This window comes from Nesoenas mayeri (assembly GCF_963082525.1).
Source record: "Nesoenas mayeri genome assembly, chromosome: 19".
NCBI classification, from domain to species: Eukaryota; Metazoa; Chordata; class Aves; order Columbiformes; family Columbidae; genus Nesoenas; species Nesoenas mayeri.
The window spans coordinates 4,494,421-4,566,509 of record NC_137568.1 but is presented as its reverse complement, the minus strand read 5'-3'; the positions used below and the strand labels follow the sequence as shown (position 1 = coordinate 4,566,509).

The window sequence follows — 72,089 nt, the reverse complement described above, 5'->3', positions numbered from 1 at the left end:
ATGCAGCAGAACACGGTGAGGTTCCTGCCCCTCTCCTTGGATAACCAGGAGCAGCTCAGAAGTGACAGCCCCAGGGAAGGAGCAGCTTCTGAAAAGCCACATTCTGTACACACAGACATTTCTATTTCAGCTCTTCATCAGGGATGCTGTCTGATTATTTCTTGGTTTTGTTAAGCCAGTTTGTCTTTTCCTTATAAATATTGCTAGCTGAGCCTCAAGACCCAAGAATCCGGAGGATGGGAATTTGCCGTCTGATGGTCTAATCTTGAAGAACAGCTTGAGGGACACCTGTGCCCCTCTGGATTGCTGTTTACCCGCTCAGTGTCCAACTGGCTCCTAAAAACCTCCTAGTAATTAGGGTTTTTTTTTTCTTTAAGCTTTCCAGCAGTTACTGATGGGTCAGAGTCTCATCGGTGTAAGCCAAATCATCACTGGAATGCCATAGACTTCCATCCACCATGAGAAGTCAGGTCAGAGTCTGTCTGAAAACTTATCCCTTCCATCAAAGACAACACAATTTATAACTCTATCTCAAGGGCAGGGTGAAAATTAACTGGATGCTGGAGGCAAGGCCACACAAAGGTTGCTAATAGCGGCAACATTCGTTTTGCAATCACTGTTTGCCAGCCGAGCAGATGAATTTGAGCTGGAATCAAACCTCTTGATGCCACGGTCTCCTGTGAGTCCTCCAACCTCTCAGCATCTTGGCCTGTCTGCCAGTAATTCAACAGTAAATACCAAGAGTTTCCTATCATTCCAAAGGGACATTGTGAAACTGAACCCCTCTTTATAACATAGCACAACCAAGAGAATGTGTTTGGATTTTTGTCCTCGAATGCCATAAGTTATTTCTGCAGAAACACTGGAAAACAACATCTCTCAACATATCAGGGGAATTTAAAGTCAGACAATCTCTCGGCTCTTTCCCCAGCCAGCACCTCCGCCTCCTCTTTCCAAGGCTAACGAGCGTTATTTAGATTAGGAGATATGGTAGGGTCAGTGTGTCTGATGTTCATTGGACTCTAGTAAAGAACCTGTTCATTTTGCTTCTGTTTGTAAATATTTGCAAGCAATAGAGAAAAAAGGATTAATATTTCATTAAGTCTGTTTACAAAACCTAGAAGACCTGAGAGAATGCCATGCATTGGAGTATAGATGTTTTCTCCCTTTCCAAATGTATTTAAAGAACCTGAAAAAATATATATACATATGAACAAGCTGTCAGCAAATGCTTTGTGAGAAAGCCCCAGGGTTGCTGCAGGAAGGGCACAGTGAGTTCACTGCCAGGGTTCCAGGACCCAGCAGGGCAGGCAGGCACCCCCTAATTCTGCTGACTTCCACTCATCTTGATCTTCATCTCGTGTATTTGTTGTTCTCTAAAATGCCGAGAAAAGTAGGCACCATTTTAAGCTCAAATACAATCATTAAAAATAGCACCATTCAAGCAAATTTATCTTCAAAATCTCAAAATGAGAGCGTATCCAAACAGAGTAAAATTTCAACCATTTAGCCACTGAGAATAAATCATTTTGTTTTATTTTGCTAAATATGTTTAAAATCTCTAAGCAATCCAAATGGGATGTAGAAATCATTTCTTCTCAGATGACAATACGCTAAATTCCACCCCTTTGTTCACTTTAGGCTTGACCTAGAGCTGATAGGAAACAATAGGAGTCTTTCCGCTAACTTAAATGGATTTTATGTCATATCCATTAAGTAACAGCTTATTTCACTTCATTGATTGTGATGTCAAAAATGAGGTATTAAGAGCGATTATGGATGGCAGATACGTTCACAGAGCAAAAACCCAGTGGTGGGCAGAAAAAAGTAGGGTAAGAGTTTTTGCATGTCAGTGTCATAAACATTGATTAAAGATGGTCTGCTCTGCTTGTGGGAAGGGATTTAGCCATGGAACTGGTTTATTGTGGCTTGGGTATGAGCATGAGTGTCTTTCGCTTACTTTTGACAAGGTAAAAATTTGTGGATATATAAAATATTGGGAACGAAGAGAAATTATTTGTTCTGCACAGGTCACAGGTTGCAAAGAAAAATAATAAAAAGTCTTCAAAAGCTTCCACTTTTTGAGACTCAGCATCGATACCAAAATCCAACATCTGCAAGAAGGTGATTAATGTTCTTCCTTAAAATTTTATTTTATTTTTATTTCCAAGCATGGGGTGCTGCTGGTGGTGATGCTTTACTTTGCAGGTCACAATAATGAGACTCCACCAGTGTAACCAGAGGAGTCTCAGTCTCCTATTATCTGCTGACTCTGAAAGTATATATTGTTATAGTGCAGTTAGAGGAATTCTTTATTCTCTGTGGTAGACCTCCTAAAATCAGGCTACAACACACAGTCTCATGACTCTGTTATCCCTTTGGTTTAAGAACTGTGATTTTTGGGGGGTTCTTGACAGTACGGTCCATATTGAACCTGAAGATGGCAGCTGCTCAGCTCACAAGTCAGGTTGTCCTGATTTGGCCTTTTGTATAAAATGCTCTTTATGAGTGAATTTTACCTTTATATTGCCTTTCAATAATCTCCTATTTGCCTGTTAGCTTAAATTACACACTGATTTCTGTTGGAGGAAGCAACAGATATTGCAAGGGATATGGGTTACTGAGCCATAACCAGCAGGTTAAAATCCCCGATCATCTTTTTTATGGTGCAAATACTAAAAGCCAAAACCCCCTGATGTTATTTCTAAACAAGTCTGGAATTCTGGTAGATTTATGACTAAAGCTTCCCAAAGGAAATACTACAGAATCAATATCTGGAAGCAGGATATCTCTGTATTTTCTGAAGTAAAAAGTCTCTGCAGTCATCAACAGACTTGATTCATCTGATGACTCAGAATTTGTGTGGCTGGTCCAAGGCCAGTTCGGAGCGTGACAAGTTTCTCTTTCTCTAAAGATGCATCTTGTCTCGGTTACACAAAGCGCCTCCTGCCCTTGTGTCAACTCCTCCATCTCAGGAGAAGGTTGAATGAGTAACATGCAACAAGGAGGAATTGGATTTTTCACTCCAGCAGAAAGTTCTCTTTGTAACAAATAAACCAGTGGGATCCTCCTAGAAAAATGTTACTGATTGAAATACATTTGAGGTACATTGTGAATCCAGATGAACCCAAGTTTGCTAATCAAAACAAGGGAAAATATCAGTGTTTTTGAAACAGTCTCGACAACTGGTATATTAGATGTCCTTGTGGGATCAAGTATGCCATGGGATCTTAGCCCCCTTCAAAAAACCAATCTTTTCATATTTTCCTTTTTTTGAAAAGATAGATCATTACCAAATTTGATCTTCATTAGTTTTCTCAATATGCATTTTGAAATCTATCTATCTATCTTTTTACTACTGGAAATGCAATACATGGCAGGACTATTATTTGATACACAGACTGCAAAATATTTCTCAATTATTTTCCTGATGATGCAATTAAACTTCATTAGTCACATGGATAAACAAATTCTAATTTCATATCTGTCTCTTGTTTAGGAGCTTAACTCTCATTGATTTGAAGTCCCTAAATCAGTGAACAAACAACATATATTCTCTCTGCATTTTAGTTTAAGTTTTCTACACATTCTGAACTTACATTTTCTGTGGCATCAGTTCCTATTCCTATTGACCTGAAGTACCTTTGTATTGTTTCCCAGGGTAACTGTTTATTTTGCCCACAAAATCTGGTGGGTTTGTGGCCATGAAAAATACACTTTTCTCACAAATACTGACAAAAGACCTTCAGCAGAATTTAAAATGTTCTTAACTAGCCTAATTTAATCTAATAGAAGGCACATCCCTCTAAAATCACTTGTTTTCCTTGCAGTAAATCTTCTCTATTATATTACCAGGTAATGCTGTAATCCCATTTTGTGTTTAATGCTGGCAGCGAGAGCGTGATGACATCAGGGAAAACTTCACGTTTCACCATTTCCACTGCAAGCGGCTGGATGTGCCAAGGAGCCAACCCTCTGAGGCACCTGTGTCACCCTGCAAAAGTTGTCCAGGCCAGAAGTAATTCCATTAGTGTTTGGAAAGCTATTTATAAGCCTGTCTTCAGCGGGATGACCTTATTAATTAGATTGGGGGAAGGCTGAGGGAGGGAGAGGTGCTCGTTTCACAAGACTGTCGACATGCATTTCAGCGAGAGATGCTTCTCCTTTACGCCGTGCTGAAAAAGGCTGTTAGATAAAGCAGAAATCTGGGTCAGTTTGCAGCAAGGGAGAAAAAAAGAACAAGCTCTATCCATGCTGCCTGCAGGACCCTTGTCCTGGTTCAGACCCACATGGCATTTAGTAGCACTGCTGCTGTGCGTCCTCAGAGCTGCTACGGGAGCCCAAGCGCTCTCTGAAGGGCCCAGGTTGGTTTGCCCACTAGGTCTGTGCTGCAGAGACGTGTCCGAGGACACACACAACCTCAGCCTCATCCCCCCGTGCTCCGGCGCATCCCACGGCTCCCACTCCCACGTGAGCTTGTGCCCAAAGTGGAGCATGCGGTGCTTCATCTTGGGCTCACCCGAGACCTATGGCTGTCCTGCTCTTACAGCCCACATGATTGCAAAACTCATTTTTGTATCAGAAGTTTAAAGAAGAAATATAATTTCCTTCAAAAATTGCACCAGTTACGTCTTACCATCCAAGAAGATCTCTTTAGAATGTATTTCTACTGTAGGCACACACACGTATGAAGCAGGCACTCAGTTACAGCCATGCCTTCCTCAGAGTTCACTCTCAAAAGAGCTTTACCTCTAAAGTTTGTAAACCAAACCTTAGTGAAATCATCTCCTTCTGCCATTATGATGTACACCCCTAAGAGAAGAAGGCAAGATCCTCCTATTTGGTTTGTTACTAACTCAAAAGAAGACAGAAGGGTATTTTTTTCCACCCTTAATTTACCAGAAACGCTTGATTTATTCTCCTGTGCAGACTGGGAGAGGAGTTTCACCTGTCAGACTAGTTTCTCGTGGCTCACCGCGGGCCGGGTGCTGCTCTGCTTCCCTCCTCGCTGCCTTTCATTTATGAGGAGCTTGCCGAGCTACTGTGTTTCCTTCAGAGACAGCCTGGCAGCTCCAAAAATCAGTACCTGGGACCATCAGCACGGTCTTGTCACCCATACATCCGTTTTGGCAACCATGGTGCTGCTTATGCCTGTTTGCTTTTCTGTTATCTGTTTTACAAATCAGATTAGTTGCTGTTGCAGGCATATAATGAGAACTTGTCTGTGCCAAACGGCGAGAAGAAATTCAGCTTTTGTGTGAGATGTTTAGTTTTATTGATATAACCTCCCAATAGAATTTCTTTCACCACTGGCACCTCACGTGGCACTTAGATTTTCATCATGGGTGGGAAAAGGATGCTTTCAGCAAGTCCTGCCTATTCATTTGATATTCATTTGATAGATTTGTGCAACCCAAGACAATTTTGTGATACAGTGAGAACTACAGACCCCACTTTTGTGTCCTTACTTGCATAATCCTATGAAATCATTTGATGTTTGATTCAGAAATTATGTATGTCTGTGTGTGCCGATTAATGTTCATGAATAGTCCAGGAGTACTAATTCTTCCATCCCTAGACAAGTAGATAGTGGCTGTGAAGGACCAGCAGGAAATTCTGCATGGGCAAAATTTGACCTAGAAATAATACTTTTGGACTAACGGATAACATAAGCAATATGAAACTTTATTAGCAGTGACACTGTTAAATCAGATGACAGATTGTACCACCTTATTAACAGTGATGCCTCACTGAGATGAATGGAAGTGCTTCTCAGGAACTCGCTTGGCTCTGCGTTTCAGGAGCTCTCCTTTCCAGGAAAAAATCTCTACCCTTCCCTTTGTGCAAAGCTGAGCAAGTGACTGAATGCAGTGGCCTCCTGGCCCAGCCCCAGCTGTGCAGCAAACCCCTGCTGGACACCAAAATCTGCATTTTGTACCAAAAGAGCTTATTCCATCCTGGTGCTATAGAAACCAAGGGGCAAGTCTTGCCATGGCAATTTACAAAGCTGTTACCACCTAATTGTTTGCTCTCCTCCTGGCATGGAGGAAGAGTTCGTAAAAGGGACTGAGAGCCGTGAAAACTCTGATTTAGCTTCCCTGCCAGCCAAGTCGTGGTGCTCACGCTTCCTTCTGCTGCCTGTGGTGGAGGTGGTTGCCTGTTCAGCTGGGGAGGTGACTTAAAAACCACAGCAGCAGCAGCCAGCAGATCTCAGTCCTACCATAAAAAGATGTTGATGCCAGGTATAGTTTATTTGTCTAAACCAGTGGTTTGCTTTGGTGTACCTATGCTAATCACTTTTGTTGAGGGCTGGAACCATTTGAAATCCCATTGTAAACAATATCTTAGATCAGAAGACAGACGCTTTAATAGAACTTAATATTCTCCTAATTCATGACTGATTCGTGCTATACAAGGCAACACCACATTCATCTTATGGAAGCATGCCTGACAATCTCTTCACCCATGTAAAATAACCCCTGCTTGCAAAAGTTTGGTTTGAGTAGATAAGGTTATGGCTTAGGGCTGCGGGAAAGAGGAAGACAGCTCGCCAGGTTATCACGAGCAGTCTAGCCACTGTGACCTTGATTTAGAGCCAACTAAATTGTTCCACGTGCAGCTTCGAGCCCTGGCTTTGCCGGAGCGTGGTGCGGTGCTGTCCTGGGCCACGCTGGGCAGGGTCCCTGCGCGGGGGCCCAGAGGTGAGGGCACCCCCGGGTTGCAGCCTCACTCAGCCTGCACCATGTCCCTTGCAGAGGGCTCTTTCAGCTTCTACAGGATAAATATCAGGCGCGTTGAAACCACCACGTCCTCGGCTATCTGCTTATTGGGGGGAATGTGTTGAGATGATGGCAACTCAACCACCACGTCCTGGCACTGTTAAACCGCGGCCGCCCCTCCCAGGGCTCCGGGCAGAGCTGGAGGTGCAGCCCCGGCCCTCGGGGAGCCCCCTCGGCCCCGACATCGCTGCTGCTCCTGGTGTTTTTCTGCAAGCGCAGCTCAGCCAGGCCGCGGGCCCCGCCCGGCGCTTCCACCCCGAGCCCCCCGCTCCCGGGGCAGACGTGGCCGCGGGGAACCGGCCTCGGCCAGCGGCCGCCGTCTCCCCTCGCCCAGGGGCTCCGCACCGCCAAGCCGCCCCCCCGCCGCCATCCTCCGCTCCCTCCCGCCATTGCCGCGGCGGGGGCGGGCCCGGCCGCTGGGGGCGGGCAGGGGCGGAGGGACGCGCGGGCCGGGCGGGCTGAGAGCCGCCGAGAAGCCGGTTAAAGCGGCCGCCCGCGACCGCCCGCCCGGCTCCCGCGCCTCACCGACGGACGGCGGCGGCCGTCGCTCCGCGCCGCGGCGGCTCGCACGCCAATGAGGGCCCGGACTCCGGCCCTCGCCGCCTCAGGAGCCGTCCGCAGCCTCCCGTCCCGACCCCCCGCCCGCAGCCCGGCCGGGGCGGGCGGCCCGGACCCATGGGGCGGCTCCAGGAGAGGTTCAGGAGGTGAGGTCGCCCCCCTCCCCCGGCGAGGATCCCCATTTTCTTCGCCGCCCCGCGGCCCCCTGGAGGGATGGGACCTCCCTCCCCGCTCCGCGCTCCCCTCGCTGCGGTGCGGGCACGCTGGGGCTGGGACGACCGCGGCCGAGCTCGGGGTCGGGCTGGGCTGGGATGCGGGTATCTGAGATCTCCTCGTTCCCTGCTGCTGAGGCGCCGGTCGCCATCGCCGGTGCCGGGCGGGGGGAGCAAAGCCATGCGGCCGGGTTGTGAGGGGAGCTCTGCGTGTCTTTGATGTATTTGTTTTCTTTCTTTCCCCCCCGTTTAAATGGGTGAAGGTTCGCGCATCCGGCCGCGCTGCCTCCCCCGGCCCCGGCCGCGCCTCCCGACCTGTGGCTGCAGGGCCGGGCGGGCCCGCCGGCTGCCCCGGCCGCGCTGGCTGTGTGCGCGGCCCCGCAGCGCCGGGGCTCTTTGTTCGGGTGTCTCTCAGGGCGGGTTGAAGATGCTGCTCGTATTCACGGGGGGTGGACGGTGCGGTCGAGGTTCTTGGTAAACGTGTCGCTGTGGGTTTCAAGTACTTCACTGCTCCAAGTGCCGAGCAAGGCCAGTAACTGTTGAGTGAGGGTCTTGTCTCCCAGATAAGACCAGTTTCTGCCGTGGTTTCCCTCAGCAGGCACACTGCTGTGGGGCTGCCCCGCTCTCCTTTCACCAACTTGACCAAGAAACCAAAGTCTAAGTACTAAAGGGGACATAAAATTGAAAAAGAGAAAAATATGAATGTGGTCAGCCCTGGTTTGTGTAGCAGCCCACACCTCGGCTGGTGTGCTGGCTGGTAACCTGGCCCCGAGCTCAGGTGACCGGCCGTGACTTCTGTTCCCTCTCCACTCCTCACTTAAAATTTCGCCTTTCATGCTTGCCAGAAGGTTGAGGCATCTTTTGGGGGGTCAGTGGGATGCACAGATGCTTTTTTTCCATCACCTAATATATATATGATACCACAATTGCTAGTGGATTCTCGGAGTATTGCAGATTTAATTTTATCTTTAGGGTCGTGCTGTAGGTACGTCAACCTTTACACAGCCTGTGATTTCACTGATATTTCCAAATAAGTGGTCTGCTTCAGATCTGAATTATTTCTGTGACTCAGTCGTTCAGCAGTAGTAAAGGTTATGTGAACAGTTACAAACCACAACAAGATATTTTCTAATCCAGGAAGGAAGGTTCCTAGTCCAGAGGTATATGGCTCTATTTTGAACTCAATGAACTGAATTAATAAAGAAGTATCTGCTAATTTGGTCAAAGAAAGCAAGCTTTTTATAAACCTATTTGTTTCTCTTCAAAATCTTACCTAAATGGTCATCATGGAAATGTAGTGCTGTTCTATTTTGACCTGCTCGTGTTTGTTGTGGTATTGTTTTTCCTGTTGAAAACAAAGAGCATAGATCACATAAAAATGGCTTCAGTATCTGAATATATAACCCCATTTAATGTGTGCTGCTGCTGGTTTTGTGCAGTTATCCTCACCTTGTTGCAGTTTCTCATATACCATTATTGTGGCTTACTAGGTCTAAATGGTCTCTCCTGCTGCTGGAAAGCACAAGAGAAAAAGAAGATGCAAAGGGGGTGATGTGTTTTTAAGCTGGTAAAAGGAAGTATGAGGCCTTTTGAGCTGAATAAAGGAAATGCACTTCCTGAAAAGACTAAAGAAGGCCAGATCTTTGAAGCTACTGTCAGTGCTTGCTGTTTGTACTGACGTTTTACTTCATGCTTAAGGGAATAATTAATTCAGTAGATGGGAATCAAGACTAAGGCAAGATTTGAAAAGTGCTTTTCTCCGCTGCAGGTTGGGGTATAAGCTCGCTGTGATACCAGACAAATGGCACACAGATCGGTGTAATCAATTTGGGATTTTATAGTTTATTTTGCTAAGTTGGGTTTGCATGCAGAGACAAAGCATGAAGAACCCTCAATTGTTCTCCTCTTTTCTCTCCCAAATACTATGATCTCTTAATTCTGGAGTCACTGTGAAACATACAGCATCTACTCCTTGGCAATGAATGGGAACTTGAGATCAGAGGTCTCTCACAAAGAATGGATTCATCTATATGTTTAAAATTTTAAATATTTGAAGTGTTTCAAGATCAAAGTTCAATTAGTACAAATGGAGGGGTAAGAGTTTCTTCTCTCTGGTTTTGAATTGTCATTTCTCAACACCCCTTTTCCACTTAGATTGGGAATGTGCTCACCAAAGAAGGTTGTTTGCCTGCTGTGAGATTATGAAGCTTGGACTTCCTTGGCCTCAAGTAATTCCTGAGCTTTAAGAACGTGTTTAAATTGTGAAAATGAACTGCTAGCTCAGTTCAGTGCGAAAACATTCTGCTTGCAAGTGGGTGTTAGTCTGTTAATTTCAGAAACTTCACATTCTGATATTGAAAGAGTTAATATAATATAGATCATGGATTGTCAGTATCTTAAATGGAGAAGTATTTATACATTCTTGTGAGATAATGCTGCAGATCCCCTCACGAAATGACTCTTGTTTCACTATTAAAGAACATGTTAGAGATTTGTTAGAGAATCGGAAGGTTTCACTTAAAGATGTTTCCTGTAAATTGTAGTTCCTGTTCAGTGGGACCTTATCAGACTGTTGTGCGATTGATAATAACCTTACTAGTTGTATTATAAAGAGCATTTACTTCAGAGTAAACAGCCTCTGAATGGTGTTTCAGAAAGATGGACCCAATTTCAAAGCAGTGTACGATTCATATTTTGTCCATCTTTTTGAAACACTCTGTATGTGGAATTTCCACTTTCAGGAAAGTGAGATTATATTTCACACAGTTATCTCTTTCAGAAGAGACGAACTTGACCCACAGATAGGAGGGAAAACAATGTCCCTGTGTGGCAGAACTCACGTGGCAGAAAACAAAAAGCGTTTGTTGGTGCTGGTGATGTGGGTTCATTTATTTATTTATCTTTAAGAAAGAACAGAACAGTTTTTGCCTCTAGACTGGCAATAAGTCTGCAACCAGATTCTTTTGCCTTTATAATGCAATGTCATATATATATATGTGTGTGTGTGTGTGTGTATATGTAACTATGGGAGTATATGACTGTTTTAACCACGTGTCAAAACAATTTCTCCTGGTTTTGCTGAATACATCAGCGCAGGATCCCGAAGCAGCTGTTTTCAAACTTCAGGTCTGTTTCTTAAGGCGTTAAACATGAACTGTTAAACTGAAAATTAAACAAACTCAGGGAAGCATTGATTGGAATTACTGCGCTATTCAGCCGCTTTTGAAATGATCCTTCCTCTGAAGTTCTTCCTGATAACGCTTGTGAATAGTATTATAAAAAGGGAAAGGGAAATAACCGAAGCTTTCTGTTCACCAGCCACGTTACTAAACGTTTTGTTGTTGTTTTAAAATAAATAATCAGAATTGAAGCATTTCTTAGAGAAAAAAGAAGTTTGAGATGTTTTGTAAGCGTGAAGTTGTCTGAAACGCAATGCTTGTTGTTTTGCCAGCCCGAAGTTACCACCCAGGTGAATATTTGCATCATCCCTATGCTGGCACAAACTAAGGGGAAAAAACCCCAACTCTTTGTGTAGATAACAGGAAGGATGGCCTTGTTAGTGTCTTTATGTTCTCTCTTACTGCTAGTAACAGAGTCTTTGAATTAGTGAGAATAAGAAGCCCCAATAATAAATGGACTTTTCTGAAGTGTGTGTTCATAATTCTGTTTAAAATCTGACATTATGCTGTGTTCTGTTGTGGCTGATTTAGAAAGATCCAGTGTATTTTCTACTAAATAAATATAAGTGAAAATGGAAAAATAAATAACAGTAATCCTCTAATGGATCACAGACAGTCCCATTAGCAAGCTACCTTCAACTGTTTATGGATTTTTAGATGATGGTAATGTCTTACATTGAAATTTGGAACAACATAAATTATAGAGCTAATACTGTATATAAACTTATTCCTTTGAGTTCTTTAGTTTGGGGTGTTTTTTGGGTCTTTTTATTGCCTACTTCTTGTGAGACCTCCAAGGTACCACCATGGCCCTTGGGGAAATGTAATCATATTCTAGATGTCATCAGTGAAAGGTTTCGTGTGACGCTGAATTGATGGAGTTGAGCAAGGACAGTCTAACCCTGGTCACCCAGCTGAGCCAACAGATGCTTTTATTTTTAAATGTTTTCCTAACTTGGAAGCAGAACTGAGTAACTGAATGTTCCATCTGGAGAGGATGCTGAGATGGTCTCTAGCAGCTGTACAGACTGGGCGACAGAATAACGTTCCAAGCGTTCTGTGAGCCTGTGTACATGACTACAATGTTGTTGTCCTCATGGAGATGAGCAAGGTGTCATTTGTCCCTGATAAAAGAACTATGATTTTTAAACAATATATTAACTCCCATGTATAATTCATTTGCTAGCAACCTTTTATACATGACATCTGTGAATGAAATTTACCTTTTTCGTATGCTTTATATTAGTTGAAACTGGTTTTTGAAATTGCTACAATTTGGGGAGAGATCATGACACTAATTCTATCAATGCTGTTAACAAAAAATGGTTTGCTTGTCTGATTTAGTGAGTGGTTTCTAAAGAAAGTGTCTTCCATGCCAGAAACCTGAACTGCTTAATCAAACGGTAAGGTTCTGGTTGGGGTTTTTGTTGGTTGTTTTTCCCTGGTTTGAGATAGGCCAGTATTTTATGGGTGTCATAAAATTAGGTCTGATTTTGAATTTACCCGTGGGGGGTGTGTAGGATTATATACAGGTGCCTTATATAAACCCAGCTAACAAAGGTGCTCTCAGTTCTGAACATACAGACGTGCTCTGTATTGGTTGTGAAGCTGCTCCTGGCTTGCTGGATGCATGACTAATTATCAGTGCATAGTTTTATAACAGTCTGGAGGAAACTGGAATTTATTAGTGAAAGAGAATCACTTTTGCGGGCTGGTGTAACATACATGGAACCACACCTGGAGTGGTTCATAACGTTGATTTGACTGGTTGCATATAGATGTACGCTCTCTTTTAGCAGTTTGTATACACAGACTTAAATTGTGTAACTTCACAGAAACAACTCAAGTGTTTGGGTTTTTTAAACTAGTTAAATGCAACATTTGTGTTGGCAAGTTCTTCCAAAACCTTCTGAAGTTTCACCATGTTTGGTTTGACTTGCATGGACTGTGTTTGCTGTGATTGTTTGTTTCTGAGGTCATGTTTGAAAATTCTTAGAGAAAAAGGTGGGATGTCTGTTTGTCGTAAGCCTGTTGAAATCTTTCCTCTTTGGGGTTAACCATTGGGGTCTCCTTCATCTCTGTGTAGCTTTGCTCATAGTTACAGACAGAAGGTCGGATTAACCTCAGAGAAAAATCGAACTATCTAGTGCTCCAAACACAAATATTACTTGCAGTAGGAACTGAAAAGTCAATGTCCAAATTGCTTTATTCTGAGGTGTTATAGAACTGGACTACTGCTGTAGTTTCAAGAACTTAAGAGTAACCCTGAGCAGCTATGATCAAGTCTATAATTCAAGAACAATTTGAGTCCATATTATGTAATTTAAATAGGAAATATTTCATTCTTCACCCGACCAAGCCGTTGGAAAAGAGGGGATCTGACTTTTGTATACAAGGTGTGGATGTAAAGACAACCATCCACTGGCACAGGCAGTCACAGGAATTTATTGAACATGTATTTCTGTTAAAAGAACTTGTCTGGGAGAACTTGCAATTTAAGTAACAGTTACTTTTAACCTATCTGTACTTATAGTTTTTAACACTACTAGGTTGGATGTATTCCTTTGTGACACTTTAAAGAGGTCGTTTATTAACTTTCCTAAAAATACCTCTTTATTATTCAACAGGTTCATGAACCACCCAGCTCCAGCAAACAGCCGCTACAAACCCACTTGTTATGAACATGCTGCAAACTGTTACACACATGCAGTAAGTATATTTCCTTTTTTTCTTTTAATTTAAAAAAAGAGATGTTTTGGTAAATGTTTGTGCATTTGGCTAGCAAAATGTTTACCTTTGTCTGAATATATTCCTATTTACAGCCTCTCTGGTTTTCTTATATAAGCTTCAGCTATCACAGCCTAGAAAATGTAACGTTAATTAGGTGGCTGGTAATCACTAGTCCCTGTTCTGAATCTCTAGGATCTCCAGATTCCTTTTCACCCAAGTAAGTTACGTGTCTTCGATGCTTTTCCTCTCTCCCAGTCAAAAGATGGCTATGGTAAAATAGATATAGTTCTGTACTAGTTAGTCTTCAAGGCAATTTCCCAGTACTGTGCTCATATGGTATTGTGCAAATCATATAGTGGGTGTATATGAAAGATTTATTCATGTTAGAAGTGGAAGACTTTGTAAGACTGTGGGTATTAGCTAGAAGAGCTAGAATAGCTTGGTTCTGATACTGCGTATCTGTGGATTAATTCTTTGAGAAATCTGCTGTTTTGAAAGAGGCACTAATAGTGCAGACAGCCCTACTAGAACTCCCAGTCTGTCCTTCCTTCTGTAATGTACAGATCCGTACTAGATTTGAATATACAGTATATGCAAAATAAGTAAAGCAGTCTTTTTTTTTTAGTAATTGGGAAGTTTAATTTGCTGTCTGGCACTTTGAAAAGGACTTAAAAATGTGTTTGTTGTTTTTTTAAGATAGCATTTGCCCTCCTTTAAAAGCAGCCTGTGCCTCTCCTCAGCCCCTTGTTTAACTCCAAACATCTGAAGTATGTTTGACTTTGTCCTCAGCCTCTTATCTCCAATGTGTCTGAGTGAGCTCCAGGTACAAGTGATCCAGGTGGTGCACAGAACCCTTCAGTTCTGGAAAGAGCTCTGTTCTTAAAAATCCTTCTTGTCTGTTTTATAAATACCCAGCATACAGCTCGATGCTGCTGGTAAAAACAGAATCACCATGGTTTCTATATAGAAAAGCTGAAGGGAGGTGTTTTTAAGCTGGGGTCTCGTATACAGCATTAGGTAAATAAGTGCTTATTTGTCTAGAGAATGAAGCAACTCTTAGTTAGCACAAATATGTAGTTTATCTCATAATCCTTGTACAAATCCTGTTTACTCTGGCCACGAAGTCAGATTTCAAAATATCTGGCAGAAGTTGCCGTACTCCTTAGCAATTCTGGCCTTTGTCTGCTTGAAAACAGGCGTGTGGCATTGCTGCCTGTCAGCTGTGGGTTCCAGCCAACGTGTTTATCAGTATTTTCTGGTATGTTACTGTTTGCTGATGAAGCTACTTATTTCTGAGCTATGTGCTGAAACCTACCATGAACTGCTAACAACTTGGGAATATGCAATGTTAACATACATTGTGGAAGAAGATAAAGTGTAGTGTAATAGAGGGATTGTCACTGCTTCAATGAAACTATATGTAATAAATAACTTTCAATCAGAATTAAAAACCTTGGAATAGGAATCTATTGTGGGAAAGCACTGTGGATTATACAGGAAAAAGCTGGGGGGGGATTCTTGCTTTTCCTTTATGTTACCCCTCATGTTGTACTAAAATGATAGAATGTCAAGTGGTTGAGTCTTTACTGCTGGATTACAGTCTGACTTTCCAGTTAGACATTTATATGATTTCTACAAAGCAGAGTTTAGCAATGGTTCTCCATATATTTTTTTTTTCAAAGCTTTATTCATAATTCAGAAAGTATTCAGCTTGTGTTTTACAAGCGTGGCTGTATTGTAGATATCCTATCTGGTTTTTGACTTAAAAATACACAGTAGTCTGCTTAGGCAGATGGGAAAGTAAATAAATAATCCAAACACCACCAAAACAATAAATGGGGTTACAGAGTCCCACACACAATGTTTTGTTACAATACCTAAAAGCCATCTTTGGGTAGCATAGTAAGATATATTCAAATTTCTAACAAGCAAGGCTATGTCTTGATCTTTTTAGCTTTAAATGGTATTGAGTTTAGGTGCTGGGAGACAGGAAGAGCAGCTGAGCCGTTAAGTACAGTGACAGAAAAGACTGTCTGTGTTTAGAACAGGAAGGAAACAGTGCATGAGAAAAGCAGGAGGCACGAGAATTTGAGTTGTAAGGTGAGTTAAATATAAGGCAGAGGTGGAGATTGTAGCATCGTGAAACTTTCTGGTGTACATAAAGTTAATCAGAGAAAAGAGATGCTCTGTTGCATTAAAACCTCAGAATTTAGGCATGGTTTGCTTTCTCTTGCTCTAAAAGTTTCTTCCAACTGCCTTAAAAGGAGGAACTATTCCTAAAATAAGTTACAGTCTCTCTATTCCAGACTTGGGTTGTGCGGCGCATGGAAAAAAGAAGTATAAATATTTTACCAATGAGGCTTGGAGCATTTACCAGGCCATTCGAGCATGGAAGAAGGGGTCATCAAAATTTCAGAAGGGCTCTTAGGATGAAAACGTTTCCATTCTACCTGACCGACACTCGTGGTTTCTCCGCTCTGTATGCCGAACTGGAGCCCATCGCTGCACCTGCTTGTGTCCCTGTGCCGGGAGAGAGCCGCGGAGCCGGGACACGGGCCTTGGTGTTCCTTCTAAGTGCCACGTGTCCTTTTGGCAGCTTTGTTGCTTTTTCCATTGTCTTCCTTTCCACAGAGGAAGCGTAGGGACCGCTTTTATGCTGCTTGTGCTTCCCTCTCCACGAGCTCACGACAATAAGGCCGTGCTTGGCTGCGGCGGCTCATGCATCAAAGGTTGTTGTTGCTGACTACATGACCTGCGTCGCCTGGTGTGCAAAGAAAACAACTTAATTTGACGTGAACGTTATACACAGAGGCAGTTTTTTAAACCCACCTATGGGAAGGGTTTTCTACAGATAAAATACCAAAGTACCAGGATCCTAAGCAACTCCAGATAGATGGGAGATCCCAGATCCTTTGCTAGGAACCAGAGTGGGATTCCCTGCAGTGTGCCTGGGGTCACAGCATCTTTCTTTGTCCCTTACGGTGTTTTGCAGTGGCTGTAAAGCGGGGGTTGTGGTGTTCTCCTCTTCAAGATTCCTGCCTATAGCTGTAAATAAACACATTTTAATCCTTTGTCTTCCTCCTTATTGCAAAGGAGTTTGTAGCTTCATGCCTTCAATTTGTTCCGGCATTTCTCTAGAAAACTTGGTGAAGCTGTCGCCTGCTTTCTTGTTCTGTAAATCTCTCTACAAACCCCATTTGTAATTTTTAGCGCCTTCATTAATACTTGCTAAATCACTAAATCAGAGTGTCACACTTCTCAGTTTGTTCACAGTACCTTAGGTTGCTGCATTTGAGGATATTTATTTGGAAGAGTTGCACTTCATGAGGAAATAAGCAAAGTTTTTTGTGGCTTGAAGGTAGTTTTTTAAATGGGAGGGCTGGCTCCTTGGAAGTGCTCTGTCCTTGCTATAAAATGACACGGCACAATCACACTCATTCTATTAGTTCTGATTCTTTGTCTACTGTTTTGGTAAATACTCCTCCTTTGAAAGGACTGATTGATTTCTTCTCCATTCCAAAGATTAAAATGCAGTTGTTGAGCTAGCCATTTTTTAAAATGAACATGGGAAAATATGCCTTGTTTTGTTGACTAAAGTGTTATATTTCTTTTGTAAGATGGATGATATAATGAAGTCCATTGTGTCGTATGTTATCTGCCATGGCATTAGTATCTAAAGAACTTTTATCCAGTTGGCTTGGAACAGCAGGCTGTCATTTCTGGATTTTGTCCTTCATCTAGCTATTTTTGGTCAGAAAAAGAGTAATAAAACATCTCTTGTTTAGTCTAACTGTTCCCATGATGCGTATCAGGCACAGAGGGAAAGTGTTTCCAAATAGAATACTTAGAAAAAACAATAAATCCTTCTCAAGTTAATATAGTGCTGTTCCCTGTGAGAAGCAGAACTGTTCTTCAGAGCCAGGACAAGGCAGAAAAGAGATTAATTCAGGTCTTCATCCACGCACTCATTTGTAGCTGTATTCTTCATTGTGAAGACGCAAAGAAAGAGGTGATAAGAAAATTGCTTATTTGTTTTAACCATATTATTTTATATACAATAATTACTGGAAAAAGTGATTGACATCAGATTCCATTGGCCCATTTGAGCATTGCACATCATAGCTTAAGACTAGTAAACAGCTGGGATATCTGTGTAAGAAAGACGAGTTTTTCCTGGGTAATACCTTAATCTAGTTTGCAAAGAGATCTCTCTTCCTATCAAATGGTCTCAATCAGAACCTCTGCTCTTACATGGTGTACAGAGTGTTTACCTGCCCTCCTGTTGCTTAAGGACTTAACAATGGCCTTTTGTTTTCGTAGCTCCTCATTGTTCCCGCCATCGTGGGCAGTGCCCTTCTCCACCGGCTCTCCGACGATCGATGGGAGAAGATAACGGCATGGATGTACGGCATGGGGCTCTGTGCACTCTTCATTGTCTCCACAGTATTTCATATCGTTTCGTGGAAAAAGAGTCACTTAAGGTATCACTATAGCTCTTGTATGAGATATTTTATTTCAATGTTCTGTGATATTTTCCTATTGTGTTTCTCGACTGGTCAAAAACATGTGGGAGGCTGGAGTGGTACATGGTACCGAATCATCAAAAACCACCTTTGACTCTGTTGGAACAAATAGCGAGCCTTTATGCAGGGAAAATATGTTGGTTTTTTTCTAGGCCCTGGTGGCTTTTAGTCCAAAGTGTGTAGGAAACTGAGGTCATCTTTCCAAAATCTGACTTGATGACTTGTTCTCTCTCACTAGGACAATGGAGCATTGCTTTCACATGTGTGACAGAATGATGATCTACGTCTTTATTGCGGCATCGTATGCACCATGGTAAGAAATCTGAAACACAGCTTCAGAATCAGAGCTTTTTTCCATGTAAACATTTTATCATTGCAGCTTTCCAAAACCTGCAGGTATCTTCTCAGAGGCAATTGACCACATTCTGCATTGTGCAGTGCAACATAATGTAACCTCCTGGGATTTGCTGAGCAGAAAGTGATAATAGAAAACAGCACAAAGTAGTTTATTTATATTCCATATACACCAGTTTATTCTTCCCTCACATCAATGCAAAGCATCCAAGCATCTTTTCCCCCATCATGCCTAAGTTATAGCTCTGAAAATGTATTTTATCAAGCGCTGCTACTGTTGTGGCAGTACAGTCCATTCACTGAGTGCTTTTGTCTTGTGAAACCTTTGTACCACCAGGTTAAATCTGCGTGAGCTGGGACCTCTGGCATCTCACATGCGTTGGTTCATCTGGCTGATGGCGGCTGGAGGAACCATTTATGTATTTCTCTACCATGAAAAGTAAGAATTATTACTTGCATTTGACTTCAAACTGAAATTAAAAGGTGGGGGCTTTCTTGCATTCTGAGTGTTCCTATCCAGCCTTTTACACATTGAAATAAGAGCTTTGAAGCAGTGGGAATATGTGATGAGAATGACACAAACTTATATCTTGTCAGACGGTGATTGTATTCATGCTGTCATAACGTGTCTTTAGGCTATTTTATTGTCTTTTCATAAGGAAGAGGGAAGGAAAAGAGAGAAGAGTTTAAAAAGCTTTAACTTTTGCTACAAGGAAGTAGGGGTGAAAGTGGGTAAGGTAAGAAGCCAGTTGAAATGATGGCTCTTTTGCCCTAATTTAATTGTAGCATTGTGTATAGATTAAACTGCAACATTAAATTGGTTCTCTATACTGATATGTGTTGACTCCTGCTGCCTTCTTGTTTTTGTTGTGACATGTGAGCCCTGGAGTTCCAGGTCTGAATTCTTGAGTCTGTTTTCATTACTTATCTCTAGTGTGTTTTATTTTGGAGATGAGCTACTGGGGTTCTTGTCAGATAAGAAAATACAACTTGTCTCAATGTTTTATTCTCACTAGTACTTAATACAAATGAAGGCATCTAGGCAGTGTTTACAGAAGGTGTTGCTTGCAACTGTAGCATGCAAAGATAAATGCTACCTTTATTTTTGTTGTAAAACATCAGTTGTCTATCTGCACAGAGAGCTTTTTGAATAGTTTAATTGACCCATGCTAATGTGAAATTTAAAATATTTACTTTACTGTTGAAGGAAATGTTCGTTCTCTTGTACATCTTAAATGACTCAAATTGTTCCTTTTTAGGTATAAGATTGTTGAGCTCTTTTTCTATCTAGCAATGGGATTTTCTCCTGCTCTGGTGGTGACATCCATGGTAAGGAATGTGACTATTAACATTACAAACGCAAACTCCCCTTTTAGAACAAGCCTAAGTTCCAGTGCAATGTTCTTTCTTCTGCAAAGATGTTAATTTTAGTCCACCATAATTTAAAATATTCTCTGCAGAAGAGCCATATATAGTCAGTTATATCTTGGGTTTATAGTTTATATTCAATAAAATGCTACCTTGTTTTTGTTGAATCTGGGACACCTACATTTTGCAAAAGAAGCTTTTTATTTAGGAAAGTGGAATGGACTTTTGATAACATGTTGTCCTTTGTTCTGCTATATGTTAGAGCTCTCTGGAAAATTGAATTGATTGATTCTGTGGTCTGGACCTAGATGGGGGAAGTAAATTGCCTCTTGCCTCTTCCAAAATTACCTAGGGGCAACAAAGCTAGAAGATTTTGTCTCTTACTAGATGTTTCTTTTATCAGTGAAGCAGGGGAAAATTGAAAAGTTGATGAGTAGTTGAACTATATTAAACTGGTGCACTTGATCTCTCAGCACTTGGCACTTTTTCTTAAAAAAAAAGCTTTCTTGGTGTATCTGTAAAGCATCCTGCTCTATCTTGTCCACCTCAAACCTATGACATTTATTTATACTTAGGCATTTAAAATAACTTTGAATAACCCTCTCTGCTGCCAATACAAATCTGCCGCCTGTACAAGGTGATGCCAGTTACAGCACTTGACTGTTGGATGTGAATGTACCAACCCCTCGCTGGGTGAATGTAGCAACCCCTTGCTGGGCGCTTCCTCCAGCTTGCAGCATTAAACTCACACTTACACACAGTGATGTGGTTTGGTTTGGTTTGTTTTCCTCTGCGTTTGTCTCCTCCGTTCATGAGCATGAAGCAAAACATGAGAAATTCTTGAGCCATCACTTCCATAGTGCTGTTGAGACATATAAATATATTATTACCTATTTCACAAGGTGTTATATAAATATATAGGAATTGTCACTTGTCCATCTGTCATATCCAGGATGTTCTGAGTTGCGACAGAAAGCGCTTTGTGTGTAACACCCTTTCCCTGCTTTACACCCCAACCCTGATCTTCCCTTATGATTTGGCAGAGCAACACGGACGGACTTCAGGAGGTGGCCTGGGGCGGCCTGATCTACTGTCTGGGGGTGGTTTTCTTCAAGAGCGACGGCGTCATCCCCTTCGCCCACGCCATCTGGCACCTCTTCGTGGCCACCGCGGCCGCCGTGCATTACTACGCCATCTGGAAGTACCTGTACAGGAGTCCTGCAGACATAATCCGTCACTTGTGAGATATATAGCGAGATATATAGATATATAAAAGATAATCTGCACTTGGCCTCTGTAACAGTATTATTTGACTTAAGGGATTCGGGGAAATCGGAAAATTGCACAAAAACAAACCCTGCACTGACTTTGGTAGTTCTCTGAACATGGTTACTGTGAACTGATGTGTGTGTGTCCGCAACTGCCCGTCGTATGGCAAGTGCTGTAAATAACCAAGATACTGTACTGCAGTACCGAGAGTCCATTCCATGTTGGTAGAACTGGCGACCTGATGTTTACAAACAAATTTTGTATTCTAGGTTAATTTTACAATTTTTAACAACGTGAATTTTTCTAAATTAGCGATCCAAATGGTGAAGTCAGTGCAATAGTGAAAATGTAACTCTTGGGTTGAAATTGGTTTCTATCACCTTTCCACTAGCCGTTTATTAAACATGAGTCGCAAATAATCTACTTTTACCACCCATTATCTTGGTGTAATGTGACTTTTCTAGAAAACTTTGGTGTTTTTTGTAAACTTTAAGAGTACATTTATTGAACTGAAAACACGCAACTGTCATCTATGCAGTTATTCCTGTTGCAAAATCTTGCAAGAAATGGTTACATTCCACATACTGTACTGACAAGCAAACATCGTACCTCTTCCAAAGGTTATATTACAGTGTAATTGTAATAACCACTTTTACTGACTAAAACCTAAATGTGATTCTGCTGAGCTTTAACGTGATAGCATTCTGCTCATCTCTAGTACCACTTAAAACAGCACCTTGATTTGTCTTTGATTGGAACGAAGTGCTTTAAAAGAAATAGTTAACATGAGTTTCTCCTCAATATTCCCAGTTTAGTCGGTGCAACAGCTGGGGAAAAGCTGATTTATCCCGGGTTGCAGGATGCTGGGAGGTGGGAAGGATGATGGGAGGTGGGCAGCTGGTACCCGCTACCCAAACCCATCAGCCGCTTCTCCAGGTACGTGGATATCGGTGCTGTTATATTCCAGCTTGGATTCTCAAAGGGATTTAAATGAGCTGACAGAACCAGTTCCCACCAGCTCTCGCTGGGCCGGTTCTGTTGGGAAATCCTGGTCAGAGCGATTTCCGGCCGCGTTGGTCGCTGGTTCTTCCCAAGCGCAGCGTTCCAGGGAGCTTGAAGAACCTGTTGCTCTGGGGCCTGACACAGTGAAACTGGTCTTTATTTTCTTGATAAACCCAAATGTGGTAGCAAGTGGTGACTGTAGAACACGTGCATTAAATGACCAGATGTAGAAGAGTCATTGTAACACTGTTTGTCCAATCATTGTAATTCTCCCACTATATAACGAATGTCTTATATTAAGATTGACTTTATCCTTTTTCTAATTTACTCAGTTTTTCATGTCAGTATTTAAAAACAAAACCGAAACGTGTTGCCTTTTTCAGATTTTGTTCTGGATATTGCCTGTCTGCAGACAATAAGTACCAAGATAGGGAAGTTTTTCAAGGTATCGTTTAATATCGCACCTAGATTTGGCAGCGGTTTGCGTATTTTAGAATATATACATTTGTATACAGAATTTACAAGAGGGACAAACTTCAAATTCAAGGCGTTGAGGAAGAATTGCTGTGTGGTGTGAAGTGATGGGAGAAATGGCACCACTGCAGCAGTTGTGAACTGCCCCAAAGGGAACAGCTGGACGGGTCGTTCTTTACAACAGTCTCACACATCTGGATGCCTCAGTTTTTTAACATTGTGTCTATTTTAATATTTTCCACTTTTTGTGAGTTCATATCTTTTGTTTAAATGCAGTACTGTTAAAACCACTAAAATACATAGAAAAGGTTTTCTGTAGTCAAAAGTGAAACTATTGCTTGACTATGTTTGTTTTAATTTTAAGTTAATTTTTCATGGCATTGCTTTTTGGAGTGTTTGAAATGGTTTTTAAAAAATTTCAATTCGCCAAAACTCTTTTGAATTACTGTATTCTAGTCGATATGATATTGAATGTACTAGAACTAACAATAAACATTTTGTGCAATTTGGAAGCTGTTGTGTTCTTGGTGGTTGGGTTTTCTTTCCCCTCCAGCCCTTCTGCAGGACAGCTGGACTAAAAACATGTTTGTGTCTGGAAAAACAAGTATGTCAATTAGCCTTTTTTTCCCGCCCTCTCTCTAATTGCAGCTCTGGGACTGGTTCCTCCCAGGAATAACAGAATCCCAGAATGTCAGGAGTTGGAAGGGCTCTGGGAAGCTCATCCAGTGCAATCCCCCCATGGAGCAGGAACACCCAGATTGAGGTTACACAGGAAGGTGTCCAGGCGGGTTGGAATGTCTGCAGAGAAGGAGACTCCACAACCTCCCTGGGCAGCCTGGGCCAGGCTCTGCCACCCTCACTGTGAAGAAGTTTCTACTCAAATTTAAGTGGAACCTTTTGTGTTCCAGTTTGATCCCATTACCCCTTGTCCTACCATTGGTTGTCACTGAGAAGAGCCTGGCTCCATCCTCCTGACACTCACCCTTCATATATTTGTAACCATGAATGAGTCACCCCTCAGTCTCCTCTTGTCCAGCTCCAGAGCCCCAGCTCCCTCAGCCTTTCCTCACACGGGAGATGCTCCACTCCCTTCAGCATCTTTGTCGCCCTGCGCTGGACTCTCTCCAGCAGTTCCCTGTCCTGCTGGAACTGAGGGGCCACAGCTGGACACAATATTCCAGGTGTGGTCTCCCCAGGGCAGAGCAGAGGGTCAGGAGAACCTCTCTGACCTACTGACCACCCCCTTCTAACCCACCCCAGGTACCATTGGCTTCCTGGCCACAAGGGCCCAGTGCTGGCTCATGGTCACCCTGCTGGCCACCAGGACAGCAGTGCTTTTGCTAGTGATGGTTGTTGCAGTAGCAGGGATAGGATTTCTTCTGAAGCAAATGTTTTTAAAGCGCTTGCTTCTGTATTTTCAGTGCTTCCAGGTTTTAGAAGCGCAACAGGTACACCGAGTGTAACTGAAGTAGTGATAGCGTGTTTTAATTTTGTTGATGGATCTTTCCAGAGGATGTCAAGGATGCAACAGGTACTTTGAATACCGTATAATTTCAGGTCATATTTTTCTAGCACAATATTGTGTGCACTAAAAAATAATTCATTTATCTGATGGGCATTCATTTAAGGAGTGCACAGTTTCTTTGTATTCTTTAATCTGACACTCAGGACTCTGCCGCTGGTTTGGAAACCTCTTTGAGTCACCTATAGGATTATTTAGGTCGGGTGTACATGGCCCCATGCTGTCCCTGCAGGCTGAGCCGTCATAGCCACATCACGTGCTTGACTAAGCCTTTTCCCCACGCTTTGCTATTTTTAAAAGAATGCAGGATGTTGGTCTCCCCTCGCTAATTGCTTTCCCTATCAATAGGTGTCATAAGATTAAAGCTAAAAATAGGTACCAAGAGAATGAGTGGGCTGGGCAGGGGGGTGTGTGAACAGCGCTGTGGGTCGCTCAGCGAGAGGCTGCGTCCTGCTCCCTGAAAGTGTTTCATTCATCATGTGTCTGAATAAATTCTCTAAGCACTGTCATAGTCTGGAAAGGGAATGTGCTTCAAGCACCTGAAACGTTTGCTGGTGGCAGTGTGAAAAGTTTGGATGCTTTAATTTGGTGTTAAAGCAGCGCTGGGAGGACCAGTGGTGGGATGTGCTGGAGGCTGCGCATCCCCAGGCTGCTCAGGGCTGGATTTGTGCTTTGCAGCCTGGCTTGAAAATTCAGAGCGAAGAAGAAGCTGGAGGTGAAGCACCCGAGAGCATCTGTGCTGTGGACAGGCTGAACTAATGGAGCAGTTCAGTCTTACAGGCCCAGTCTCTAGGGAAAGCAGTGGTTTCATTTAAGAGCTTTCAGATTCCTGTTGGGATGGTGTTTTGTGGTGAGCTGGTGTTTTGTGGTGAGCTGGGGATCTGCTTGCTGGCTGGTTCTCACCAGGCACCTCCTGTTGGTGCTGGAAGCGGTCAGGGTGGCAAACACTCATTCCCTTTGCAGAACCAGGCACTAAGGATAAGTCGGGGACCCAAAATCCTCTTGCAGAAGGCCGGCAGTGGAGCCAGCACCGGTTTTATAACCAAAGTTACATCACGGACTCCAATGAAGCGAGCGGCTCTCCGAAGGATCTGCTCAGGTGTCTCTTGCTCGGCGGCACGAGCCCTGCCAGCCATAGCTTTGTGCGCCCAAATCCTTTAGGTGTCTTCCAAAATATCCCTTAAATTTTCACACAGGTGAAAAGCCATTAGTAGAGAACTACTGAGCCAGTGGTTTGAGCTCCAGCAGACGTCTCCTGGCTTTCTGGTGTGTTGTGTTTCCTCCCAGGAGTGCTCAGAGGTGTACGGGCAGCAACCAGCCAGTTTGTGGTTCCTATGCATGATCAGCCAGAGACCGAGTCTGGTCTCCAGCAGGACGTTCAGAGCAGAGCACAGGATGCTTGGAGGGAGAGCTGTTGTTATTCAGGATGTGGAAACACCGAAACCCAACACACAACATCTACAGAACTTCAGGAGCCTGCGGTGTGTTCGGCTTCAAACAGCGATGAGTTAGCAGCATCGTAAATGCCAAAGGGTTGAACATCATTGCTGTGGGGACTCAACCAGCTTTGCAAATTAAAAACCCTGCACTTAGGAAGCTAAGGATTAGTTTAGGAAGGGAATATGGAGTTTGTGGGTTTTTTTAAATGTGTATCTTCATATATGAACATCTGAGTGAATGAAAATGGCTTTTGTCTTGCAGCTGATGGTGGTGCTGAGCAGCTTAATCAACCTTCTGCTAAATCACTGCACAGAAAGCTCGAAGGAAGGGACTCCAGATATTTTTAGCCCGTCCTGTGCCCGCAGGCAGGATGAACTCTGCCTGTCATTCCTGACGTGCCTGTCTGACCTGTTCTAAAAAGCCTCTGACAACGGGGATTTCACAATTCTCCCAGGCAGTTTATTTCAGTGTTTCACCCTCTGCCCTCTGAGGCTTTTTGCTGCTGTCCAAGCCATATTTTCTTTGCTGTGACTTCAGCCCGTTACTCCTTGTCCTGGCTGCCATGGGCTCAGCTGTTACACAGCTGGAGACGGTCACCACTTCCCCAGCTTGCTTCTTCCTTAGATTTAAACACACTCAATCCCTTCAACCTTTCTTCATGGCCACCTCATTTAACCATTAGTGGCGTGTCCCAGGATGACTTTTCCCAGCTGATAATGTGACATAAGGACATGAGAAACTGGTCACAGTGCGCAAGGAGGGAGAAGTGGAAGCAGGAGCTGTAATTCTGTGTTTCAGCAGAAGGGCAGCGAGCCTGAGGCAGGTGATACCCAGAAACCAGCGGAGAGCCCGGGGGGAAATGCAGAGACAAAATCAGCCCCTCCTGGCTGAAGGCTGCAAAAGCAGAGATGTGAAACAGCAGCTGAAATATGGTGGAGAAGAACGAGGTCACTTGGCCAAAATCTTTGTTAGAAGAAATTACCTCTGGCTTGTTTCATCAGTCCCAGGTGAAACTTGACTATTGTTTGTTCTCTAATAGTGTGACCAGTTCTCGTATTTTGGTTGAAATTGGGTCTCCTAATATATAAAATAATTGATCATCATCCTCTTAGGGTCAAGTATTATATATACTGCAGAGTCACAGAGGGAAAAATACATTCGGGAGGATACGGCCAGATAGGAAGGAGGAAAAGCCACTGCACAGCTCTTGCGTGACCTCTGCTGTCGGTGCTGCCGAGGGAGCTGGGCTCGGTGATGTTGACGGTGCGGGTACCACAGTGGGAGGATGGTGCCGGTACTGCATAGGGAGGATGGTGCGGGTACCACAGGATGAGGATGGTGCCGGTACTGCATAGGGAGGATGGTGCGGGTACCACAGGATGAGGATGGTGCCGGTACCGCACAGGGAGGATGATGCGGGTACCGCACGGGGAGGATGGTGCTGGTAGCACAGGATGAGGATGGTGCCGGTACCCCAGTGGGTTTCTGGCAGAGTTGTGGGTTCTGCTGGAGAAATGCAGCTCTGCCCACACACCCACGGAATGTTTCTCTCCCCATGGTTATTTATATGCACATGTGTGTATGCTAATGACTAAGTCTATATGGAAATTTTCTGTCATACATCACTGTATATTAAAAATACAGCTCTCTCTAAAAGCACATATTATCTGTTGTATACATTATATAAAATAATAAACAGCTGCTAAACCTACACCTCATCTAAGAACACATAAGCACATGGGGCACGTGTATCATATTACAGTGATCTGGGCTGATTGTGGGACTTGGTACCCGACAAACTTTGGTTCCTGTCACCCGAGGCGGGGTGAGGGCACTGATAGATGTGTATAGCCCCAGGAAAGTGGTTTACATCATTTTCCAGTAAGCACGCCTTTACATACCACTAAAATCTGTTTTGTAAATGGCAACATGATGAATGTATTAAGAATACTCTGCTAAATATGCTTTCTGAAAACGTAATTATTGCATTTATAGCTATTTGTCCATATAGCTACACATGCACAGGGACACTTGTGCATACGTGTTTTTATAATGGATACTTTGTGTGTAACACAGAGTTATATTAAACACAGAACTTTATGGTAATAAAACACCTAATTATGATACATAAATATAAACCTAGATTACTATGTTCTGCTAAACATGCTGTTTGAAAATAAATATAACTGAATTTATACCTGGATCTACAATGATGTATGTGTGCATATACACACCATGCACAGATTGGGGTGTGTGTGATGACAAATCTCTCTGTGCATAGTATACAGAATATGTCAAAACCAGACATTGATAGCAACAAAATCTACCCATATATTACAAGGCCATATTAGTAAATAGTGACAAATACACTATGTGAAATATAATTGTTACATTTGTATCTATATGTAGATATACAGAGATGGACTGAGCAGGACAGGCAGGGGATCTGACAGGTGGGTTTGAATGTCTGCAGAGAAGGAGACTCCACAACCCCCCTGGGCAGCCTGGGCCAGTGTCTGTCACCCTCACTGGGAAGAAGTTTCTTCTCAAATTTAAGTGGAACCTCTTGTGTTCCAGTTTGAACCCATTACCCCTTGTCCTATCACTGGTTGTCACCGAGAAGAGCCTGGCTCCATCCTCATGGCACTCACCCTTTATATATCTGTAAACACTGATGAGGTCACCCCTCAGTCTCCTCTTGTCCAGCTCCAGAGCCCCAGCTTCCTCAGCCTTTCCTCACACGGGAGATGCTTCACTCCTTTCAGCATCTTTGTTGTCCTGCGCTGGACTCTCTCCAGCAGGTCCCTGTCCTGCTGGAACTGAGGGGCCACAACTGGACACAATATTCCAGATGTGGTCTCAGCAGGGCAGAGTAGAGGGCCATAGGATTTCCCCCAGCAATTGCCTGAAAAGGTCCAAGTTTGCCTTGCTGAAATCCAGGGTTGCAATTCTGCTTGCTATCCTGCTCCTGCCATGAGACCCTGAACTCCACCATCTCATGGTCGCTGCAACCAAGACAGCCCTCAACCTTTACCACTTCAACCAGCCCCTCCTCATTAGTGAGGATGAGGTCCAGCTGTCTTCTAGTCGTCTCCTCCACCCTTTGCATTAGAAAGTTATCGTCAAGGCACTGGAGGAGCCTCCTGGACTGTGACCGGCCGAGTAGTCCTTCCAACAAACAGCAGGGAAGTTCAAATCCCACACCACAACCAGGGCCAAAAACCCCCTCTGCCCAAGCCCTGACACAGCAAAGCAAGCACACAGATGAGAGAAGAAAAATTTAAAAGTTTATTAAACATTAAGAATAACAGACAAAAAATAAAAATAAAAATTGGGCCAAACAGCACGCAGGATGCAATCCATTTCATCTCATACAGCTTGATCTTATGTGTTAAACTCGTATTTAAACAGATGCTGTCTTGTGGTGTTGCCAGAAATACAATGGTTGATCACTTGTTAGTTTTAATACTCTTTTTTATTTCCACTTTCACATAAAAAAGTCAAGAAAATAAAAATAATCTGCACATCTCTAGTGTAAATTACATGCAAAAATAGATTTAAAGCAGTGAGTGGGGTTATTTCAAACCCGCAGAGGCCAGAGATTCACAGGTCAGGTCCCCCTCTCATGTCGAATCTCTCGCGTCTGTGGATTCAAGTCAGAACTTTATTTCCATGGTGCCAAGTTTAGCGCCTTTAGCACCACTCAGTAACAAAAATAATCCCCCCCGCCTCCTCTGCCCTGGGCTTTCCCACGGAGAGCCCCGCGGCGCTCGTGCTCACAAATACAGGGCAAATTCAATCCATTTGTAGAGGGCATTCTTTTGTAAAAAGAAAGAAGTCACTAAGTTTCAGCAAAAAACAAAAAGACAAGCATTTTACCAATGCTTACGGTTTAATAGAGGTCAGTGAATTATTTAGACGTACTATTCATTATTCTGCAAATATAGATATTTCTAGTTTTATAAAATTACAATTTCATATACCTACAAGCTCCTTCATGAGCAAGAAAGCCACCAGAGGTGTGCTGAGCCCAGCTACGCTGCCCTTGGGAACCGAAAATGAGCTAAACTTTATTTATTTTTTATTGTTATTTTGGGGCACATAACCAGGTTTTTTCCCAAGTTTTAGCCCACACATTTTGTCCTTGTATTTTTTTCCAGGTCCCATGGTCAGCGTTGGGAGCCCAAGTCCCACCGGCTCCCCAGCAGCCCCAGTTCACCCAGCGCATCCCAGTCCTGGGGCTGCTGGAAACCCCCATGTTCCTCTGTGACCTTAATTAATAAATCTCTGATATCCAGCCTACAAAACCTACCGTCTCCCTCCCCTTCCCTGCCCAAAAGAAATTAAAGAATTATCTGTAATTTTTTTGTTTTTCCAAGCTGCCTTTTACATTTTAAAGAGAGATTTGCAGTGATGTTGCAACTCACCAGCGGATCTGACCAATCTCATGCACCCCATTCCTCCTGGTCAGGAATAATCACCACGATTACAACCTGTTACAATTCCCTGTGTTGCCGCTAAAAGTGTGTCCTCAGCAGCGGCTGGTTGAGCCCTGCCGGGGGAAATATACAGTTTATTTCATAGTGGTGACAGCAGATGGACCGAGTGGTGCCAAACGCCGTCACTCTCGTTTTGCTACCTGGGTGCCCAGCAGCTCATCCTGACCTACAGGAAATAACTTACAACACGTTAAACTTTGCTGCAGCACATGGAAATTCAGTTTGCTGAGTAAATGGTCCACAGGCAAGTGCTGCACGTTAAGAGATGCAGACAAGTCAGGGATGCTTGAGGAAAAATGCCATTGGTGAGAGGGTGTTTTTAATGCTACACAAAAGGTTGAGTCCTTTGTAACAATCTCCTGAAGCGTGAATAATGATTTAATGGAATGAACCACCTTTTTATTTGAAAATAATGTCAAAACACTTAGAAAACTGTGAGCAAGACATGTAGCACCATATTTTCCTCACATGTCAATAACCGTGTGCAGTACGTACAACTGCGTATATGAACAGAGCTATTTATTAGAAACAAATCAGCTGGAACCCGACTCTAGCAGCAGCAGCAGATTAGAAATTACGATGAGGTTTTCTTTGTGTTGTGTATTATTTTTCTGCCTTTAGAAAATATTGTATTGTCCAATCAAGAGTTGACTAAAATCCACGTTGTGCTTTGTCCCTATTCAACAGTTTATTTGTTTCTGATGGAAAATAATAAAGTGTCTCTTTTTCAGTAATATGGAACATTCTAGAAAGCCATATTACTTCCATAGGAATTTAATCTCCAGCACAGAACATGCCAGCGGTAGGCTTAAAATATTAAAGACTTTTTTCTTTAAAAAACAACAACCAACAACCCACTAAGCGTTTCCTTTCTGTACAATAATGGAGAATATATATCTTTGCTATATATTTCAAATATGGAATAGCTCTTTCTTTTTGCTATATATATGTCTTTCAAAATACATTGTCAGTATTTGTACTTGAAAAATACTGTACAAAACAAACATACTATAATTATTCTGTATAAACTTTATACATTTTATAATATCTATTCTTTTGGTCTATAGTAAACACTTAGATTGATTGGATTAACCACAGTATATGACAACACCATCCCCTCCTGAAATACACCAGTGTCTCTTACATTCATTTTTCAGAAGTCCACTTCATATTAGAACATACGCGTTCAAAGCAAATAGAGCGTTTAAAACAATAAAGTTCAGAACCATCAGTTCATGTCACACTCGAAACAACAATCACTAGGAAAAATGGCCTTTGCGAACCAGTGACGTCCTCTAACTGAATAAAAGTGATTTTTAAAACAGCAAGATATAATCCACAGAAAATATATTACAGAACATGGGAAAAACCAACTGAATTTAGGTATTTAAGTTTTAGTCACAAAATGGAACTTGAAGAAATGCAGAACTAACTGAAAACAGAAAAGCCCCTCCGATTTCGACATTGGATCTGATTCGATACTACTGATTTTGTTCCCGTTTCAACTAATTATCCTGCTTCTTACACATGCGCTCCCTTTAGCAGGGGTACAATTAGCATGCTCACGTTAATGTGTCTTTTACTTGTTGTTAAACACGTTACAAGTCCTGTTGGGTAGGGAAACCGTCCTACGTCCACTAGAAGACCCGGGCAGCATGCGCGCTAGCGTACACGGGATTATTGCTTCGAGTACGGGCAGTGCAAACACTCTGTGCTCTACCGGCCGTGCTCCCACCGACCTGGGTCCGAGAGGAAGGAACCTTAGGAGCTAGAGAAGCCGTGATGGGATGTAGGATGAGTACAGCTAACTCCGCCTAACAGCGCTTTAAATCTGAAGACGATTATCACCAAAACTTAAAATACAACAAAAGCGATCTATAAATTAATATCTCTGCAGTGTAGTACTAAATTATTATTTGTGCACTTTATTAGCATGTTAACTCTTCTGATTAGACATACTTAAACAATAGCTTGTTACTCTCCAAAAAAACTGAGATCTACTTTTTTTTCTTTTTTCTTTTCTTTTTTTTTTTCCTTTTTTTTTTTTTTCTTTTTTAATAATAATTTATACTGGGATCTTTCCAAGTAAATCAGGAGGATGGAACTGGTTACGATAACATAAAAACCCTAATCTGAAGCAGCACTGGAAAAAAAATATATATATAATAAAAAGCTTACTATGGCAGCTCTCAACAGTCCAGGTAAAAATGTGGCACCCTTTGAAGAGGGTTCGTAAAAATGGGAAGTGCTGAGATGCACACGCATACGCACGCAAGCGCACGCACACATACACGGACGTGTGAACACACATACGCAGGTACACGCACGCGCAAACAACAACAACAAAAATGACGTAAGTCAGTTGTTTTTCTGCTTCTGGTAAAGTGCTGAAGACAGAAAGGTTGGTTTGGGTGCGGTGCTATCGAACAGGAAACACATTGTCCATCTAGTCAAATGCCAACCCGCAACAAAAAGAAAAAGAAAAAAGAAAATAAACAAACCCACTCCCCCTCTCCTTGAATTTACAGGGGGCCGTGTCGAGCTTCGTACTTTGCAAGGACGTTCTTGCACTTGCCCAGCTCTTTCCGTAAGTCGGCCACCTCTTGGCGGAGAGCCGAGTTCTCCTTCTCCAGGAACGAGGCGCGGATGGCGATCTGGTTCTCCTTCAGCCGGCGCGCGTCCCGCGACCGCTTCGCAGCCATGTTGTTCTTTCTGCGCCTCGCCCAGTACTTGTCATCCTGCTCATTAAAGACAGAAAGACAGACAAAGACGGTATCAGATTTCAGCAAACTGAGTGGCCAGCAGGACCTGCTCTTAGCCATGGTCTGCAGACTGGGCATGGCTTAACTCGGCACAAGTGACAGATTTACACGGCACAATCCATCCCGTCACAATGTTGGCACTAACCCCCTCATCCTCTCGACTGTGAATTCCTCCAAGGAAAAACGAAGCGATATTCCAGCAGTACAATCCATCTCCCATCCACGCTTACCTCGTTAGCGTATTCACCTTTGCATGTGCTGACTCTCTACTGGCTGCTGGAGTAGTACTAATTACCTCTTGCATGTGTGTCTACTATTACCTCTTGCATGTCCCTCATCCCTTGGCTCCTCTTTCCCAGTCAACACAGAATCCCAGAATGTCGGGGATTGGAAGGGACCTGGAAAGCTCATCCAGTGCAATCGCCCCATGGAGCAGGAACACCCAGATGAGGTTACACAGGAAGGTGTCCAGGCGGGTTGGAATGTCTGCAGAGGAGACTCCACAACCCCCCTGGGCAGCCTGGGCCAGTGTCTGTCACCCTCACTGAGAAGAAGTTTCTTCTCAAATTTAAATGGAACCTCTTGTGTTCCAGTGTGTACCCATTACTCCTTGTCCTATCATTGGTTGTCACCCAGAAGAGCCTGGCTCCATCCTCGTGGGTCACACTCTTGGTATCATCCATTTTGTCCACCGTTCAGCTCCTTTTCTCTGTTCAAAGCTCTTTCTCTACAGAGCCCCAGTGCATTCCTGTTTGCACCTTGAACAGCGAGCCGCTGGAAAAGGATTCCTTGGCACAACAAGGATGGCTGTTCTGGTACCAACCGCCAAGGGATTAGTGCAATAGGCTTTGACTGTGGAAGAAGAAAAAAGCATTTGCCAGAAATAGGTCCACTAAACTCTGAAGTTTCGTAAGCTGACACATCCCCAAAGCGTTAACACTCCAGATTTGCCTCTAGGAGGCATAGGTGCATAAATGGCTCTAAAGCTACTACTTCATTTCACCTGATTCTTCCACTCTTCAGTGAAGTAACCTTCAGTGAAAACAGCAGCTTCAACGTTGCTTTGAACCTGAATGAAGTTCTAGGAATTTAGAACAGGTCAGTAAAGAAAAAAGTGGGCAGAATTTCTCACAAAAAGTGAAATTCAGTTCTCTGCAGAGGAAGCGATGCAGCCATTCAACCCCTAATCCCCTGGTCAAGTTAAACAGCTCAAACTCCGCCTCCCGCAGTCATCCCTCCGTTTTTATACGCTCACATTTGCTTGTGTGGCTCTCGGGTGTCATCAAGCACGGTGGCACAGCACCGTAACCACTACAGGGATCAGGAGCCGCCCGCTCCTGTGCTCACCGAGCGGACAAACGCTCCATCGCTCCTGCATCTTCCAGCACGAGGCAGCCCGGGCCTGACACGGCTGCTCTGCATCTTCTCCCGCTGTTGCATAAAGGCAAAACAAGAGCAAAACGACTGCTGCAAGAACTCTACAACTGCTTCATATTAGCTCAATGAGGTGTGCAGCATTGATGATTTTGAGCCACAGTATCTCTACACTGCTTTCACCTGTATTTAGGTAGGACTCCCAAAAATCCTCTCAAAAACAAGCATGCAGCAAAAAGCTATGACCCAAATCTTGTTTATAATTTCCCATCTCATTCCACCCTATAAAAATCAGCTTTAAGCAATTCATTAGTGTGCCACCTAGGCTTCATCCATCTTTATTTTAACAAATTGCTATGGCAAATCCCTTAATCCAGGCCTGAAAGAGGTAAGGCTGGCATTTCAAAATCACATGCAACCCAGAGGCGATTGCCTGGTCTAATCTGCTTACCCTCCCCCAGACCTCGGCAGCCGCTCCGCACCCAGGGCCGAGGCAGCGCCTGGGTCAAGCCCTCTGAAAGGAGTCAAGGGCGACCGGCGTGATTATCTCGGGAAACGAGACCCTGAACCTCCTGTTCACTCTTCGGCCGAACACTCATGTGAGTGCTGTGAGAAGCATAGACAAGGGTGCTCTTGCTTTTCAAATACTACCGTAATATACTTAAAATATTGTATTAAAATACTCTTTTTGTTAGAATAATTTTAGTCTGTTTTCTGCTTTTGATTCTCTCACATAGATTAGTAGAGTCTACTACAGTGTTCCCATTGATTAATAAACACAGAGCTAAACTTCCAAAGAAGACACAGTTTGCTCCATTCTGTCATTATCAGGGACATCCATGGACCCTGTGAGAGATGGATTCTTCCGTAAAAAAACGCCCAGTCCATGCCGATGAGACAGAGAGAGGATGGAGGAAAAGGAAACATATTCAGATTGTTTCATAAGTGGGAAATATGGGACAAAATAAGCTTGTCCAAGGTCACGCAGGAAGTTTCTGGCATACAAAGGAAATTAATATAGATCCCATGAATTTCAACTGTTGCATAACTAATAAGGGACATCCTCCCCTCAGTCTTATTCAGAAACATTGTAGTTTTATTCTGCAACTTTAGTTTGGCAGGTTTACCTTAAAGGAGAAAACAGAGTCATACTTCTATGTCAGAAAATAACTGTCATAGAGTCTGTACAAACACCCTCATCACCAGTTCCAATTTACCTTCAGGTCATCTGGAATGAAGACTTTGCGAGCTTTCTTAATCATCGGCTGTGGTTTCAGCTCTTCTTCAGAGAATTTGCGCTTACGAGGGTCAAACATCTCCTGGCCAGGAATACTGGAAAGAGCAAGATCTGCAGGGTCGGGTTCGTAGCCAACAGGAACTTGGATAGTCTCGGGATCAATGGGACTTGGTGTGTTTCGGTTTGCTGGCAAGATCTGACCTACGGAAATAAAGGACAAATTCATCTATGTTAGAAGAAAATATGTAAATAAAATCACCCAATATGGATTTTAGAAGATCCTGAAAAACTTTACAAGCAATAGGTATTCAAGCTTTCATTGTAAATATTAGATTGTCCATTTTGTAGGGCACATATCCAGATATGCTCGTGTCATTATTTTCACAGTTGGTGCCTAATTTTGGTTGCTAATCTTGGCTGCCCACTTAAGATCACCAAATCCAACACCAAGTTGCACTAGACTGCTGGCAGAAGACATATCGCTCTGACTCATGTCATTTCATTAAGATCCTCAGGAACAAATCATAAGTACTGTCATGTAGCTCTGATTTATCCACCATGCTGTAATCCTTCCCACTTTTCTCATGGATTTCTTCATACATACCTTTGAGGGTAAGTTTAGTTTACAATCGAACAACATACAGCACTCGCAATAGGACAATATCTCATGAAAATGTACTTTCAAGCTGTGCTGAAGCACTCCACTAAGGAGAGCGGTATTTTCTATGTGATTCTACCGGTGATATTCTAAAAAGACAGTGAAGGAAACCAGCAACACCAAAGGCTATGATGACTACTTAAAGATGCTCTGCAAAAATGAAAGAACACTTCTTTATGCCAAATTGCTCCTTTATGGCATATAAAATCTGATAAAATGGAGCCTATCTCCCCAGAAGAGAATGATATCACCCATTTTTCTTTTTTAATCCTAGATACAGCCTTCAAGATCCTGCAATACCAATTCAGGCAGTATTTCCACAAAAAAAATCCAATTTAAAATCTCAACCAAAGGTTTCAAAAATAGGATCCTAAAGTCCGCTGCCTAAACATGGACTATTCCCGAGGGCAGAATTTTCCTAAGTCTCCACATGCCTCAGAAGTACCAGCCTCACAGACTTCAGAGGGAAGACTTCTGATTGAAGCAGATAGTCTTTTATAATTTTGGCTATTAGCTAATTCACTTTGACTTTAGAAATACAACAGCTTTCATAATAACTACACAAACATCCTGTGACTGTGTAATATTTCCTTATTTGTGTCTGCCTCTGCAGCTTTTAGGGTGTAAAATGGTAAACATTAAATGTCAGTTCTAATTCTAAACCAAGGCCAGTGTTAACAATGTAGTTTTTATTTTGATTTAAAAGATCACAGCAACAATATTGGAACTGCATAGAAAAATGCACCGGGGAATTGCATTGTGCAAACCAGGGCTTGCTAACTGTGAGCTCATCTTTTGTAACTTTTATTTTAAAATAGCACTGATGAAACTGGCTTCCAGGAAAGGCTAGTAAGAGCCTGGGAGAAGAAAAAAGGAGGATCAAAGTTATTAAAATAGATGTGGACCTATAGGAGAGGGAGTGAAAGGATCCCGCTACCCACATTGTGCCAACAGCACTGCGCTTCCCCTTCAGCCTCCGGCCCCGCAAGGTGTTTTGCTGCTGAGCGCTCGCTGTTTGGTGCTGCGGCTCGTCACTGCCAGCAGAGCCCGCCGCCGGCCAGCAGGAGGCAGCAGCAGGCGGCAGCGGCCTCTCCCCGCGCGGCCGCCCGAGGGCGCTCCCGGCCGCCGCTCGTCCCGCCGCCTGGAGCGGGGGTTGCGTGTTCCGCGGTTCGAGCCCCGGGGGCGGCAGCGCGGACACGGAACGACTCCGGGAACGCGCAGGGCCCGCTCCGCTGCCCGGGGCGCGGTGGGTTTCCCCAGGGAAGCGCCTCGGCCGTGCCCGGGGACAGCGGCGATGCCCGCCCGGGTGTTCAGCACATCGCCGTGTCTGTACAGAGCCAGCAGGGAACTGCTTGAACGCACCACGGCACTCATAGCCTGCCTTTAAACGGATGGCTAATCTCATCTCATGTCAGATGTATGGGCTGGCAGAAACAGGCTTATTTAAAGGATTAAATGCAGGAAAGTTTCCTTTGATGTATGCTTGTACCAGAGTGGCCAGATCTTTTAAAAATGCAAATATATAGACATACTCACATACAAATCTTGCAAATTCTGTAATACAGATAAAAATGAATCAAGACACCAGCTCTGAATACTTCTATAATATTCCGGGTGAGCATGCAGAGTGTTTCTAAAAGTCAAGCAGATTGTGAAATCTGCCCTGGCTTTCCAACGGCACTAAACCAGAAGAGCCTGTATTTAAATATTGCTGAAGTTCTAGATACACGGTATCAGTTTACATATTATCATTTATCTACAGTGCGCCATATTACACAATTACAGGAGCTTTGTAATCATTGGATTCAATAAACTGTACAATAGCTCTCTGAAAAAGGTAAAGGGAAAAAATACTCTTTTTAAATACGTGGCATTGAGGTATCGCATCTTACCAACGCAATAGCAAAATAAAGGTGAGAGCGATGCATCTCCAAGGTGATCGGGGAGAACAACCTACAGCAATCAAGATCCTGCCTTGTTCCCTACGTGCACACATTTCACTTTCCCCAGTCTAAGAAGCTCTCGCTACTGAAGACCTGGTCCTTCAGCAAACAGATGTCCCAGGTGTCAGTGTGAAGCTCAATTCGAAGCTGAACGGTATCATCCAGGTGCCTGAAGATTCCTGCCCGGTGCGATGTTCTTGCATGCACACCTGTATCAGCCCACGCAGGCCGACTCCCTGTCCTGTCACACTCCTCTAGGTGATCAGGAACTCCAGGGAGCACAACGGAGTTAATAAGGGTGTCTAAAAGCCCAGACAGAAAAACCAGAAAAACTCCTTGTCCAGAGCTTTACATTAGGCAACTCCTGGCATTCCGTGACTTTTTATTTATTCTCTCAAGTTTTGCCAACACCACAAGCCAGGAACCTGTCCTCGTTAGTTTACTGGCTAACGGCCATTGCATCTATGTGATGCAGGAACCCAGGGCGACAGCGTGGGCTGCGCTGGACTTGGCGCTGCTGCGACTGCAGGAGCACACGGCTGCCCGAACTCCTCGCCACGGCGCTTGAGCTGCGCATCCTTCTGCCAAATTTGTTCAGGGTGTTATTTTTACGCACTAAATTCCTCGCAATCAGAGGTAGGTCAAATAAGCACAGCAATCTGAACATCATGTGCCCAGCAGCCGACTAATCCTCACATCAGCAAGCTTGAGGGCTGTCACAACACCCGGAGACAGAGCCGGTCAGAGGCTGCGATGCACAGGGAATCAGCCACTGAGGCCGGGCCAAGGTAAAGCCCCTCACCGCTCGGCATCAGGACCAGATGCCTTTGTAGCCAGTCTCTGTATTATTTAAACACTCTGCGCTCACAATAGCGGCCAAATTTTCAGAGCAGTGAAGTGGCTGGCCTGTTTAATGTGCTTAGCTTTGTTCTCAATGGGGGCTGAGACTGCCAAGTGTTTCAGAAAGAACTCGGCCCCTCTATTTAAGCTGATGAAATGAGAGCTCTTGAGCATTAAGCTCTTTTGGAAATCCAGCTGCAGAACTCCACAGTGGTGCTGGTGGATGCAAGCTGGGAACAATGGTTAATGGAAACTTCCCTTCATACCACCCTGGTGATGTGTCTCAACCACGGCCTGGAGAGACCACAACTATGTCAACACTGGCCTCTTTTCTGGAGACTTTCCCACTGTAGAGCTCTACTCAAGAAACAGCAAGAACGCCAGGACAGACACAGCTCCAGGTGCCTCCTGGCCAAGGACCCAGCAGGTTTTCACAACCCCAGCAGTTACAGCTGCCCCAACATCTTGCTAATGTGTTGCTTTGGCAGATATTAGCAATAGCGGAAAATTTTCCAGAAAGAAGGACTTGAAAGAAAGTTGGCTGTCCTAACCCTTTCAGTCCTCCTCCTCGCAGCAGAGGTTGCCAGTGAGGAAGTCCAAAATAATGGCAATATTTTCAGTGTGGTTCCTTGTTCAAAGAAAAATGGACCGAGGCCATTCACTTGTGTCATTTAGGTCACCAAATTGCTGGTAAAAAAAAAAAAAAAAAGCTTTTAATTGCCTGCAATAATTAAAATTCATAATTCAAAACTACAGTAGCATTTTTATATACCTGCAAAACCAAAATGCTGACCTGGTATCATGGGGAGCTCAATCACCATATCCTGACTCTTAATTTCCCCCTTTTGAAACATCCCACCTACCAGCTGTGCCCAGGAGAGTTAAGACAGAAATAACCTCTTCAACTGCACCGCTGCTTGACAGACTTCTTATTTGTATCGCAAGGGATCCCTGGTGGATTATGTGGAACTCAGTTTTGAATCATTCAGCTCCCGAAGAAATGTGCCTGATTTTCACAAAGTCTCCCTTCTCGCAGCCCTTCCACACTTTTCATCAGCTCAACAGCTGGCTGGAGAACAGCGACGAGAAAAAGAAAAGAAAAGCGAGCGGAAATGTTCTAATCAAAATATTTTCCCCTGTTTTTCACACATATGTTGGAGGGAAAGAAAAGAGGAGTTTCTCATTCAATTTATTAGCAGCCCAGAGGTAAAATATGTGTTTGCTAACAGTTTTTCCTTATATAAACTAAAGACACTTTGGGTATGTTGGTCTGACTGTGCAGTACAGCAGTTAAATTGACAGATAATCCTCACGCGGAGCCGCTCCAGAGAAGCCCACAGCTCTGCTGATCGGTTTTCCAAGTCGTCTATCCGCCTGGCGGCCGGCCAGCTATTTGGGATAGTTCTCTTACTCCAAATCCTGCACCGGACTAATCTGTCATCTCTGTCCGCATTAACCCCTTCAGCCTCCAGGAAAAGTCATCTCGATGCAGAACACAAGGCAGCGCGCAGGAATCAAGGCAGGCAAAAATCCCCACGGCTAACAGAAAAGGAAAACTCTGGAGACCAAGGTTTAACTAAGGACAATATTATAATTCCTCAGTCACGATATTATAAGAGAAACCAAAACAATTATATAGATAACCAGACCATAATCTATACGAGCACTAAAGGGAATGACGAGCCACAGTGTGATCTTCCAGCAGGACAAAACCAGCCCCTTTGCCTGGGGTGGAGAAGATACTTCACCTCTGTGTGTATTTATCTAACGCAGTTATTAGAGGAGCTTGATTTTCTTCTGAAGCAACAGGAGATTAGTGTATTTTTGACCGGTGCTCCAACCTGGCACAGACATTCCTCTGTTCCTTATCTTACATGAACTCGATTCTGCCGAACGCGGGGTGACGGCAAACGCTTCCTGCGGAAAGAAGGATCTTAAACCAACGCAACCTCAACACACTCGCTGCTTTTAACAAGCACTAAAAGACTGGCACACACAAGTGTTTTTAAAATGTGTACTTTTTAAAGATACCAGCATTGTTTACAAACCTTGTGCATTTAATTATAAGAGAATTGTCATTTCCCCTCTCAGCATTGTGTGCCTCCTGCTCTGGGCCTCTCCACTATTATTTCAGGCAGGACTGGTACTCTTATTAAGATTATCTGACACTTCCCATTAGACGATGCCGTCTTCAGTTCCTCAGACCGCTGCCAGATTTCAACCATTCTCTTTGGATCTGTATGTGCCAATTATGTTTCTGCCAAAATGGGTCTAACAGTTTCCCGAAAAAGGTTCAGAAAAAAATATTATACTTTGTTTTGAACCTGTCAAAAATTTCTGGCCAACTTTTCACTGAACTGAGCTAGTGGCCTGTGCACTGGCTGCTGGATCTGTGTTACTGCCCTTTCGTTTGCCTTCTTAAAATCCAGCTACTGCAGGCATGAATGCACCCAGCAGAAAAGCATCGTTGAAGAGAACAGGGCAGGAGTCCCTTGTTTCACCCATTTTGATTTATCTAAATGGGCCCATGCGTTCTTTGCCGCTAATTATTCCAGCCTCCTGCAAAGATACAATTATCAGCTTTGCAGGAGCTCCAGCACTGACAGCTTCTGCACCTGTGTGCTTCACAGAAACCATCTTTTTCCCCACAAGACCCCAATGAAAAAAGGGGCAGCACTACCTCTTTACAGGTGAAGAAGTACAGACGTTTTAAATCAAAAGTATGCAGCCAGCCTCTCAGGTTAGCCAACATTATCGGCATTTCAAATCAACTCTCACCGACTTGTTGGAGGTTGGGGGCTGTACACTGATGTGAGGGGCGCCCAAGGTATCCAAATGGGAAGCAAAGATGCAGCGTGACAAGCCCATATAACTAAGTGATTTGCTCAGAATTCTGCTGAAGCTTCACGGCAAAATCCAGTCTCTCTAGACAAAATCCTTCTGTCTTTCCTGCCAGATTTTCCCTTCTCCTCCTGCTGTTCCCCAAATCCTCTCACATCTGCAGAAAATGAGGTCAAGATTCTACAGACAACGGCTTCCTTCCTGATACAGCCCTGATTCAACCCAGAGCTGCTCTGACCTCTACATTCAAAAAGGGAAAAGGGAACAAAGAGGATATAATATAATTAAAACCTGCATTTGCAAGCAGACAAGGGAAGGGGGTGCTATCTGAAACTGGACATGTGGCCTTTGGTCAAATGTTTGCACACTTTTGAGGGCTTGACTTTGCAACTCTTGTATGCCGTTAGCATAACGTGCATATTACATGCTATGCCTGCTGTGCCAGTAACATTCTGCCCTTCAAAAGTAATAAAAAATATGAGGCACCACCAGGTAAAATCTTCCACTATGTCTACTGGACTTAAGACTCTGCTCTTGTACAAAATCCATCCTCTGCAAACCTTACGCTGTCTTCAGCCCGTGTGAAGGCGGCACTTGGCTCCACGAGGCCCTGTTTCTAAATGCTGCCAGGAAATAAAACCTTTTTTCTCTCCCAAACCAGCCCCTGCCTGAAAGTAGTTGTTCCTGTCCCCAGTGTTTCCCCTGCACAAGCGCTACCCACAGAAACCAAGGGTTTGATCCTGCTCCCAGAACACTGCCCAGGGATTTTCAAATTCTTGAAAAGCATGGAATCCACAGCGCTCTTAAATGCCTTTCTTGATCTTCTGTAGGGCGCTGCTTGCCCTACAAAGACAGGAGAAAACGGCATTCAGTGGGGACGGGGCCTGGAGAGAAGCTGCAGGAAGCACATTCAGACAGGTAGTTAATTTTGATTTACACTCGGCTTAGAAGCATGTTTCACTTTAAGATGCTGGTATTCCCTGGTGCATTGGAACTTCGTGATGTCCTTTGGCATATCTATATATATTTTCATTAATTGGCAATTCACATATAGTAAGGTTCCTCAAAAAGTACAACTATTTGTTTTCTTAAAGGGAAGGTTCCAGAGAAGCATCACAATTGTTAATAAAAAGACAAAGAGATTTGTTTTTCTTTCCTTGGACAATTACATACCCAGCTTTAATAAACCAAACTCAAAGAGCAGATTTTAGATAGAGCCCCCACTTTAGATAACAGCCGCATATGGCATCCATAAATATGCCCTCACGTGGAATACCACTCAAAACAAAGACAACGCTTGTCCTTAAGTTGTGTTTATGCCACTGCCAATGTGCTCAGCAGGACTCCAGACCAAGTAAGTTCCTCTCACATTGTTCTATTTATTTGGCTAATGCACATCCAGGACAGCACGCTCCCAGTGAGTAAACAGGTCTTGCAAAAAGCCACCGTGTAATCCCGAAAGCATATGCCACCCATGACTCACGTATCTATTACCCAGTTCTGGTACCCAAGCCCATCTTGCTTGGGTGTGTTATCAAAACACAGCTAAGTGAGATTTCCAATGGCATGGAAAAGCCACGTGAAACGGGTTCGTTTCCTCTGCCTCCCAATCGGCAGCGGGCGGCGAGGCAGGAGATGCTATCGGCTGCTCGCTCAATACAGCCCTGAAGAAAAAGGGTCACTGGGCAGAGCCACAGGAACTTGCAAACTTCGCCTTTCTTTTGATCCGTCCCAACTCTCTGTTGACATAGCTTTTCATTTTAATCCTTTTTTTTGTTCGATAAAACAAAGTACGCTATGTGACAAAACTAAATTGATGCTTTATAGAGGGTCATTTGTATAAGAGAATCACATTTTAAGAAGTAGAGCTGCCATCATGGAGATACACTGTTCCCATAACACTCCTTAGTACACTTTTTTTCTCTCTGCCTTAAATCAGGGGCCTCCAGCATGTTTTGGAAAACAAACACAAATCAAACCAAAATAAAAAATACACCAAACAAACTAAAACCAAAACGAAACCAACACAAACACCACACCAAAACCCCAAAGCTTGTATTTGGTTTGTTACAGCCAATAACTGCAGAGGTCCAATCTGTTTTACATACTATTCCAAATGAACACACACAAAGAAAGCACAAGGGTGTGTGGTTGTATCTTTTTCGCTATTGATGTATTTATCTTCATTTGCAAAGTACACAAAGGCATGAGTCTCAGGTAGTCTGAGAAGTGGTTCAGAGGAGGAAGGGAACACAGAACTGTGGCTCAGAGAAAATTCCAGGAGAACAGACCGTCGCATTCGGACGGTACCCACGTGTCCGTAGCTACTTCTTCACAGCTGCTGCATAATACAGGTTTTCATGGCACATCAGACACAGACAAAACCAGAGAACTTCAAAAAGAAAGTCTGATTACAAGAAATGACAACACTGAACACTGGGCAAGACATTGTTCAACTTCACTTGTAAATGTGAGAGTCGTTTGGTTAAAAAGGAATGCATTCTCCTGCTCGCATGGGCAACCACCACTGGTACGAAACACCACTATTTGGGGTTTATTCAGGAGGGGGTCAAGTGCCAATGTACTTATCTCTGACACCTTCAGTCTCTACAATACTTACAATTTATATTAAATATAACAGTGCTTTACTAAAAGCTGATTCCCACAGAAGTAAATCCACTGGTCTGGTTCTCTTTTCACAACGGCGGTCATCCCATCCTCCATACAGGACACCTGCGGGACAGCACAGGCCTTATGGCACTTTATTGTTCAAGGCTTTTGAGAGGATTTGGGGGACGACGGGATAGGACACGACCCCTCATTGTTTTCCTCTTCTTCACCTGTAGGCAAAGACACCACAGGCTCCTGTGATGTGCCCCAGCCGATCGGAGCATTGGGTCTGCAGAGAAGGCATATCCATGCCCTAATGAAATGAGGAACACTGGGGAGCTGGCAAGCACCGCGAGCTGAGGGCAGCAACAATTCATAGGCTTGGAAAATTATGTGGGCTTTACCTTTCACACTCCTGTTAACTCCGATTTTCATGAAGTAGGTGGTGTTGCTACAGCAACTGTCATATCACATCATTTCTGCTGTCTCTGTCACAGAGATCATCTTATTTTATCTTAAACTCAGATATGCAGCTTTTCTTCCTCTATTCTAAAGCCCTCTATATTTTGGATATAAAAAAATTACACAAAATAGAGCTGTGCCATATAAATGATATTTTTTAAAAAGGTAGCAAAGCTTACAGAACATTTTTCTTTGCTCTCCTTTTACAAATGCAGAAGGAACAAAGAAAACGGAACTAACCAGCTTCATGGTGCTTCTGAGTTTCACAAATAAATTAAGAGCTGGTTTCACGATAAAAATGCTTTGTGCCACCTTCAATGCTTTCCTCCTACAGAAGCCAGCCCTGTGTTCTGGTGCACTTCTCCAGAAGTAACTCACCTATTCACAGGTGAGAACATCTCGCTTCCTCATGCCCAGGCCGTTTGTGTGGGTACATTCCACACGCTCCACACCCCGCTTGGATGCTGCTGCCCATCCGTGTGCTGTTCAACCCGCACCGCTCACCCGCTCGACCTGCAGCCTGGGAGAAGCACTCACTGAAGCAGAAGTTTCAACCCATCTTGACCTGTTTCAGAAGGTTTTTTCCGATCCACTAGGGATGAGGTGGCCGCCCAGCTTTGTAGCTCCCTTGCTCAGTAACCCCAAAATTTGGCTCTACCTCCTTTGCCTTCATTTTGCTGCCTGTATAAGGTCCTTGAGGACTCAACACACAAGCAAAACTCAATAAAATCCTGATGACGAAAAGGGTCTATTAAGGTTTTGTTATTAACGTGCATTCCAACTTCTGTACTCACAGATCTTCCTTTAAAAAAATAAAAAACTAATGTGGAACAGCAGAAATATTCAGTTACAGCCTCAGGCTACTCAGGAAACTAAAGCAAGCCCTATCTGTCCTCAAAGATTATTGCACAGACCACTCAGCTGCTAGCGCTGACCACCAGATCAAGCTCTGCCGCAGCCGAAGCTGGTGAGTATTTATATCGGCTGCTTCGTAAGCATTTCCAGTCACTACCAAACCAAGCAATGCACTCACCAAATTACACTTTGCTTCTCCACAGACAGGTCCTGGACAGATACAAATCTGCTTGTGTGGATCGAAACTGTGGGCAACTATATCCCATGTACCTGGCTAACGGCTAAATACACAATTTAGATACCAAGTGGCCTTTCAGTTCCCTCAATGACTTTGCAAGCTTCATTTCAGTGCCCCAGTAATTGATGGTTATTCTTTAGCTCATTTCCTAGATAATTGAGTTCTGTGCAATTGTGCTGTGCGCGTCTGTCTCCTCCCAACAACTCTTGAAACTGTTGGCCAATTTCATAGAGATTTAGTAGAGAGGTATCCACATGTATTACTAACAAGCTATGTGAAAATGTAAATGAAAGATCTTAACTCCCTGGCTGGAGGAACCTCCTTACGCATCAGAGAACCCACGGAGATGTTGCTGCTCATGGAACCGATTCCTTGGGCAGGTAGTAAGAACGAAAAAGTATTCACCAAGTTATTATTTGTTATGTCAGTCAGGAAAGTCACTAAATCCTCTTGTTCTCTACTGGAATTGAGGATGTCTTTTCACCTTACCTCACCCACTCATTTACTATTTCCAGTAATCGCAACCAAAATTATTTGACAACTGCACTGTGACTTGACAATTTCCACGCAGACACATCTGGTGTTGATAGCCATTAAAACAGTCATGCACATGCCCTGCCTTAAAAATCAATGGAGAAGACAATCAGATGTGGACAACCCAGCTGTCTGGTACCATCTGAGCATTTATTTATTCTTATAATATGTAGTGGAAACCAGAACTCTACTAGAAAGAGCTTTTTTATATTATCCGCAGCAGTTACACAAGCAATTTAAGCCTTCCAAGCAAGACACAGTAGGAGTGTTCGGGAACCAACAAATTTGCTCTGGTAACAATGAAACATTCATTATGGGGTTTGGGGTGGGGAAGGGTTTGGTTGGAGGGGGAATATTTTCTTTTTTTTTAAAGATTTTGTTAAAATGCAAGACAAAAAGCCAGGTGAGGGACACTGGGTTGGACCCACCGCTAAGAATCAGAGTGCTCTGGATTTATGCTGCGTGTCTCTGCCCACTTGAGAGATACACACTAATGCACAGACCAGTATTTGGAAGATCAGAGATCCCTTCTCTTCCTCCTGACCCCCACTGCTGTTATCTCAGCATTACGGATGTCCACAATTACTAAAGCTTGGGGAAGAATGGGTTAAACTCAGCAAAGCAAAAAAAAAACAAGCAAGAGAAACACCTTTCCTCTTTCTGCTTAACTGGATAATTGGTTAGCAGGAACCTGCTTGATGAGTTTCAGCAGCTCCTGGAGATCAGGCAAGGCTGTTTCTGAGCCCTGTTATAGCTGCTGACTGTATAAACATCTTTAAGCCCTATCTAAGGTTGTTTTTTTTGACAACTAAAATTTCCAGCAGGCAACGAAGCAGTTTGTATAACAAAGATCCATCCAAACCCAGTGAAGAGCAGCAAACTGAACTATTTTAGACAGAATATTTTAAAGATGTTATATACATCAAACTGTCATGGTGAGAATAAATAGATGGTTTTTAAAATGTTTAAGTGAATGAAGAAAGTCTAAATAATTCTTCCTGCAATGGAGGGAGTGTAACAGTAAGATTCACATGAATAAATAACACGTTCTGCCTTAGTAATTTAAGGGGCTAAGAAAATTCTAGTCTTGAAGGATCATGTGACAAATCAAAGGGCTTCACTGCATCTGTACAATCCTCTGGGCTTATTACTTGATACCATTTATCGATAATGCAAAAGATTTTACTCAAGTAATTAGTGATTTTGAGTCCAGTTGGCTAAAAAGAAAGTACACAAGGGTTGATTTTCACACAGGGATTATCTTGTCCTATATCAGATGTGTGTGCAAGCACGTGAGTTAAAAAAAAAAAAGACAAACCCTGTTCAAATCTTGCTCTAAGTTCAAATGAGTCACAACTGTAAAATCACCAAAGCAGCACCTACAGTGAGCAGTGCAAAATGCTGGAAAATATTTACTTAGAACTGTCCACATTATCATCTTCATTTCTATTTATTCACTTTGATGTTTAACTTAACTGAACGCTGCAGCTGATGAATAGACATGTAAAAATGCTGAGTTTTAACACCAAGAAGCAAGCTCTCCCTTCTTGAAGCTCTGTCAGTTGACACCAGGTGAGGGTCTCACCACAGGGCTCATTCTCCCAGGTTCCTTTCTCTCTGAAGATTCAGGAAACGCTCAGAGAAAGCATCTGTATATTTATAACCTGAAGAACAACATACAGATTTCTGGAAAATTATATCAGCTTTTGCGAGTATTGATCCGCTCAGACACGACTCGAAGTGTCTGATAAAGTCACCATAAAAACAGACTTCGAGGCTCAGTACTGTCCATAGAAAACAAACCAAACAACCCCTCCCCACACTTCAAGAGAAATGTCCCTTCATAAAAACAGGAGCTGCTCCTCCAACACTACTGCTCCCGATCATGTTTTGTGCCCCCTCCCCAAGCACTGTCTTTTTGTACTAATTCTTCATCCAAGGGTGCCCTCAGAGATGCTGGGGTTTCAAACCCAGCGCCAACTTTCCAAAATATGCTGTATTTTGAAAAGCCCGTTTTTGTTTCACAGAGAAATAAATGAGTTTGCATCATAAAACCTTTATCCCCCCAAACCCAAAGCCTCCCATACAGTTAAAAATCAAATCCAGCTTTATTTTCCTGCATGAGTCAGGCTGCATGCAAACAGCTCAGGGTGGAAAATAGAACTGAAGTAAGAAATCCAGAGAGGGATACTTGTTCTTCTAACAGCACACTCCTATTTTCCCAAGACATTTGCTAATATTTTCATTTTAAAACCAGAGGAAAACCACCCTCTTCCCCCCAAAAGAAGTTTTAAAGATTATAAAGACACACAAGGACACACTTTATTATTTTAACAATTATTGCTATTTTCAGAGCTTCAGCACAGCTACTTCCTTCCATAATTGGACTTCAATCAAGCTCCAGCGAAGCTTTTGATCTTGGAAAGAGTAACAACATAGCTCTGTTATCAGCACACGGGGGCAAAGAGTAGGACATCCAGAATTTTTCAATAAAAGAAAGTTAATTGCTTTGACTTGTATTTATCAAAGGTCATGGCCACAAGTTCTGAGTGCACATACATAACGGTGCACACTGAGAAATCCTGTACAGACTGGCCCAAGTAACTGTTGGGATTATGCTATCTGTATGCATCTAAAAAAAAAAAAAAAAGGAGAAAAAAGCAGCAAAACAATGCTAGATTACTATCCAAATATACCCCAGTGGATGTCCTGCCAAATAGCAAATATGTGGCTGTAAGCTCCAAACTGAAATAAAAGCTTGGCCAGAAGCCCAGAGCTTCACTGTATTTTGCTCAGCTAGCCATAGTCTGGCAGAACAGAGTGAACACATTCTCGGCCACGTGACGGAGGAGCCCGTCGGGCCAAGCTGATTTCCTTGTGTTGGTTAAATGTGATCTTCAGACTGTACACACCAGTGGCTTTGGGAAAACGTGAGAAAGTGGGAAACAACAAGCCAGGGGCTATAAACTGAAGGGCAGATAGTTAAGGTGTTCACTTAAGACACTAGTGTTGCCAGTGCTGTATTTTAATGGTGTGTTAACTGGACTCATAGCACGAAGCACATTCGGCAAGGGTGCTGAGCACTGCGTGTTCACCTGGATTTTCACAGGACTTACACATCATCAGCTCCTTCAAGGATGCAGACTCCGAAAGGACCTGACCTGGAAATGGAGCTGTAAATTCTTCATTGTAGAGGATTATGAGAGTGGCTCAAAAATGCCAAATGCTGAATGACTTCAAACTCCATATTCAGGAGAATTAGATGTACTAAGGCCTCTCAGACGTGGCCCGATACAGGCAGAGTATGACTGATGGTGATATATAACCTCTACGGCTCTGATTTTGCTGACACTACTTAAATCACCACCAAGTAGCACTCCTAAACAGAGAGAAACATCCATGAAGTGAGACAGAATTTGCCCAAAGGATTCAATCCAAAAAGCATGCAGGATCTAATGGGATAAAAGCTGCCCTGCCTGATGCTAAGGTATTATATTTTGAAAGTAGTGATAATGATGTTTTTAAATAAGTGAGTTAGGCAGAAACAAACAGCATTCCTGGCCAGCATCAGAGCTGCACGTGACTTGTGAGAACGTGCTACACGTGGGAGCAGAAAGAAAAGCCTCAAAATGTGAGACCTCAGAAGTACATCCTGGCTACAGATAAGAGCAACTCGGATGAAGCAGTCATGAGTACATAAGAAAAGTGAGATTTGTTTACTTTTTAAAAGAAATTAATTGATAACTCAGACACGTGCAGCAGCTGGTGAAATTGGAGACACACGAGTGGACAATTACACTTCTAATTCTTTCCCTCTCTTTGGCTAATGATTTCTTTTCACGTGTTCAGAGCGGCTTCCAGACAGAGACTACCACAGTTTTCAACAATGACTTCAACCATGTCGCCCTGAGAAAACTGAACATATAATGGAGTTTGGAAAAGGGTTTCCCAAACCTGGTGATGACTCCAGTCCAACAGAAAGAGCAGCCATGTGCTCACGGATGTACCAGTGTCAGGTCTTGGAGTCTGGACAAGCCATGCCCTGATTTTCCAAGTGCTGAGACACCAACAGCTATGGTGCTTCACACAGACACCAACAGATATGGTGCTTCACACAGACACCAACAGATATGGTGCTTCACACAGACACCAAACTACAGCTGCCCAACATTTGTAACTGAAGGCTTGTGGTTTTAGCTCCTCAAAAGCTTGACACACAGGCTGACTTTAAATATACCATACTTGTTCCTAATTCTCTCATTTAAATATACAGTTGAGTGATGCAGGTGTTCACAAGGTCAACCTCCTGCTCCATTTTACTCAATTTGTGTTACTCAAAAAATGGCTCAATCACCAGACTACTACCATTTCAGAAAAATCTAATAAACTAACTCCTTTTTTTTTGAATTAGAGTAAGGCATTGTAACAACATATTGCTAAGTAACATGACACAATCTTGATATGACTTATTAACCTTATCTGCTATTTATGCTCTTCCAAGGAAAGTAATCTTCACTGCAGGCAGGGGAATTAACTCCTCATTTTCAATGTACATGTAACGATACTGAGCGTAGACTCATAGGCAGCTGGTGCCAAAGGCCATAGTGTGGTCAGTCGCCGGTGACTAACCTGCTCGGATACATGGGGTCCTTGAAGAAGCCTGGAAATCAAGAGTGGGAATTAAACAAAGGTACCCTAAGGTATCTGCAGCTTCACTCGCCAAAGTCTGCACACTTTACCGGTCTCAGAGCAGCTATCGCCCAGTTCAGCAGGGCTCTGATTCTGGCCACCTTTCTCTAGCTGCAGGGCCTCCACTGGAAGTCAGTCCTTACTCCACCCTCACTCTGCCCTAAGCAAAGAGAATTAGGCTACACCATGTGCCCAACCCAGCATATAAAATTAAATTATCTCAGGGTGTATGTAACACAAAAAGATATACATTGCTCTGAAAATTTTACTTTGACATCCATAGTCCGCTGTGGTGTACTTCAGGCAGCAGTGAGCTCAGCACTTGCAGTTATTTCAGATCTGGATCTGATTTTTTAACTCTTGCAAAGTTAAGCTGAAAGCAACGCCTTAGTTTAGAAAAAGAAACAGGGCAAAGAAAAAGGCAACGTTTCCCATAAATGTTCTCCAACTTAATGCTGAGAAAGCAGGAAAAAACTCAAGTGACTCTTCATATAGCTTTGTTGTTGTTTTAAAGACACTTCATATAGCATAAACCACTGCCAGACCAAGTGGATGTTTGGGCCTCAGATAAGTGTTACCTCTCCAGAAAGGGTATAGAAACGTCTGGATGCTGTGCTGGGAACAGAACATGGGAACACGGAGAGGTTCTAACCCATCTCTAAATGCCCCAACAAGTCTGTGTGCTCAGGGGTAGAGGGAACGGGAGAGCGCGGGAGCAGCGCTGCCCCGCACTGCGTGTTGTGTCGTTACAGCTTTATCCCGACACACCCATATTTACAGCACACAATGTACTGTACAATTCACAACGCCAAGAAACTCAACATATCTAATCTGGCAGAAAAACAAAGTCATATCAGGTTAATCCAATTCTTAAATTGCACAACTTTGAAAAGCCAATAGGAAAACAAATCTTCTCCCAGCTTCTGCTCTCCCTGTTCCTCCGCCCAGCACACATACCCTGCCACGACCTACTTTTCCTCTCTGATCCCTCAACATTTTTAGCCCACTCTCACTGTTCCTTGTTTCCCATTCACTCCTAACCCACCCCGGTAGCAGAGTGGAAAGTTACACCGACCAGAGGAAGCCGTACAAGGCAGCTTTGTGCGCGGGTCCCCGGCCAAAACGGGCCGAGAGGGATGAATGGCAAGACGCGTACACAAGGTCGCTTGGACACTTGCCCGCATGTGATACTGCAATAACTGCGATAAGATAACAGGCCGCAAATTTGAAGCTGGCTGGCTGCAAGGTAGTTTCAAACCGGGCAGCGGAGCTGGGGTGTTGCTGCTGCACAAGGGGAACAACGTACAGCAAGGTTGTGTGAAACTTCAGGAACTTCTCAGGTAAAATAATTGTGCATGACTTCAGAAAGGATCAAGATCGCTCCATCGCCTGGGTTCAGCGCTTTCAAGATTTGCCTACAAACCCTGTAGCTGGTTATCTAACGTATCTTTTTAAATGAAACCTTCCAGTTTCATATAAATCACAAGACTCTGGGAGCTGAGAATTTTAAAGGAAGAATAATGGTGCAAAAATGTTTGCGATACGCTCCCCTCAACACGCACTAAATCAATTAAACCTGGTTCCTTGCATATTCGTTTCTCAAAGAGAACTGACATCTCATGGTGTTTAAAAAGGGTGTCAGCTTTCCCAGAAGCATTTCACACAGATCAAGCATTTTAAAGGTCTTATGTAAATTCTCTGATGTAGGAAATGCACATTTACATTACAGCTCTTCCCGCTCAGTAACATATTTCCACCCTATACACTCATCTATTTTCATGAAATTTTAGGAATACGATTATTCTTTCAGAATCACAAACTCCTTTCCACATTTGGTTAACATCAGCGGATATACTCAAAAATCATGAAGCCAGAACACGCAAGAGGCCGCACATACCTAGCATGACTGGATACGGTTTATTTTCATAGCAGATCAGAGTAAGCAACAGAACTGCAAGAGTTACATACAGAAAATAGCCAAATGGCCCAGGCTGCAACGAGGGGTCGCAGCTGCAGGGATTACAGACGTCAGGAACATCTATATTTCCATTGTGCAGCACAAAGAGGGACCCGTGGTACGGCTGATTGCTGCAGGGTCCTTCACATTAAGTCAGTTTAACCCTCTCTGTTTTGATGAGGAGCAGGATTTGGTTTTGAGTACTTGGTTCCTGCTTAGTAAGCATTAAAAGCCAAACGCGCAGCTGTTTTTTAAGGAGACTTCTTACTGGAATAAGACCCATTTCTGAATGTTGAAATGGCGAGTTTGTAAAAATGACTAAATTAAGTCACCTCCTGTGTTTCAAAGCAGCTCTCTTGCTTTGAGCCTGTTTCACATCCTGCAGCCTTGAGTTATGTCCTCTTCTACAAGAAGGTTTAGTGCTATTATTTCAGTAACCTTGCTGTACTAAAATATTGATTGTGCTGTCAGAGTTCTGCAGGAGTATTTGGTGTTCAGAAGTTTGACAGTATTGTTTCTTCACTTTTTCAAAAGGCAATCTACAGTTTCCTTCCTCGCCTCCTTAGAATCTCAAGTTATAAGCAGTTACTAGTGGGACCACATTTCATTTCTGTTTTGAGTGCTTTCACCTGCATTATGATTGCTAAGTTACTAGGTCATCACAAATATACTAGTAGTAACATCCACATACAAGAAGTGGGTAGCCTTGCAGGCATTTTAGACAAAAAAATTAAGACCCTGCCATTGCCACACAAAGCAATGGATCTTGCTATGGACAGAGGACCCTGTTCATTCATTTGTTTATTAAGTTCAGGAGTACCAACTAGTTCTGTAATGAATTACTTAATCTTTGACCTATTGTCCACAGCCATGTTCCAGAACAAGGAATTTATAGCAAGCTGAGCTCCCTAAGGCTAATTGGAAAAGAACTCTTTTTTTGTTAAGCCATTCTCCATCCTCAACAAGTCTTTTACAAACTACCCATTTTTGCCTCTCTGCTTATACACCTACATATCTAAGGATGACTCTTTGTTACAGATGAGTCGTTGCTGTAGTTCACTCTAGCATCTGCTTGTAGTAAATGCATGCTAATACAGCAATCTGTGGGTTTCTGTCAAGTTTTGTTTCAGCAATAATCTAGATTTGTGTTGCAGTTAATAAGGAGCTGAGTTTTCTAGGACTCTAATGCAATTTGGATTTTTTTATTTCCTCCTACAGAGGGCCATACACCAAAACACAAGCAAAGAGCTGTAAGATCCTCAATGATTGTTTTCATTAAACGGCAAATAATAGGAACAAGAGAATACCACCAGTAAGATGAAGAGCTGAAGCTGTTTCTCTCAAAGCTGGGCAGAGAACCCTGAAGCAAGAGTGTGCCACATCACAAGAGCTAAGCCATGGGGTTGGATGGTGTACAACGAAAATCTGGGCCAAATTTAGCCCTAGCAAGATTTAGTTCAGAGGATGGGACTGAGAAGAACAACTCTACAACAGCTTTAAGTGTGTCAGAAATTTGACAGGTTGAACAATAACTTGTATTCGTTTAAAACTTGATGGATAGCAACTCGGTTATGCAAAGCTGAAGTGCTATGGAGAGCCCTAGCAGAGAAGAAAATAAAACAAACAAAAAAAAGCCCCACAAAAAGTTGCGACACAGGCTGCCTCACCTACCTGTGTCAGCTTTGCCCCTTGGGCTGCGAAGCTCTCAGGACCACAACGGCTTCTTCAATGCCATTTGGTCATTAAAAAAAAAAAAAGGCAATACAAGCTACAAAATCTGTTTGTCATGCATTCACTTTGACACAGTTGTGCATTTTACATTCATGTTCTATACCAACTCATTAAGTGTAATTTACTCCATTAAATGGAGTAGATTTGAGACACAAGTAAATGTTTTTTTCAGAGTTTTCATCATCTACTTAATGTAGAACAAATCAAACCATGGTTTTTCTTGAATACAACTTAGTTGAAATAACCTTTTCTGATCATCATAGTCTTCTGTGGAATTCAGACAAAATACTGAAAATATATATTATTTGTTATGAAAGTAAGACTTTAAAAAAAAAGGAAACTTATGATCATGTTTCTGTGATATAAATACTAAACAGCTCCACGAGGCCAACCAAGCTTCTGATTTCATAATGCTCTGAAGTCCTCTTTACCAGATGTGACTCTGTCCTTTCATCCTGAGAAAGCTCCACTGGTACATCAAGAGCTGTAAACCCCCCTTTAAAAAAAAAAAAAAACAAAAAATCCAGACTGATGAACGACAAGAGCACAAATGGTGACATTTTGCTGCTCCATCTCGGAGCTGATGAAGAGCGGTCAACACGCTGGCTGCCTGCTGAGCAACCCTGAAATCAGTGAGACCGCATGAGGAGTGAAGGACTCATTGCTGAGACTAATTGGGCAGAATCTGGCCACTGCCAGCTCCCACAATGGCCAATCTGCTGTCATACTAATATGCAGAGATTGAACAATTTAATATGTTTCCGAGTAGCTTTGTCTAATCAGATAACACTAATGTCTGCTTTGTATACATCTCCTGATGAGGTCTTCTCTCAACTATAACATTGTTTTATGAACTTCAGGGTGTACTCGCTTCTTAAAATCTAATCACTGCACTAGAGAATAATTCAAACGCTCTCTAACACACAAAGATGTGAAGCAAGGCTCTGAGGAAGACGCTGTAATTTTTCGAGGTAACTGCAACAAGTTCAACACTCAGACATCCTTGAAATGTCTTTCTAAGGGTACAAAACCCATACTTGTTCCTCTTCCTAGCAGCAGACAGCCCTTACTTGCCTGAGTAGGTCTGTGTGGAAAGCACTATTCCAGATGAGAAATGAAGACTCAGGCCAGGTATATTTTTTAAAGTACAGCATAAAACCCAAGATGTTTCATGCTCTTTACTGTTTGAACTCTGAATTAACTTCAAGTTCTTTCATGCAGTCAAGCAATTACTTAACCAATAATCAACGTGTAACAGTGAATATTAAAATCAGATCTCTTGAAGGAGAGACAGCATTCTTGCTTCTAGCACTAACAAGCCTTGTGTGTTCAGCACTTTTCTCCGTTATCATGTGACAGGCTATTTTTAATATTTGCCTGAACATATCTTGCATCTTCCTTTGATCCAGAAAGCAGTTCCGTGCGGCTTGTCTGCATATTGCATTTCCCTCGCTGCTGCGCTCCAGAGGCGCAGCTTTTCCATTTCCCTGCAATTTGGGCATCAGCTGGCGGCGGCGGGAGCGCAGAGCCGTGCGTGCTGCTCCAGCACAAGCCGCACAGGGCACGGCCACGTGCCTGCAGCACATGGTCATGCAGGCAACCACCACCCGGAGCCTCACGTGAGAGTCAATGTGAAGAGCAGCTCTCAGTACCAGCCTGCATGACGGTTTAGCCGGTCATTCCCATGCCGTCACGTGGGAGAGCGGAGGTCAGGAAATTCCCAGCTCCTCTCGGGGCTCGAGGTAAGAGTGCTTGGACTCTAAGAGAGGGAGCTCATGCTGCAGCTCACGCAACACCTAGTAACTGCTGGTAAACAGTGATTAAAGCTTAGGAGAGGATTCCAGCTGGGAATGCTGCCCTTCACGCTGCAAAGGCTGCGCTGGAAGAGGAGGTCATGTTAAGAAACACGAGGGTAGGATGGCTGCAATGAAGGGAGTGTTGCACACACACCCTTTTGTGGGCTGCCCCCTTCACCCCACCAGCCCCAGAATGCAGCCGAGAGGCTGGATGGAGCAATAACCACCTCTCCCAGTTGGCTGCTGTGCCTGTCACAAACAGGAGTTAGTTCAACAAAAATGCTGAAAATGACCCAATCACACCTTGTGGTTATTACAATTCAGTATCCATGTAAGAATTAAAAGGTAATGATACTGTGCTCTAGATGAAATAGCTGAATAAATAAAACATGGCACTTAATAAAATCTTCACTTCAAATGGAAACAGTTTTCAGCTTTTTGATTAACGTACACCTATTTTTTTTTTCATTGTAAGTAAAGACTTGCAGATATTGCATATGTGTGTATTTCCACAGCAGATTACAAAGCTGCTTTTTTTTGCCTCTCCCCCACCCCGTTAAATAATCTTTTGCAGACCCTTTGCAAGCAGCCTAAAGCACCCAGCCCTCTAGGCAACGCCGACTGAAAACCACTGTCACAGGAACACAAAGACTGAGTTTATTCAAAGCCTCCGACAGCCTCGTTCCCCTCATAGAGCACAGCGGTGACCAGACGTGGGCTGTCACCTGACAGCAGCACCCCTGTGACACCGCCCCGCATCCCAGGCTTTGGTGGCAAACAGAAGATTCAGATCTAACCCACAAAATCCCAAAAACCTTCTAATTAAGGTCTTCCACCAGGCGGTTCTGAATTCTAATCCACTCCGTTCAAACCCTTCACCCATTCATCCAAACAAGGGCTACACAGGGAAAAGAGCCAGGTAAAAGCAACCACCAACTGGTTACCTGCAAAATATGAACCTCCTTTTATGTACAAAGAGCTACAAATCCATCCAATTTCCTTAAAGGACTCCACAGTTAAATGGAGATTTACATTCCACCAAAAGAACTGGCAAAAGACAACACAAAGTCTGCAACCAATGAAGACCCATGAAAAAGTGTTTGCACTAACAGGTTACTTTAAAAGCTCACTTGATAAAACCTGTTTTTCTGAGGGAGACTACAGATTTCAACCAACTAATCAGCACCCAATACAGGGAGATAAAAAGTTTTAAATATGTCTACACATCAAAATGAATGGTGGTCTGCAGTGCTAAAAATAAAAAATAGTATTGTAAAACAAAACCATTATTTTTAGAAAGAAATAATATCAGACTCCAATCCTGCAACCGCCATCACCCTGTGTCCCTCCGCTTCAAAAGAAAACCAGTATTTGCTGTATGTACATTCCCAAAATAGAAGTTTATGGGAAAGTAGGTGCTTGCTTTATTCTTTGCTGTGGTCTAGAGAACAGATGATGAACAGAGCCTGAACATTCTCCCATCGACCAGACAATCTGAGCTGGAAATATAGAATCAAGTTACTTTTACAATGAACCTTTTTGTTGTTGTTATTTACCTTAAAAAACAAAAATCGGTGAGGAATTTGTAATGTCATGTTTACTGTCAGGGTCAGCGCAGCTTTGCCGAGCCTGATGACACTTCTCAGTGAATGCCAACGCAGATCTCCAGATCTCTTATAGGCATGGTATAAAAAGCATATTTGGGCAATACCTTTAGCTTCTGAAGACAGCTAAGGCTTGTATATCAACACACACAAAATTAAATCTTATACCACTCTCCTACAGACCCTCTCTGCCCAAGACAGACCCTGTACGTACACGAGTCACCCTCGGTGTTCCACGTGTGCGTCCTCCCCCCCAGCACATGGGGGGACAGGAGCTGGGACCAACCGCACGTGACGCGGATGCTCAACGCGGCGGAGCCACTTACAGCAGGGACAGCACAGATCGGCGTTCACACGCTACACGGGCTCCCAGTGTCAGACAACATTCAGGGAAACGTTTTTAGGAGAATTACTATCACTTAAAAAATCCAGTTTTCCTAAAAATAGTTAAGATCACAAGGAATTAATTTTCATTGAAATGGTATACTATTTCTTCTTGGATTTATTACGATAAAACAAATCACGACAGCCACGCATACCAGAACAGTACCTCACACCAATTAAAAGAAAATCCTTTCTTCATGTGACAGTTTAAAAAAAATGTATTTTAAAAGTCTTAAGATATATTAACCAAAAGGTTCCATTATAATAATTTTAACATTTACCTCCAGACTAACTTTCGTATTTCAAAGCAGCACATTAGCCTTGGCACTTTTGACCGCAAATTACCCGTTTTACTTTTACCAAAAATTTGGGGTTTTGCAATACACACTCTCTTATTTTAAAACCTGCTCAAATGCAAAAATCTAAGATGATCTTCTCTTCAAAACAGATTGTCAAAGTACATGACAGCACAACATTTCAACAAGCAGATGATAAACCAGACTGCTGTTAATTAAGTCATAGTACCTATATGTAGTGGGGCTGGGGGAAAGAATACATTTTAAGAAATGGAATGAGCTTCCTTTTAAAAAACACATTTAATCAAGAAATTGTATTATTCATAAGGCAAGATGGCATGAGGGAAAGAATACCTGAAAAATTAGATGTTTTTATCCGACCCCAAGAGACATGATTTCTTTTACAACAATAAAAACGTGTATAGCATTTCTGGTGAAAAAAGTTTGTAACCCTGAGCTGCAAACAGCTCGGGAAAAACTGAAAATAAAATCAATGAGTTGAAAAGTCATGTGGACAGCTGATTACAAATAACTTATGACAGGTGATCATTAAAAGCCTGGCTCACAACCAGGCTCCTCCGAAAGAAAGAATGAGGACAAATTATCTGCTTTTAATTTTATGTGTGCATATGCAACACAAAATGGGGAAGCATACACGCGCTATTTTAAAAAAACTGGCTAAGGAAAAGCAAGGGATTTTATGTTCTACTCTTGCCAATTCCAAATATATTTTGACTTTGGATATACTTGTAAATGCCTAGTTAATTGCAAATGCCTTGAAACTGAAACACAAAACAAAGTCAAGTCCACATAAAGTAAAAGTAAACGAAATCCACGATTAAACACACACTCCTGACTTGGGGCCAAAGAGTTTGTTGACAGGTTTGGGGTGTTTTATTTCTTTTTAATGAGAAAGGAATGTTGCAGACTTGTAAGACTTTTCTATTTCATCCTGCTCCACAGCTTTTGTCCTTCTATTTGTTTGTTTTGCCTCCTTATCATACGATTCTGACAATGACTTCGCACGCTGAGCGTGGCAAAGGATCAAGCAGAAGGGACAGGAGTGGTTTCCTGCTCCCAAGAGCACACTTTGCTCTAGCAAACCTTGTGTGAGCAGAAGAGCAAATAAGTCACCCTTGGTCTTTGTTTTCTCTTTTTCTTTTTAAGAAAAAAAGGCAAAGCTGCTTGTTTTCCAAACTTCAATGTTGACACTATTCCACTAACTGTGATCTCAGCCCTGCTGGTGTCAAGCCAGAGCAGTTATTCTGGATTCGTACTAGTGTCTCTAAAGGGATGATTTCAAGAGCTAATAAACTAATAGAAGACTTCCACTGACATCAAACGGGTTTGAAGAATGCATTACAGCCAAAACTTGGACTCTCAGATGTTTTCTTTGCCTTCAGCTTAAGGTGACTATAGATGTAATTTATCAACTCGGGCCAGAGCTACACTCAGTTTATGCTAATTTAAGCAAGGTTATAATGCAGCTCCAAAATTTAGTTTCTGCCTCATGTACTGTGGCAAATTTTACTTTGCTCAATAGAGAATAAAATGATGGCCCAAGTTTCAAACAAGAAGCATAGTCCTTAAGTTTTAACTTCAAAACAATTACCAAATCCTGTGTTCTCACACCAAATATTGGCCAAAGGAATATTCTCTTTTATGGTCCTTCTCCCTGTTCATTTAACGCCAAGGCACCTACGCATGACTATTCCATTTGTGGTTTTTTTTACATGCTAGCAGCTAGCCTACCAAGGAAGAAAAGATGATAGCAAGTTTCCTTGGAATTCCCACAGTTTCCTTACATAATTTAAAGAAGAATCCCAGTGGAACAACTTCACAATAACTTTACCTATTATTTTTATTTTTTGGAGTGTGACTTGAATCATACTGGCCCTCTCTAAGCTGCCTGTCAACCCTCCAGGGAGAAGTAATGATTTGCACTGGGGAGGAGGGCTGGTGTGAAAATCCACAGGAAGTTCTGAGGGCTGATTTACCTGGTCTGACGGGGCTCTGCATGCAGTTCTGCGACACCATGCCTGGATGGACTGAAGTAGAAGCCCTGCTGCTGAGGTCCATGACAGAAGGTGATGCTGAGGTAGCTTGCTGGAGACCTGACTGGTGCGGGCTATGCTCATGCTGGTTCGGACTGGGCGGAATGCCATTTTCTGAGAGGAATTCTTCCAGGTCCATGTATTCCAACTGGAAAGTGTCTCCATCGTATGGCAGTGTCTTGTCCCATAATGTTGGGCCCAAGAAAGCTGACTGAGGGACTGTGGTACTGGTGCTGTCATCGTCTAACTTCTTCTCTTTGTCTTTTTCTTTTCCGAATGCTTAAACAAAACACATAAGAAAGATGTAAGAGCTGAGTAATTAAAATACTAGCCAGCATTACTTCAATTATTTCCCCTGCGCTCTCATTCGTAAGAAACAAATATTCCATAAAAATAACTCATTTGATGCATTCCATTCAGTAGAGAAAGGTCATGCCAACTGAGCACCTTCGCTGGATCCAGCTGTGTTTTTGAGATTTTTCCTCTATTTTTAGTTAACAATTGCCCCTTGCATGGCTTTGAATGTCAGCTGCAATAAGTACTCTGAACAGACTTAAAGTGAGTACACTGAAGTTAAAAGCAAACTAGAAGAGGTTGCTGTATACTGCTGAAAGGGAACAGTATTAACCTAAAATCCCCCTAGTTTATTAACCTGTCATACTTCTAAATTAAGGTCCTAGTCTTGCTAGTCCTTACACAAGTAAACTAGCTGTCAAATGCAGGGCTTCTTAACATACAACAGTGATATCTGACAGAACATGTATTTTAAACTGCAGAAGAGCTAACAAAAAATCCAAAAGTAGAAGCAAAGCAAAAAAACCCCACAAGTTAAAATGATGCTTCCTACTCTTTCCCACAATATCCAGCATTTCAACACTCATTTTTTTTTGAGGTTATCACTTGGTTTCTCTACAGGATTTGCGAGAATCTGAACCAACAGAACTTTCCATCGACTATCGTGCCTTCTTAACGTTTTGTTTTCAACCACCCCAGCGAAATCCAGCGAGCGGCTTCGCGATGAAACGCCGCAGACACAACCCCCTCGGCTCTGCAAGAGCTCGCACAGGGTTTTCCTTCCAACGTGCATTTGATTCATGAGAAATACGAGGTGCAATTATGTCCGCACTACCCAGAAAAGTTTCAACTTTCTGCCGTTTAAACGCTTTTCAGTTTCACGGGGCCGGGTTTGGAGGAGGAAGGTTCGTTCCCGGCCGGTCGCCCCGAGGAGCGGCTGCGGCGGGACCCGGGGGGTTCGCCCCGCTCGGGCCCCCCTGCCCAGCCCCGAGCCCCGGGCACATTGTGCCCGCCAGCTGGTTGTTCCAGCGGCCGCAGCACTCGCCCTCCTCCCGGTGGAAAACCGAGCGCCTTCCGTTAGGTCAGGCCGCCTGCGCCCATCGCTTAATTCCCGCACCGAAATCCTCCCGCTACTTAATCGCCTCGGGGGCGGACGGGGGTCGGAGGGAGGGGAAAAGGGAAAGCGAGGCGGCGGTGCCGGGGGGACGGCAGGACGGGGGACGGCAGGACGGGGGCCGCCATTTCGGGGCGCCTGGGCTGGGAGGGGGCGCGCAGGGGGCCTGGGGGAGCGAGGGCTGCCCGGGGGAGCCTCACCGTCTTCGTGAGCGAGCGGCAGCTTGAGCGGGTTTTCCAGCAGGGACTTGAGCACCCCGTAGGTGGGAGGTAGGAAGGTGGGGTTCAGCGGGAGCGGCCGCGACATGGTGGGCTTTCCCTCGGGGCAGCTGCGCGGCAGCGGTTCCCTCCCCTTCCTCTCGCAAGCGCCGCTACGGAGCGCGGTGAAGCGGGCGCTGAGTCGAGCTGAGTCGAGCCGAGCCGAGCCGAGCCGAGCCGAGCCGAGCCCCGCTGGCGAGGGGGCGCCTGGAGGCCGCCGGAGCCAGGAGCAGGACAGGCCGCTCCGCCGCGCAGCTCCGCACCGTTCCGCTCTGCACCGCCGCTCCCGCCGCCGGCTCTGCGCCGCGCGCCTCACCCGCGCGCCCATGTGCAGGCGCTGCCGGCGCTGACGTCACCGCAGCGCGGCCCCGCCATTGGCGCGGAGGGCGCGGCGAATAGCCCCGACCCCCCGGCTCGCCCCGCCCCGCTCCGCGCCCCCCCGCCGGCCCCGGTACCGGCAGCGGCACCGGCCCGTGCGCGCGGTGTGTGGTGGGAGCGGGGGGGGAACGCGATCGTGTCGCTGCCCCCGCCCGCGGGGAACCGTCTCCCCGGTAACCGGGAGGAATGTTAATGATGGTGCATGCTTGACCCCGCTCGGTGCACCCGAGCGTGAGGGCAGCGGGGAGCGCGGCGGGCCTGAGGGAGCCGGGCCGGGCCGCTGTGCGAGGGCGGCGGGGGAACTTCCATCCGTCTGAGCAAACCGGTCACTGGGCTTGTGAGTGGCCGGTTCGAGCCCCAGCAGAGCTGTCGCACCCCGGGCTCCGTACGCAGATCCTGTCACCTGTCACCGGAACAACCAGCGGACCAGAGCTGCCAGCGCTGCACGGTTCGTGTCTGCCCGGACTCCCCTCTCCTCTCCCGAAGATCTCCGGTGCAAGTCCAGCTGACTCTGTACCCGCCTGGGCCTCCAGCCACCCCCAGGATCCAGCCCTGCCCGCACACACTGCCCCACACCTGCTCTCTTGCTGCAGGAACTTCCACCTTCCAGGTGCTTGTAGGCACTTGTATCTCCCCACTTTTTCTTCTCCTTTTTTTATTTTTTTTGTTGGGTGGCATTTTACAAAGCTTTACCATCCATATTTAGTTGTTAATTTTCCTTCAAAAGTCAGTTCTTTTACTGTTAACAAATATAAATACTCACTGTAAGTAAATAAAGGTAAATTTTGTGTATAGACTTCCAGTTGGAGTGCCCAGTAATTAGAAATAAAAGCTGTCTGAGGAACAGCAGTCTGCCCTTAACAGTTATGTTCTCCCCTTATCTATGATTATGTGCACTGACTCGCGTCTGGTCAAACGATCCGACTAAAACAAGCAACTAATCAAACTCCAAAGTGCATCCAGATCAATAAAACTGTACTGGCACAAGCCAGACCTGAGGACCAGCAGTTGCAATGGCCGGGCCCTTCAGAGTGTGACAGCAGCAGCACGGCAGTTTTTCACTCACCTAACCAGAAAAAAACAGTAGGTGATTAAATGATCACACACATAGCAACGTCGTCTCTGATGGCCAAACTGCTGGTGACTGGAAACCTTTAATTACAGAGGTACAGAGTGAGACCTTAAGATACAAAGACATAAAGATGAAGGCACCGATTGGCAATCCATATGTAGATGCGGTACAGAATGTTTTCTCTATGCAGTATAAGGAAAAAAAAAAAAAAAATACATTGAGGAGATTTAGCAACAAAAAGTAAACAGAATAGAACATGTAAAACTAATTGGGATATTGGGAAACACCATTAACAAATGAGATTAGTGTGAGATGTAATAAAAGCTCAGTTTGAGCAGAGCTACTTATGTTTTTATGGTTATTGACCATTGTAAACAAAATATAAGCAACAGAAAGAAACAGCATTTTTAGTGCAGCAGAATGACACGAAAGCCACAGAATTTCACCACTTGACATTGAATAGGCTGAATTATGTTTAGATCTGTACAAGTGTGGAACAAACTGAAGCAACCAGATATCAAGGACCACGTACAATCACAAACCCTGCACTCCCTGGCATGTATTCGTAGCTTCACATTCACCCAGAAAACGTTTTATGGCTTGTGAAGGACTATGACAGCTACTTAGTTTTGTATAGAAAATATCTTGATTGATTCCCAAATAAAAAAACACAAACCTCAGCCAATGTCTCTGCCCCTGCTGTTCTTAATCACGAAATTTGATCAGTTATATGGCCCAAAGATCCTCGTTTTTTTTCCAACCAAGTACACGAGATTATGCCATTCCCCCCCACCCCCCCTTTTTAAAAGTAATTCTTTAGCAAGGACAATTTGAAAACACGCTTTTAAACTCAAAAAGCCTTTACATTTTTAAGAGGTTCCTTCTACCTACAGGCCAAGCACACCAGGATCACACAGACCATAGCCCAGGCCCTGGCAGCTGAGCCGGGGTTACTCTGGGCCTGACCTACCAAGCCCAGTTTTGCACTGCTCTGCACACAAAAGGCCTTTGCTGAATGCACAGCTGGTCATACACTGTTTTGTTTTGTTTTGAAGCAGGGAGGCTTACGAACAGGCATCTGCAGCGCTTCACCCCCAGCACCGCACCCAGCCCCGCTGCGCCAGCTGGAACAACCCCCGTGCGAGGAGCGCTGTGGCAGCTCCAGGCTCCTTCTGCACCGGACGGAGTAACGGCGGGCGCCTGGGCTCCTCCCTGCTCGCAGCCCGGTGGGACCGAGGAGGGCGCGGAGCTGCGGCCACACCGATGGATCCGGAGCGGCTCCGAAACCGCTCCGGTCACGGACCCGCCGCCGTCACGTGGAGCGGAGCGGGGCGGGGCGGGGCGAACGGCGCTCGCGGGCCGTCACGTGAGCGCGCGGGCTGACCTACTTTGGGCCAGTGGCGGGGCCCGGGCGGGTCGCGCGCTGCCCACGGCGGGGGGGGCGCGTGGCGGGGCGGGCAGCGCTGTCCAGCGCGCGGCGCTTGAGGAGGCGAAGCACGGCGGGGCCAGAACACGGGGAAACGCACCAAAAACCCCAGAGAACCTGCGGAGGCTGAAGGCTCAGCCTTTGTTTTAGTCCTGATTTGCCCTACACCAGTGAAACGTTTCCACACTGGCCTCAAACAGTGGGACATTTCCAGCTGTGTTATGGGACATATAACTCAGAGGTGCATAAAAGCCCACAGGAGCACGTTCAGACACCCACACCCGAGCTGGAGCTAAACCAGCACGTTTTGCAGACAAGGCTGGGAAGTGCTAAGAAGCAAAGCCCGTGCCCCAGTTGTCCCCATGGCAGAGGCTCTGGAAGCAGCTTGGCTTGGCTTTCCCAGTGAAAGCCGCTACCAACAGCGCTGAATTACTTAAAACCTGATGTTTATTGCCCACGTGGTGTGCAGCTGAGCGAGCTGCTGCAGCTCCTCCAAGAGGAAAAATACTTGTTGAATGAACCATGATCTGCCCCCGCTCTTCTTTTTTTTTTTTAAGGTTTAATTGAGTGTGGGAGAGACAGGTTTGGAACTGCTTTTGGGTGATGGCAAAGGAACTTCTCTTAAGTAATCTGGGGTGGTTCCAAAAGGCACTCCAGTTCTCAGAAAAATAGGTATTACTAGTCATTGCTTATGTGCTATGAGTTGAAAGATTAATAATATTCCGTGCCAAAGTTTACAGCCAGCCTGCACCACGACAGTGGATCAAATACATGGACTTGCCTGGACAGCTGACCTGGTTTGAACTCAGCGCGTGTTACTCTCAGTGATGACTACGTTTTTGGAACAAATATCCCGCTGCGCTTTTAAAGCAACCGTAACCTTGTAAAGCATTAACCAGCCTCTCAAGCCCATTTTGTGCCCTTGGGGAATTATTTAGACCCAGTAGGTATAACCAGCCAGATGACAGAACTGGATTGAGACGAGCGATAAGGGTGTCGCTGGCCTGTTTTGCAGCCAGGTCTTCCCCCAAATAAGGACAACTCCCAGCTGGTGCCAATGGGAGAAACAACTTGACCCTTCCATTCGCTCCTCTGCGCCCCATTCCTCTGCCTTTCTGGCTTTTGCCTTGCACGCTGCAGAGAGACAGTTAGAAATAGCTGTTCTTACATGTTCAGGCTGTTTGATTTGGGCAGCTGGCATTGGTTTTGCTGGAGATAGAAGAGCACCCACGAGCACAGAATCAACCAGCCCATCTGCAGGCAGAGCTGTCACAGAAGGGAGGAGCGAAAGGTGCAGGGGCTGAGCTGCTGCTCCTTATTCAGAGTTGCTATTGAAGTCAATGACCCAGATTTCTCTGACTTCAAATGGCTGTTTCCAGAGAGCTTGCTGCAGGCACGCCGCCGAGGAAGGTCAGGCAGAATTCAGCCTCAAGAGTTGCGTGCATGGGCTGATCAGACCTGGATCTGTAGAACGTGATATTGAAAACCCATGTTCCTCAGTGAGGTCTGTGAAAAACCACTGAAGTGACTAAGTACCCTGGGCTTCAGGCTTGCAAGGCTGCCCTAAGCTTGGGATTTCTTTCTGTCCTGTACTTCTGTGACCAGTTCCGTGACATCCCCCGTGCTCCCAGTTTTCGTTCTTAAAAAACCCACACACCAAAAAACCTTGCAGAAAACTCAAACTAGTTTTTAATCCCATGGGTTTAGATTAAGAACCCAGAAACGTGGCAGACCTCTCTTATCTTTGACAAGAAAGCATGACCTTCTGCAAAAAATTCCTACAGACAAAAACCAGGCTTATGAAGATAAAAGCATTATCATGCTGTGTCTCTTTATGAAAGAATCATCGTAACTGCACATATTTTAAAAGAACAGCAAGTAGCGCAGAAATGCATATTATTCATCTGTATGCAGTTTATCCTGTAGGTTTAGATTCATTAAATCATGCAGATGGGACTGATTTGGGTTCTCCCCATACGCCTTCTTTTTAGTGTATCCCACTTCAGTTCTCTGCAGCAGCAGAACAGTTCTTGGTATCGATGTCGACCTGCAGGTAAATTCCTCAGCTCAGCTGGGGGGATTCTGCTAAATTATCGTCTCTCTTATGGCCCATTTTATTCTGTTTAAATCTCTCATCAGAAATTTCACTTGGAAACCAGTTGCTATCTCAGTATCAGAATGTGCACGCTGAATATGTTCAATATCAGTGTACAACAAGGCTTCCCTTTTTGAGACGTATTTATGCAAATATCATAATGCAACATAGAGACAGCAGCAATGAACACTGTCCGAAGAGGTAAATGTACCCCGCATCCCACGCATGTGTCTTCCTGCTTTATTTGATACAGAAAGCCTGATTAGATCTCTAAAGATTACAGTTTAAAAGGGCTCGGAAAAAAAAATAGAGTATTAGTAACTTGGATTTTTTTCGTGTATATTCAAACAGACAATCAGCTGTAATGATACTCACTGAGCATCCCAGAGCTGGATTTCAGCTGCATGGCTCTGTGTTTATTGGAAGGGAAGGGGGTTATTTTCCCATCATCACAGGTTGGTTTTGTGTTCCCGCTGTGCGGGCACCGCGCTGTGACACGGGACGGAGCCGCTGGGACCGTGCTGGGGATGGGGACAGACTGGGAACGTCCAGACCCCGCATCCCCTCCTGCCCCATTCTCTGCAGTCAGCAGCTCCCCCCTTCACCTTCCGAAAGCGCAGACTCATTGCCAACGACTCCAGCGAGGACAGATGTGTGCAGAAAGGATACGCGCTGGAAGAGATGCGTAATATTGGCCATTTCCAACAGCGTTCAGCTTTGTAAAGTTGTTTTTATGCATCAAAGCGGAATGTTGAAGTTAACTGGGATGAATACAATGACAGCTGGCAGCTGTATCTTTATAACCCTTCCACACACTTGCAGACTCAGGGAAGCATTGCTATTGTTTGTTGCTTTATTCTGCCTTTGACTTCTTTTTTTTAATGTCATGTTTTCTTTTAAAGTGACCTGCCCTGATCTGCAGTAATGTGTGTGCATAAGTGACTGTATCCACACCAAAGATATTCTTGTCCACACATTTTTTTTGGCCACACATTTAGGCTATAAGCTATATTGAAAGCATCAGGGAGAAAGTTATACAGAAAACATCAAACATAGCTAGTTCACTATTAAACCAGCTTTGTATTTTTAAAAAATTTCCGTTCATTTAAAAAAACCTTTAAAAAACCCTATTTAATTAATTGCCTTGCAGAGTAAGTTGCTTTGGAAGGCTGACAACTAGCATTTTTATAGACAGAGTGATTTCTTTTTAATGACCAAAGCGCACAAACACACAGTTTCCTATAACCATCTGAGAGCATGTGTGCAAGGAAATAAAGATGTCCCCCTCTTGTATTTTCTCACAAATGGTTTTGACCTGGAGAATCTATTATGTCGATTGGCATGAGAAAGAAGGCGGTGATCTTATTTTTACTGTTTGTTATAGCGGTTTCAAACTTATCAAAGGAAGAAATAGAGGCTTTTTTAGATGGCTGCTTGCCAACATCACTAATCAGAATTTTAATGAGATTTTTCTTTTCAAGGCCTAAATTAGGTCTAATTAACCATATATAAAGCAAACGTATAATGCCATAAAAGGGATGTAGCCTACTGCATATAGAACGCGTTTCAATCTCTTTACAAATAGAAATATTGAAGACAATACACATTCTTATGCTGGTTTAAACATGCGCAGCTTTTTTTGTGTGTGTGTTATTACTGTTATGCCTTTAATTAACAAATTGCCTTTAGAAAACGTGCTCCTAGGCTTTGCCATCTCGGAAGGGGAATAACGCGAACGCTTGTGGCTGAACCCCCTGTGCGATTTCCATCCGCTTGGCCACAGGCTCCCGAAAAGCCCAGTGGGACACAGGAGCTGGGCCCTCGTCCTTCCCCCAAATGCTCCGGTTGCCACCGTCACGCCTATTGTTTGTGTGCTGGAGAACCCGCCCGCAGCGCCCGTTTCCCAACCGTCACAAAAAGGCACGGGTTATATTTAGTCTACGCACGCTGTTTTTCCTCCAAGCATTTAAGACAGAAAATTATTAACTACGCATCATCCTCAAAACACAGTGTTGTTTCTTCCCCCCAAAGTATATTTTGTGCAAAGAGGGACGAAACAAAAGGACTTTGCTCTTGCCACCCCTGCAGGATTTTGTTGTTATTTATCATACTCTGTTTCAGTTTCTTGTCTGGCTTATCTGTTACGTATGAAATATTCCAAAAAAAAAGGAAAGCAGGGTTGCTCAGATGCGGCTTAATGCAATTAAACACCTCAAAGTACAGAATTGCAGCTTCTGCCTGAACAAACCGTTTTATCCACATACTCCGGCCATGAACCGGGAAGTCTCTTGCAAAGCGTTCTTCCAAATTTCATGTTTAGTAAATAAATCTCAGTTCTTTATTCCAGTTAAATAAATATATCTTGTGACTCAGCTCATGGAACTAAAGATGAATAGCAGCAGTAACAATGGGGGTAACAAACCCACCAAAGCACAGCAGAACAGAATGAATATAAACCCCAGACCAAATATTCCCCCTTGCACAAGCTCCAGGTCATCATTTCCAGTAGCTCTGGGCTGAAGTGTCCAGAACAACTGATCAGAACTTTGCTCTAGACCAAGTTTATCTGGAAAGCTGTAACTAGACTTTACGCTAATTGGCAGCATCTGGAGTTAATAAAATCATCTATCAACTGACCATTAGCTTGAACTAACATTAGACATATTCTAAGTAAGCTTAATAGCCATTTCAAATGTGTATTTCTTGAAATGTGTAAATAAATATCTCCACAGCAATTCTAAGGAAAGAGCCAAACCACGGGGCAGAGGGAGCCAGAATCATTTCGCATCTGTTACAACACTCTGGATAATGTTTTGGTTGATTTATAGTGGAAATATTTGTTTTTCAGCTGGAATTTTGGTAACTCGGAACAGATGTTCACAGCAATGTTGGAATACTGTCTACCCATGCTTCCCTGTTAAATCAACCATTACGCATTTAAACTAATCTAGGAAAAAGTTAATATACTGAGAAATGACTACTCTTACAAAAGGTACATAGTAATGGGATTCCGATTTGATCATCTTTCCATTCTATCAGAACCTCAAGATGTACAATAACACATGCAAAAACCTATGAAGTGGTTAGATTTCATCTGTTTTGTGACCCTGGACAGAGAAGTGCGTGTCTATCATTATTGTTTTCTCAGAGCCTTGTCGTGTTGAACCACGTGTTGAACTGACTTTTGTTCACCTTCACTGAGCTACAGAATATTTGAACAAGGAGAGCAAAGAAGGTTCTTGCAATGAGAAAGTTATTTGTACCTCCCAAAAATTATTAAGAACTCAGTGTATTATTTTTAAAAGTTCCTATTTCTATCACTTAAGGCGCTCTGGCTACAGAGCATGCACAAATACAGGCCTCTCTTGTGTCCCGCAACATTTAGCCAGAGAAGGAGAGGGAGCGCATCTCTGTGCTCATTAAACAAGCTGGGTGAACAGCACGGTCTGAAACCCACAGATATCCTTGCATTTGCTTCAGGGGCACCGAGCGCAGAAATGACCAGCGCTTCTAGCAATTGGGACAGGCTGCCTTTTCGTTTTCTTTCCTCTTTTTCCTGAGGAGGCAGGTTACAGCCTCCTCTCCAAGCGCAAACACCCAAAGCCATTTAGCTGATGCGAATCCCAGACTGCCAGTGGAGCTCTGCCTGATGCCTTTACCTTATGAGCTCTGTTGTTTCTTCTAGGAACTTGCAGATGCCCTACTGCAACGTTCCTGCTTCTCAGGAAAGGTCCAAATGAGCTGGCATGCAGCTATTTAATGGTTATCCCATTTGCAGCCGCCCTTCTCGCCAAGTGGCATCACTATATTCTAACAAGGTCAGGGAGGAGCTGGTGGCTTGTTTCTGCATGAAGCAAACGTTTTGAATTACAGTTATTGCACTAAGCTCTTGAAGATGTGCACAGGGATGTTTCCTCGCTGATTTGAAGCACTCGTAATAATTCTTGGTAATAGGCTGAGCCTGGGGAGGACTTTCTGGTCAGTCCTTAGTGCTGGCAGCCGGGACACGGAGCTGCAGAGCATCTGGAGCTCGGCGCCTCTTCGGGCCTCGGTGGTTTCACACCAGTATTGCGTCCTGGGAGATGCACTAGTAACACTGGAAGAAGTGGAACCTCAGTACAAGCTCGTTGTGCAAATGCAGATTTTACTAGAGTACATTATTTGCAAGCAAGTTAGTATTTATAGCGGTGACATGAGTCACTTAGATACCATGGATACAGCGTTTCGTCTCCTAACTCCACTAAGTACAATCAGCTTTTCACAATATTTTGCACCTGCACGTGTACAACTGGATGATTGTTTTGCTCCTCGGGGCATTCCTTCCTCTGCGTCCTGGCAAGAACCGGAGCCAATGGGCATTGAAACGCCGCTTTGGCCAAGAAGCTTCCATGCAACAGAAACAAAACGGCAGCTGCTGTAGGCTTTTAGACAAGATCATTGGAACATTTCTCCAATGGAATAGTTCAGAACCACTTTTTTAATACTGTGTTTGGAAAATAAAGTTTTCTTCTGACTTAAACCTTTACTCTTGCTCTGCAGCCTTCACCTATCAGGACAGTTGGGTACAGGGGTTAAAGCACCAGCCTGGTGACCAGCGCTCAGCTCTCCAGCCTCTGCCACCACTTGCTGCGTGACCGTGTCTATTGCTGTTGTCTCATTGTCCCTGTTTCCTGTAGGAG

General features: G+C 43.9%; 2 protein-coding genes across 3 annotated transcripts in view; one reads left to right on the top strand and one right to left on the bottom strand.

The window, feature by feature from the left end:
* The window catches only part of MMD (monocyte to macrophage differentiation associated), a gene marked incomplete at its 5' end in the record, with an annotated part of 35,568 nt that extends 13,629 nt beyond the window's left edge, over window positions 1-21,939 (top strand). Inside the window, 7 exons of one of the 2 annotated variants that reach the window (XM_080356685.1) lie at window positions 7,431-7,483; window positions 13,356-13,437; window positions 17,779-17,939; window positions 18,220-18,294; window positions 18,673-18,774; window positions 19,595-19,664; window positions 20,747-21,939. In XM_080356685.1, the coding sequence (XP_080212811.1) occupies window positions 7,455-7,483; window positions 13,356-13,437; window positions 17,779-17,939; window positions 18,220-18,294; window positions 18,673-18,774; window positions 19,595-19,664; window positions 20,747-20,947 (720 nt within the window). In that variant the 3' untranslated portion in view covers window positions 20,948-21,939. Of the gene's footprint in view, window positions 1-7,430; window positions 7,484-13,355; window positions 13,438-17,778; window positions 17,940-18,219; window positions 18,295-18,672; window positions 18,775-19,594; window positions 19,665-20,746 lie in introns of those variants that run through there. The other variant, XM_080356686.1, reaches the window with a different exon arrangement.
* A 9,601-nt stretch (window positions 21,940-31,540) lies between these two features.
* On the bottom strand, window positions 31,541-62,767 carry HLF (HLF transcription factor, PAR bZIP family member; the record flags this gene model as incomplete). The annotated part of the gene is made up of 4 exons (XM_080356671.1): window positions 31,541-32,647; window positions 35,263-35,483; window positions 60,718-61,053; window positions 62,383-62,767. 4 exons carry the CDS (start codon window positions 62,765-62,767, stop codon window positions 32,432-32,434), a joined length of 1,158 nt encoding a protein of 385 aa, XP_080212797.1. The 3' UTR covers window positions 31,541-32,431.
* Between the last annotated feature and the right edge of the window lie 9,322 nt (window positions 62,768-72,089).